Raw genomic sequence first — 72089 nt, forward strand, 5'->3', positions numbered from 1 at the left:
TAGTACTCCTAATTCCCTAAATCCTCTCCATAGTGATTTTCAAATTATTTTTGGTGCAAAAGTTATGGGTAACGGATTACAACCATGTCTGTGATAGTCACAAATGCTGACAACACTTCATCACCACGGAAGTGACACCTATCCATAACATAATTACACCTATAGAATTCAAATTTCAATTCATTTCATATCATTATAAATAAAGTGTCATCGGTAAATAATTTTGGCAAGTCTAATAATCATCAGAAAGTTGGATTGATCCATTCTTGGGAAGTAATACATGGAAGGAAAATGGATAAAGTTGAAAAATAAGCAATTTTTAAGAATCAGTTATTGAAACTGAAAAAAATATTAGACAGCAAGGAAGATAAATATGCAACCAAAAGGATAAACTGGGGTTCCACTTCTTTTTCTGGAAGTCTATGTGCCACAGAAAGAAGAAAGTTTTATCCTCTATTATTCTTGTAATGAGGAGGACATGTTTTCTTTCCATGCAATTACAATTTAAATTCTAAGTTTGTGAACTCGTATATTTTGGTATTGAATAAACAAGAAAGTATCTTTTAATCTACGTGTTTATTTATTTTTCCTTTGAGTTATGATTGAGCTTTGTCTTAAATGTAACTCTTTCAATACCATTGTCAATATAAATCTAGTTAATTTTGGAACTTAATTTTTCAGACTAAGCTTCTTGCTAAAAGGGATACACATTCTTCATGCTTTATTTTTATTTTTAGTTTGTGGATGTGAAGGAATGGGTTGTGTACATCAATTTCTCATATCCACTTGTTCTTATGTTTGAGTATTTAAAATCTATTCTATGTTTATGGGTAGATGTTTGTGTACCTTAATTACTTTCTCATCAAAAGAATCCATGTTGATAAATTCATCAAAAATCTCACATGGGGAGATGTACCCTGTAAAATTCAAAGGAATATTATCAATATCATGATAATTTATCCAATTTAAAGCAATGATTGCATTTCAATTTGGGCATCAAGAGTCATTTTGTGTTGATTTTTATGAAGTGCAAATATGTCAACTAATAGATTTCTAGCAAATCTATTGGGAAAACGAATTGAAGACTAGTGTTACATATATTTCCTCATTTATTTTTGAAGTATCTCTATTTGTAGGGGATTGGCAACTCTATTGATTACCATGCCGATTATAAAAGTCTTGAAGAAGACAAGATCCAATCCCACCTTCATGGAAATCTATCAAGTACATGACAAGGTGTTGCATAAATCCTTGGAAATTTTTTTAAAAAGTATTTCTTATGTTGTTGAAAAAAATTTGAGCAATGAAGATGATAACAATTTTATCTTATTGTCAAGGAGCCTTTGTGCAAGATTTCATAAGTTGAAAGATCTACAAGCATTTGAAAACAAAGTGTTCCAATTGAAGAAAGAGTTGGAGGTGGATGACAATAAAGCCCTAGTCATTTCTTCACATTTCATTTCATTTAATTACCCAGCTTTGGACCAAAAAGAATTTTAAATAGCATCTATCAAGACTCAAGAAGATCATACATCATCAAGCAACAATGATCAAGAGGACATGTACTGGGGGAATTCATGATCAACCTACAAAAGAAGCTTATCTTTCCAAAAATGAAGCTCATGTTGATAAGATGATAAAACCACATTTTGATAAAGATTCTTCTTTTCCTAAAAGTGTAATGAAAGATGAAGAGTTTGAAATAATAATGCTACAAGATGATGGTTGTGTTAACATGATAATACACCCCCAAGAGATGTCTATAAATCTCTATGACATTTCCTTTGATAAAGAAGGTAGTAGAGAGAAGTTTTTGGATTCTCTCCAACAAAAGAATTCTATTGTAGATGATTCAAGTATCAACTTGAACCCAACTAAAAGTAAGATATTGAATAAAGAACCATCATTCCTTTGTCTTGCATGTGGTTCTACTAGTCTTAATTCTAAAAAATATAATGGTTTAAATGAGAAGGGGATGATCATCTAGGTGTAAAGTAAGGCATAATGCTCGATTAAAACTTTATTTCTTGTAGAAATGAAGAAGAAATTCTTGGGATAATAGACCCTATGGTAGATGAGTTATCTTCATTTTTTAAGATCAGCCAAAATGCTAATGATTATGTAAAGGAAAATGATCTTTCCAATAACAACCATGAGCAATGCCTAACCGTTCTCAAAGAATTTTTTAAACATAATTTTTTTCAGCTAGGAATCATATCTTTCCTAGAGGATAAAGTAAAGATATAGGATGTTATGATGAGTCCTAGTTGTTTGGGAAAGAAGAGTAGAATACTAGACTTTTGCATACTATTAGCTTGATGTTCACCATTCAAAAGATAGCCAAAGAACTTTATTTTTGGATTACTTCATTGAGGCACAATCCATTGCTTCATAAAGGATTCTATTTCTCCCATCTAGTCAATGGTTTCATGTAAGTTCTTCTTGCTTCTGGTTACTGTGGTAGGGGCTTTTCCTATTTATGTACATATTTTAAATAAGTTTTTTTTGTTCATGGTGGTAGTTGGAATAATGCTTGAGTTTTGAGCTTGCCACAAGTTTGGGTGGCTTGTTGTTTAAACTTTCTTCACTTTCTATTTTGGCTTGTAATTGACCCACTCTCCTCCACCCGCTTTCTTAGAAAATCCTTGTATTCCATTTCTCTCTGACTTTATTTTCCCAATGGTTTTAGCAACTCATCCTTCTAATCAATGAATGTTGGAATTCTCTTCTTTTTGTATGGAAAAGTAGTCCCCCTCTAGAGCTTATGTTAGCAACACCCATATAGAACTAGTTTTAAAATTCCAAAGGATTGATATTCCTTTTTTCCTTTAGCTTTACATCTCAATTCATCCCGGGTTTATCCATATGTGAACCAGTTCAAACTGGTTCAAGAGGTTAAAAATAGTTCAAAATCAAGCTTCAAATAGGTCCACCCTAGTTCAATGTTTTTCATAGGTTCAAGAGGTTTGATATGCATTCAAATGGTACAAATGGGTTGATAGGTTCACCGAGTTCAAATATGGCCAAGTTCAATGTAGAGGTGCAAAGGTTCCAATTTCAAGTTTAAAGCATAAGTTAACTTCATTGAACCACTTTGAAAAGAGTTCAACATGGTGTAACTAGTTCAAAATGGTTCAATTCAAATCAATATTGTTCATTGGAGTTTTAGGTGGCTTATTCTTGATATAATTGGTTCAACTTGTATAGTCGGGTTCATACAGGCATGCACCAATTTAAAATGGTTCAACTCCATTCAATGGTTCAAATGGTATAACAGGTTCAAGAAATCTACCATTTTCAATGGTTCAAATGGTTGTAATGGTGAGACTGGAATCTTTTAAGATTTAAAACTTCATGCCTTTAAAATATGATAATTTCAAAACATAAGGGACATGAAATGTTGTTGATATAGTTTAGAAAGCATAATATGCATTTAGAGATCAACATGTGTTTTGAGAAAGGATATCACTACACTCATTAATTGATATGTTTTGGACATTCAAGTTTAAATCAATGGAGCAAAAGAGATGGATTTGAATGTTACATTTTCTATTTAGATCAAAATAAGGATTGATGAGTGTACTCCATTTACTATGATCAAGATATCTCAACACCAACTAGTAAAGGTGGTGATAGTTAGAGCAGCAAATACTAATGTCAGTACTTCGAGCAACAACAATATTATGCATAGTTAGGTTGATGAGTAACAAACTTTTGTATGGAAAATGCAAGTATGGGAATGGATAATGCTAATGATTTTCAATGCAATAAGAAACTATAAATTGTTGATAACAAAAAACTAGTCTCTGTGCAAGAGGCATAACTCATAATTCCACAGTTGGATTGAGTTGATGTTTGGATACATTTTATTACTCCTAATTCTCCAAATCCTCACTAAAGTGATTTTCCAAATTATTTTTGGTGTAAAAGTTATGGGTAAGGGATTACAACCATGTCTATTATAGTAAAAAATGTTGATAACACTTCATCACCAGTGAAGTGACACCTTTCTGTAGCACAAATACACTTGTCAAAATCAAATTCAATTCAAATTTATTTGATATTTTGATAAATAAAGTGTCATCATTAAATAATTTGGGTAAGTCATATAATTATTAGAAAGTTGGATTGCTTCGTTCTTGGGAAGTAATACAAGAAAGGAAAATGGATAAAGGTGACAAGAAAATAGTTTTCAAGAATTAGTTATTGAAATTGAAACTTGATATTAGAAGGAAAGGATGATAAATATGAAACGAAAAGGATAAATCGAGGTTCTACTTATTTTTCTAGGAGTCTTTGTGCTATAGAAAGAAGATATTTTTTCCTTCTATTATTCTTGTAATGAGGACATATTTTCTTTCCATGCAATTAATGTGTAAATTTTGATTCCATGAACTCATAGATTTTGGTATTGAATAAACAGAGGAAGCATCTTTTAATATGCATGTTTATTAATGTTTCCTTTGAGGTATGATCAATTTTTATCTTAAATGTAACTATTTCAATATCATTGTAGATATAAATCTAGCTAATTCTAGAGCGTAGCTTTTTTAGAGTAACCTTCTTGGTGAAAGGGATACATACTCTTCATGCTTTCTTTTTAGTTGTAGTTTGTGGATGTGAGGGGATGGATTATGTATCAATTTCTCGTATCCACTTGTTCTTATGTTTGATTCTTTCACATCTATTCCATTTTTATGGATAGATGTTTGTGTGTCTTACTTTATTTCTAGTCAAAAGCATCCACGTTTATAAATTAGTGAATTAAGAGGAAGATTTATCAATCTCATGATAATTTATCCAATTGTTAGCAATGATTGCATTTCAATTCAGGCACCAAGAGTCATTTTGTGTTGATTTTTATGAAGTTCAAATATGTTAACTAACATTTTTTTGGTGACTCTAATGGGGAAAGGAATCAAAGACTAGTGTTACATATATGTCCTCCATTATTTTTGAATTATCTTTGTGTGCAAGGGATTGATGACTTTGTTGATCACCACATCAATTATAAAGGTCATGAAGAAGACAAGACCTAATCCCACCTTCATGGATATCTATCAGGTACATGATAAGGTGTTGCAAAAATTCTCAGAACATTCTAAAGAAAGCATTTCTTATGTTGTAATAAAAAATTGAGCAGTGAAGATGATCACAATTCTATCTTATTGTGGATAAGCCTCTGTGCAAGATTTCGTAAGTTGAAAGATCTATAAGAATTTCAAAATAAAATGTTCCAATTGAAGAAAGAGTTGGAGGTGGATGACAATGAAGCCCCAGTCATTTCTTCACATTTTATTTCATGTGATTACTCAGTTCTAGATGAGAAAGAATTCCAAATAGCAACTATCAAGCCTCAAGAAGATCATACATCATTAAGAAACAATGATGAAGAAAACATGCATTGGGAATTTTTTATCAACCTATGAGAGGAGCTTACCTTCCCAAAAATGAAGGTTGTGTTGATAAGATGATGAGGCCAAATTTTGATAAAGATTCTTCTCTGAATGAAACTATAATGAAAGATGAAGAATCTAAAATAATAATGTTGCAAGATGATGGTTGCATTGACATAATAATACACCCCCAAGAAATTTTTGTAAGTCTTTATGACATTTCTTCCATTGAAGAAGACATCATAGAGATGTTTTTTGGATTCTCTCCAATAAGAAAATCCACTGCAGATGATTCAGGTATCAATTTGAACCCAACTAAAAGTATAATGTTGAATAAAGAGCATTCATTCCTTTCTCTTGCATGTGGTTATGCTGGTCTTAATTCTAAAAATATGGCTGGAACATATAATAGTCTAAATGAGGAGGAGGATGATCATTTGGGTGTAAAGGTAAGTGTAATGCTTGATGAAAACTTTATTTCTTATAGAAATTAAGAAGAAACTCTATTGATAATAGATCCTATGGTACATGAGTTATCTTCATTTTTTAAGATCAACCACAATGCTAATGATTATGTAAAGGTAAATGATCTTTCCAACAACAACCATGAGTAATGCATAACCATTCTTGAAGAATTTTCTAAACATTATTTGTGTCAACTAGGAATAAGATCTTTTCTAGAGGTCTGATACAATAGAAGATACATGATGTAGAAGATACAAGATGTTATGATGAGTCATGGTTGTTTGGTAAAGAACAATGGGTTACCATATTTTTGCATACTATTAGCTTTATGTTCAACATTGAAGAGATCACCAGAGAACTTTATTTTCAGAGTACTTCATTAAGGCACAATCTCATGCTCCGAAAAGCCTCCTATTTCTCCCTACCAACAAATGGCTTCATGTAAGTTCTTCTTGCTTATGGTTATTGTGGTAAGTGTTTTTCCTATGTATGTATATATTGTAAATAAGTTTTTGTTGTGAATAGTGGTAGTTGGAATAATGCCCGAGTTTTGGGCTTGCCACTAGTTTGGGTGGGTTTTTTTAGCTTTCTTTTCTTTTAGTTTTGGCTTGTAATTTCCCTACCCCCTTCCACCTTCTTTGCAAGAAACTACCTATATTCCATTTCTCTCTAACTCTATTTTCCCAATGGTTTTAGGCACATGTCTTTTCAACCAAAGAATGCTAGAGTTCTCTGTTATTTGCATGGAAAAGTAGTCTGCCTATAGAGCCAATGTTAGCCCCCATATAGACCCAATTTTAAAATTTCCAAAAGGTGGATCTTCCCCTTTTCCTTGAGCTTTACATGTTAGTTCATCTCGATTTTATCAAGATGTGAACTAGTTCAAAATAATTCAAGAGGTTCAAAATGGTTCAAAATTGTTCAACAAGCTTCTAATAGGTCCAAATTAGTTCAATAATTTACACAAGTTCAAAAAGTTTGATATGGGTTCAAATGGTACAAATGGGCTCATAGATTCATCGAGTTAAAATATGGCTAGGTTTAGTGCAAAGGTTCAGAGGTTTAGAATTTAGGTTCAAAGCATAAGTTAATTGTTGGATACAATTGTCCAATTGTGTGTTGTCTTTGATGTTACACAAATGTCATATCAGTTAGCAGACAGTATCTACCAAGCTCAGTTGGTCAGCAAAGCAAATTTGAGTGTCTATCAAGCGTTCTTGGAAAATACTTTGTGGAAACAATTTCTACCGAGCTCACTCAGGCGTCAAAGGATTTTGTGGCAAAAGTCAGTGTTAATTGAGCTTGCAAGGTTAACCAAGGAAAATCAGTGTTTACTGAGTTCACTCAGTCTCCAAAGGATTTTACAGAGTTTTCAGTGTTAACTGAGCCTCTATTGGTTAACACTGGAAATTAGTTAAGGGATAGTGTTTCCCGAGCAGGGTCGGCCAATGAAGGATTTTATTATTTTAGAAAATAAAGTTTAATTATTTCATGCAATGATTGTAGCTGATTGATGTAATGATTATTGATAATTGTAAGTTGTAAATGAGCCGACTTGATAATTTGTAAGGTATAAATGAAAGGTCAAGTTGAGAATTCAAAAGTGTAATGAGCAGACATGCAAGTGTATTGATTGAAGAAGAAAGTGTGAGAGAACTTTGAAGGATGGTTAGATATCCTTTAGGAGCAGCAAAGTTTTATTTGATCAGAGAGGATCTAGTGGAGCAAAACAAAGATCTATATCAGCAATTTAGTTGCATCTCATTCAGGTCTATTCATTGTTACTTTCTCACCATTGTAGTAGTGATCTCTAAATCTCTTAATAGAGTTGGTTTAGTAGCCATTTGTAAATCCTCTAACAAGGTGATAGTTCTTTTGAATTGTTCTAAAGACCTCTAGCAAAGCCACTCCTAACAGGGTGATTAAATCCTTTAACAAGATCACACCTAATAGTGTGTTTTGTAACCTTTGACCAGGTTGGCTCCTAATAGGGTTCACTTTAAAAAGAGTGAAAATTAGTAGCTAGTTACTTGGTGGTTTTTTCCATATTGAGTCTTCACATCAAATCTAGTGTCTCATGTGTTCATGTTTTTTTTTATGGTTAAATGTTAATCACTGTGAATACTTAAAGATTAGTAATAAGTTAACATACACTGCATCTACTGAGTTACAATATTTTTTTGTATGTTTACCAAGTGACAACAGTAACTAGTTTATTAGACATCTAAGAGATCTATGAATTTTTTTTTGTGGTAACTGATTCATTCCCCCCCCCCTCTTAGTTACTTCATCTATATTTCCAACAATTGGTATCAGAGCCTTCAATGCTTGTAGGAAGGATTTCAAGGATCTAAGCTAAAGATTAGGATGTCTTACAAAAGGGAAATTCCAAGGCTTAACAGGGATAACTTTTCAGCATGGAAGGGACTGATGAGGTTTCATCTAGCTTCCATTGGAGATATAGGATTGAAATATCTTGATGAAGAAAACAAAACTCCTTCTAGTACATTATTTGTTAATGACATTGCTGAGAAGAAGAAGACTCATAACACCATGATGATAAACATTGCATCAGCCCTAAGCTATGAAGAATTTGATGATAGCAAGGGTTGCAAAACTACCTTTGAAATGTGGAACAAGCTGAAAGACATCTATGGTGGTGATGACAATGTGAGAAGAGCCAAAGAAGAAAGTCTAAGAGGACAATTTGATTAGATGAATATGAGAGAGGATGAAAACATTGCCAAATATGTTGAAAGAGTCAAAGCAAGTGTCAGTGCAATCAAAGCTTCTAGAGGAGATATCAAAGAAGAAATAGTTGTAAGTAAAGTTCTTAGAACATTGCTTCCCATTTATGCACTTAGAGTATCTACAATTCAAGAAAGATGATGTGAAACAAATCATAAGATAAATTTGGATGCCATACTAGGAAGATTGACTGCATTTGGGCTAGATAACTATGACAATTATGTTCCAGCTTCCACGAATATTGAATCTTCATTTGAAGCCAAGCTTTCACTCAAAGAGAAAGGGAAGAAAATAAAGGAATCTCAATTATAAATTGAAGAAAAATCATAAGAAAGTTTTGAAAGTGATCTTGAAGTAGTTGAATCTCTACTTGTAAGAAAATATTCTAGAGGCAAAGGAAAACACAAAGGTAAGGTTCCCCTAATCTATTTTTCATGTGAGGAAATTGGTCATATTGTTGCTAGGTGCCCAAACAAGAAAAAAAAAGATGAGAAGAAAGGTCACAAGTGCAATGGCAAGAAAAATTTCAAATCATTCAAGGACAAAGGTAAGAAAACATGTTTCATGGCTAAGGACTCTAAGGATTCTGATGATAGTGAAGATGAAATTGTTTACATTGCTGTGAAAGATGAATCCAATAATGCTAAAGAAGATAAGATGGCAATTATCCCTCATGTGATAAAAAATGATACATGGATCATAGACAGTGGTTGTTTACATCATATGATTGGTGACAAAACTAAGTTTGAATATTTTGAAGATTATGATGCTGGTAGTGTAAGGTTTGGAAATAATGAACCTTGTTGCATAAAAGGAAGAGGCTAAATCTTACTAACCAAAGAACTTGTATGTGATAATACCTATTGGATTGAAGGACTAAAACATAATCTGTTGAGTGTGGCATAGCTAATCAATATTGGATTCAAGGTGGAATTCATGCATGCAAAGGCAAGACCGTTGGATGACGAAGGAAAGCTGATTGGATCAAGTATACAAACAAAAGGTAACTTGTTTTATCTTGAACTTGGTGAGTGCTCATGTTTTATTGCTCAAGTTGAAGAAATTTGGTTATGGCATAGAAGGTTATGTCATGTGAATTTTGATAACATGGTAAAGATAAGAAAATTCAGGAAAGTAAGAGGCATTCCTAGTTTAAAGAAACCTGATGTTGGTCTATGCAAGAATTGTCAGATAGGTAAGATGGGAAAGGCTAGCTTTAAAAGTAAAAACTATCATTCTGAAGATATTTTGGAAATTGTGCATACTAATTTGTGTGGACCTATTGGAATTGAGAGCTATACTAGAGAAAAGTTCTTCATTCTTTTTGTTGATGATTACTGTAGAATGATAACTATTATGTATTTGAGAGTGAAGTTAGAAGCATTTGATAAATTCAAATGGTATTTGGCTAGAGTAGAAAAGGAAACAAGGAAAAGATTGAAAAATCTAAGGTCAGACAGAGGTGGTGAATTCACATTCCATGAATTCAATAACTTTTGCATTGAAAGAGGAATCAAAAGATAGGTATGAGCTCTTGGAACTCCTGAGCAGAATGGAATAGCTGAAAGGAGGAACAATTCTATCATGGATTGTGCAAGGACTCTAATGATAGAAAAGAACATTGCTATCAAATATTGGAAGGAAGCTATCAACACTATATTTCATACCTTGAATCAAGTACAATTGAAGAAAGACTCATTCAAAACCCCCTATGAGTTATCGTATGGCTATAAACCCAATGTAAGTTACCTAAAAGTATTTGGAAGTAAATGTTAGATCTTGAAAGAATTTGAAAAAGGAAAATTTGATGTGAAGGGTGATGAAGGTATATTTTTGGGATATTCTTGCAAGAGTTAGGCATATAGATGTTTGAATTTGTCTACTCACAAAATCATAGAAAGTGCACATGTGAAAGTTGATGAGTTTGCATAAAGGACTAAAGAAGAAAGCAAAAAGGTACCAAAAGATTATAGGAGATTTATTTTTATTGAACCTAATACATTGCTAGATACATCTGTCAATCAAGTGACTTCTACTCCCGAGTCTTCCTCAGTCACCAAGTTGCAAGAAGTTCCAACCGAGTCACAAAGACCTAAGTCATAGTCTGAAGCTACCAAGCTAATGCCTACCGAGTCAGAGTAGCTAGAACCTGAAGTTGAAGTGCAAGAGGATGACAATGTAATTCATTCAAAAGACAAGGAGCCTATATTGGCCAAATATGTTAGGAGACATCATGCACCAGATTAGATTATTAGAGACAAATCTAAAAGTACTCTGACGAGAAGTAAGCTAAAAGGTACTTGTATACTTGTTGATTTTGAACCTAGAAACGTCAAAGATGCATTGGAAAATGAAAGTTGGATTGAGGCTATGAATGAAGAGATAGAGAAAATAGAGAAGAACAAAATATGGACTCTTGTACCTAGGCCTAAAGATAAAAATGTGATTGGAACAAAGTGGGTATTCAGGAATAAGTTGAATGAAGATGGTAAGGTATCAAGAAAAAAAGCTATATTTGTATGTAAAGGCTACTCTCAAGAAGAAGGAATTGATTATGGAGAGACTTTTTCTCCTGTTGAAAGATTGGAAGGTATCAAGACCTTACTTGCATATGTTGCATACAAAGGATTTAAGGTATATCAGATGGATATAAAATCAACATTTCTCAATGGTATTCTTGATGAAGAAGTCTACATTGAGCAACCTGAAGGTTTTGTTGATCCAGACAAGAAGGACATGGTCTGTAAATTACACAAAGCATTGTATGGTTTGAAACAAGCCCCTAAAGCATGGTATGAAAGATTACATAACTATCTTATTTAGATTGGTTTTTAGAGAATCAATGATAATAGTAGCTTGTACATTAAGGAAGGACTAGATAATAAGATTGTTTTGGTAGACATATTTGTGGATGATACTTTGTTTACAGGGAATGACGATCTATGTAAAGATTTTTTAGAGAAAATGAACAAAGAATTTGAAATGTCTATGTTTGGTGAGATTAAATTCTTTGTTAGTCTTTAGATTCAATAGAGAAAGAATGGTATCTACATCATTTAGTCTAAGTACATCAAGGAGATGCTCAAAAAATTTGGCATGGAAGATTGTAAACCAATTGGAACACCCATGTGTACTCGATTAAAGCTTACCAAAGATGATGAATCAAAAGAGGTAGATCAGACCTTGTATAGATCAATGATTGGAAAATTCTAGTTTGTAGTTCATACAAGACCTGATATTACTCTTGCAGTTGGTATAGTAGCAAGATTCTTAGCAAAACCTAGAGAAAATCATATGATGCCAAGCAAAAGGATCTTGAGATACTTGAAAGGAACTAAAGATTATGATCTGTGGTATAAACTTGGAGGAAATCTAGACCAAAAAGTGTTCACTAATGCTGATTGGGCTGGTAATTTGGATGACAGAAAGAGTACAAGTGGTGGAGCATTATTTCTAGGAAAGAGGTTAGTATCATGGACAAGCAAAAAGCAAAATTGCACTTCTCAATCTATAGTAGAAGTAGAGTATGTTGTAGTAGCAGTAAATTGTTCTAATATTGTTTGGTTTAAGCAGTTATTGGAAGGCATGAAGGTTGAGATCAAGGAACCAGTTGTCATGTTTTGTGATAATACAAGTGTAATTAACATATCCAACAACCCATCTATGTGAAGATAGAGAGCGTGAGTGATGGTCGGGGAGATTTTCAAAATTTGAATTTAGAAAAGGGCAGGATCCTTCTGGTCTGTCAAAATCAAATCCTTGGACTAGAGCATGGGCCGTAGAAGGGGGACAGTCAGGGGTTGTGTACAGGGGACCAGTCTAAGAATGTTGATGGAGATCCAGTTGCTCCCCCCAAGGAAGTGGTCAAGATTCCTTCAAACCCCAAAGTTGGTCAGCCAGCTAAATGGTCATCCCTTTTTGGGATCAAGCCCTTAGGTAAGTCTTTTTTCTTGCCTATTAAGATTCTTCCCAAGACAGAGAAAGTTTCTTGTGCCATTTCCATCTCAGATGAAATCATGGATCACAACATTTGATCCATGGATTCTAACTTGATTGGCAAATTCCTAGGGCCTAGACTGAATATTGATGTTTTGAAGACTTTTATAAAGAAGAAATGGGCTCTTAAAGGTCATTTCTTGGTCATGGCCATGGAAAAGGGCTTTCTATCTTTTGAATTCACCTACATGGAAGACCTTTCTTCCATTCTCAATGAAGGTCAATGGGCTATTGGTCGTTCCACTTTGGTCCTCCAAAAGTGGCCTTCCAAGCTAAATTTGAATGACTCTTTTTTTGTTCAAGCCCCTGTGTGGGTTAGACTGCCTGAATTGCCTTTAGAATTATGGAATGAAGGCATTTTTGTGGGGCTAGCTAGGTCTTTTGGAGAAATTCTATCTATTGATCCAATCACTGCTTCCAAAAGATGTCTCAACTATGCTCACATCTGCATAGGGGTTAGAGAAGGAATGAACATGCCAAAAACTATAGTTTTTCACTCAACAGTTGGGGTGCATGTCCAAAAATTGATCTATGAAACTGTGCCTTTTGCATGTTTCCTTTGTTTGAAGGTTGGCCATAAGGAAAATTAGTGCCAAAAGGCTATGAAGCATAACAGTAAAAAAAGTTAGGATCCTATAAAATTGGCCAAAGCAAACATCTAAGCCCTCTAGAACCTCTGTCAAGGGAAAGAAAAAACTAATCTGGAGAAACAAACCTACTAAGTAGCCTGAGCCCCAGGATGGCAAGGAGGCTAAGGGTAACACTGATAGGTAGGATGGAGTTCAAGGTGATAAAAGTGGCAATAGGCCACACCACCCTGACTCTCTTTCATAGGACGGTCTCCAAGGTAGTGTCCTAAAGGAGCCCTAGGTGGATGGCCCAATTGTTGTGGCCATAGCTGTGGCAAAAGATAATGTGATCTCTAAGAAGGAGTAGAATGTAGGAAGGTAGGAGACCCCTTGGGTGGAGATCTCAAGGGTCTTTGACTCAGACCCCTCGAATAATGCAACTGATGATTCTTTGAGAGTGGTGGATCATAATCAATGTGACAAAGTTGCTAGTGATGGGTCTAGTTAGGTGGGAAACCCTGGTCCTTTGATGAAATTGGTGTTGGGTGATGCGATGCGCTCCCCTACCCACAGGTGGTTAATTATGTGGTGTTCCATCTTCACTAACAGTCATGGCTTTTGGTGCAACGGCAAATAGGCCCAACAATTGGTATCAGAGCCTAGTTTTGGCAGCATCCAATGGTTTGGGGACTGAGATCATAGAGCTCATTAACAACTCTTCTCCAGAAATGATCTCACAATGGGAAGATTGGATTGACAACTATACTCAAGATAGTATCAATGGTTGGAGTCTAGTTAAAAAGAAGAAGAATAAGAACCGCGTCCACTCTCCTCTATCACTAGCAACAACCAGAAGTAGGGTTAAGGTTGATGTCGGGGGTAAACTCAAGTCTCCAGGAAGGAAAAACATGAACCAGCTATTGTAGGAAGAGGCTAGAAAGAACTTGGTAGATAGGAGCTAGAGAACCATTAAGGAATATTTTGGAAGTAAGAAATGAAGATCATTTCTTGGAATATAAGGGGCCTAAACGGGGCTCACAAATAGGAGTTGGTTAGGAACATGATCAGAGACCCAAAGACTAGATTTTTTATTGATTCAAGAAACCAAAATGAGAAAAGATGTGGTAGGCAAGTTTTCCTTCAAAAAAACATGAGTAGTGAGGCTACAGACTCAGAGGAAGCTTCAGAAGGGGTGTTGGTTCTCTATAATAACAAGGCTTATCAAATATTTACTATCTATAATGCAAGTAATGCCCTCTTATGCAAGGTGTCCCATATTCATAGTGATGAATCCTAATTTATTTTAAACCTTTACGCTCCCAATTCCAAAAGGGAGAGAAAGGTTTTCTAGGCTAAACTAATAGAGGTTATTAACTCCAATAATATAAACAAAGGGATTATAATGGGGGACTTCAATTCCCCCCTATTTGACGAGGATAAAAGTGGAGGGCTTGCCCTAGATCAGGAGAGTAAGTTAGACCTCTTGAACTTCATCAACAACTTGGCCTTAATGGAAGTTGATCTCATAGGGGGTAGATTCACATGGTCTAATAGGAGATTTGGGGGGGATTGTATCCAAGTCCATCTTGATGGAGCCCTCATTTACCTTGTTTGGTTGCAAACCCACTCTTGCAAGCTTTCCCTTCTTCCTAGAATGGGATCAGACCACTCCCCCATATCTCTTTCTGTTTGTCCTCTTTCATTCAAAAGGTTCTTCCCTTTCCATTTTGAGAAAATGTGGATCTCCCACTTGACTTTGGAAACCAAGATTTCTTTATGGTGGAACATTGAGGTGGAGGGCACTGTAATGTTTAGGTTAGCCCAAAAACTAAAGAATGTGAAAAGAAATATCAAAATTTGGAACAAAATGGACTTTGGCCACATTTTCCAAGATAAGGATGAGAGGAGTGATTAGCTCCGCGCAATCTAGGTAGAGATTCAACAAGATGGATATAATGATCAAAATTGGTTGGAGGAAAGGTCTATTCTCTCTTACCTCCATAACATCATCTCCAGGGAAGAACACTTTTGGAAATATAGATCAAGAGTTAATTGGCTTAAGGAAGGGGACCCGAACACCAGGTTCTTCCACTTTTGGAACAAAATGGACTTTGGACACATTTTCTAGGATAAGGATGAGAGGAGTGATTAGCTCCATGCAATCCAGTTAGAGATTCAACAAGATGGATATAATGATCAAAATTGGTTGGAGGAAAGGTCTATTCTCTCTTACCTCCATAACATCATCTCCAGGGAAGAACACTTTTGGAAATAGAGATCAAGAGTTAATTGGCTTAAGGAAGGGGACCAGAACACTAGGTTCTTCCACTTATCTACTTTAAAGAATAGGGCCACTAATAGGATTTCTTACATCAAGAAAGGTCAGTTTTTGTTATCTAAAGATAATGAGATGGTGAATTAAGCAGTGCAAATTTTCTCTTCTCTCCTCTCTAAGGATCACACTCTCTCAATGCCTGATCAAGAGGATATTTTATCAGGTATTCCTTCTATTCTACAAGCCCACCACAACTCTATGTTGAAAGCTATTCCAACCTCAGAGGAAATTTTCCAAGCTCTCAGTTCCCTTTTGGGTGATAAGGCCCCTGGCCCAGATGGTTTTTTGACTTTCTTTTTCCAAGTCTACTAGGAAGTGGTCAAAGGGGGTGTTGTGAAGGCTATATAAGAATTCATTGGGGCCAAAAACCTTTTGAAAGAACTCAATGCCACCTTTATGGAACTCATTCCAAAAATCTTGGGGTTAGATTTGATGGATTAGTTTAGGCCCATCAGTCTTTGCAATTCTTTCTAAAAAATCATCTCCAAAGCTTCTAGGCTTCTCAGAATTCTTCATTTGATTATCTTCGCTTAGCAAACTGGCTTTGTCCCAGGAAGACAAATTCTAGACTCTATTATCATAGTGCACGAGGTGATCCACTCTCTTGAAGCTAGCAAGAGGGAAGGTTTCCTACTCAAGCTTGATATGTCTAAAGCTTATGATAGGGTGGACTGGAATTTCCTGATGGCAGTCCTTCAAGCTTTTGGCTTTGATTCCCAGGTGTGTAAACTCATCTTTCAGCTTTTCTCTTCCCCTTCCTTGTCTATTCTAATTAATGACTCCCCTTCAAATTTATTTTTCCCTTCAAGAGAGCTAAGACAGGGTGTTCCCCTATCCTCTGTTCTCTTCATCATTTTGGTTGACTTTCTAGGAAGGCTTATTTTAAGAAAAAGATAGGATTGGAGTTTGCAAGGTCTCAAGCCTTTGTCTTTTCATCTTTCTTTCACCCACTAGCAATTTGTGGATGATACTATTATAGGGGGTGAGGCCACGGTCCAGGAGGCCAGAGTGTTTAAGGGCTTACTGAATACTTATACTAGGGGTCCTAGCCAGGCTATTAATTGGGATAAGAGTTCAATCTTCTTTGTTAATACTCCACTAGAGAGACAGAGGAAAATTGCTCGTATATTGGGGAGTGGAATTGGTACCCTTCCGGCAAGTTATCTTGGTATGCCTTTGGGGTCCAAACCTTCAAAAAAAATTTGGGACAACATCATTGATAGATTCAATAAGAAGTTAGCTAGCTGGAAAGGTGTGACTCTCAACTAGGATGGAAAATGCACTTTGGTGAAATCTATTTTCCAAAACCTCCCCACTTATGCCTTAAGCCTCTTTGGGATCTTGTCTAAGCAAGCTAACAGAATGGAGAAGATTCAGAGGGACTTTCTCTAGACAGGGGTTGAAGAGCACAAAAGATATCATCTTGTTGCTTGGGACCATGTTTTGCTTCCCACATGTTATGGGGACCTTAGTATTAGAAAAATTAGACATCTCAATAATGCACTTTTAGCCAAATAGATATGGCACATTTTTCAGAGTTCTGGAGAATGGAAGGAAATTATGATTGAAAAGTACTTGAGAGGGTAGTTGCTTAGCCTTTTGCTTCATGAGGCTGAGATTCCTCAAGGATCTTACATATGGAATGGTATCCTAAAGGCAAAGGCCCTGGCCAAGTCCAAAGCTAAATGAAAAATCGATAAAGGTGAGGACATATTATTTTGGTAGGATGAGTAGATGATCTAGGGACCACTTATTGACCACCCCACTTATGGTAGATCGGTAGAACCATGCATAAGAAGATATGGTCTGAAAGTCAATGATTACAGAACAAGCAATGGTTGGCAGGACTTGTCTATGATTTCCCTGGAACTTAATTCTTTGATAATTAACTTGAATGCTATTTTTATAAAAAAACAAGGGGAATGAAGTCATCTAGGGAGGTAACTCGAATGGCCATTACTCTGTCGCCTCTAGGTACTTTTCATTGTGGGATAGCATGGAGAAACCCATCTGGGATAAGGCATAGATCCTTGGCCTTACCCCAAAAATCAATATATTCTTTTGGCTTTTGCTCCATGACAAAATCCTTACTCTGAACAATTTAGCTAAGAGAGGCCGGATTATCCCTAATTGGTGTAGTTTATGCAAGCAGACTTTGGAGTTCATTAATCACCTTTTTATTCATTGGTCCTACTGCTCCAATGTTTGGAATCTCCTGACCAGGGACTTTGGGGTCAACTGGTGCCCCTCGGTCAACATTCAAGAATTCTTCAACCAATGGAGGAGTTTACACAAAGGTTTAATCACCCAAATTATGTGTCCTTGGTCCCTTCCACACTTCTGCTGGGGTATTTGGAAAGAGCAGAATAACTGAATTTTCAGAGATAGGGAATCCCCTGAGTTTGTCATTGCTGAGAAAATTGAAGGATTAATGAAGGAGAACTTTGCCACCACAAAGGAAGGAAATATTGAAGAAGGTGGGAATAGTAAACAAAAGAAATTGGACAAGGATAGAAAAAGATAGGAGGCCAAGTGGTTTTTCCCCCCTGAAAATTAGTACAAGGCCAATTTTGATGGGGTTGCCAAAGGGAACCCAAGCCCTATTGCCAGTGGAGGCATCATAAAAAACAACTATGGTGGAGGAGTGGCAACTTTTTCCTACTCGCTCAGACATCAGACAAACCATTTCGTTGAAGCCAATGCTGCTAGTCACATTGTTATACTGGACCTGGCTTCTAGGATAGAGAACCTATGGATGGAGGGGGATTCATTAAACATCATAAATTGTCTCAACAATTACTCTACGCCTTCATGGACCATTACAAATATGATAGAGGAATTAAAGTATGACCTAGGCAAGTTCAAAAAGACCTATATCAACCATGTATACAGGGAGGCCAACACAACAACCGATTGGTTTAGTAACGAAGCAGTCATCAATATTGCAGAGATGATGTGGCATGACGACGATGTTTTTTTGGTGACAATGAATAATTTAATCCTGCAAGATTGCATCCAGGGAAGTACTAGTAAAATCTAAATTTAATTATGGGAAGATTTGCTAGATTGCACGTTAGAGCGGGACTTAATAAAAATCATGTGAAACTCTTTTCAAAACATAATAGCATGAACATACGACATGCTTTAAGGGTTGTTTTGAATACTACCATTAATACTGGTATTTTTAAAAATGCCTTTGAGTTTCACAGTTTGAAGAAGGCCAAGGTCTGTAAGCATTCTGTGAGTAGGTGGGGTAAGCATTCTACGAGTAGGAGGGGGCATATTGTATGAGAGGAAACCATGGTGGGGGAGAGAAGTAGGAGGGAGCCATCAGGAGAGGTAGATAACTGGTAGGAGAAATCGAAGGTTTGGCATAAATTGGAAAAGGGTAGAATCACTAGATTCTTGGAGAAGCTCCATGGATTTGATGCGGGCATAACCAAGATTATGGTGGATTCCTGGAAAAATGGGAGAGTCAAAATTGATGGGGTCACCCACCATGTCAATGCAGAATTGATAGCTCGGGTTGCAAAAATCCCTCTAGAAGGGAGTAATTTTTTCAGAGATAAGAAAATGTCGAAAAATGTTGTCAAAGTCTTTGCAAAGGATGAAAAGGAGCTAAATAAGCTCATCAAGGTGGAGACATGTTATGACATGGACTTAATCAAAAAGCTATGGAGGTATGTTCTCAAGATTATTATTGAATATATCTCCCTAGACCCCGGATTTGATAGGATAAGAACGCATCATTTTGTCTTGCTTAATCACTTTAGGCATGGTATCAAAATTTCTTTTTCTTTTTATCTCTTCACCTCCATGAGCAAGAGCATTGAGGGCTTCAAGAGGAAACCAATCGCTAACCCAGCTCTCCATGAGGGATTACTCCTCCTAGTTTACGAGTATCTGAACTCTCCAACTAGGGGAAAATCCCTTGGTGATACTGGGTGTGCTTCTGAGGAAATAGGGAGCTTGGACTCTAAGGATGTGCAAAGCATAAAATCGAAAGAGGAAGACATTGTTTCCTCTAATCCCAAGGAAGAAAGGAAACCCTCTGCTCGCATTCCATGCAGGAAGAGCCCCAGAGGTCTACCCCCCATCCCCCCTAAGCCTGAGCCTCAGGAGGAGGAGGATAATGGTGATGATGAGGATACTGACTCAGAGGAAGAGGAAAAGGGGGAGGAGGATGAGAAGGAGGAGAAGAAGGGGAGGGAAAGTGAAAAGGAGGAGGAGGATTCAGTAGATGTGTCAAGGAATCCTAAGAAAAGGAAAGTAGACGAGGCTCTTGAAACCAAAGACCAGATTCTTATGATTCCAGGCCCTAGCCCCACTTCCTCCCCATCTATTTTGGGAAAAGAGAGTGGGGAGGTGATATTGAAAAATAGGAGGAGCTCTTGGAGGAATTTTAATTCGAATAAAGCCAAATTGGGGATTGTCAGGGAGCCATTGAATATTCAAGTGATGGAGGACATTGATGGCAAAACCCACTATAATGATCTCATTGATCCTGGTTTGGTCATGATATCTGATAATGCGAAAGAAATTGGGATTAACTTGTTGAATAGTGCAAAGAACAACATGATAGACAACTTTCGGTCTATCAAATGGTTATTTCATGAAATTGAAGAACTTAAGGGGAGAAGAAGCAAGGAAGGAAACCAAAATATCAGTCGTGACTAGGGGTACAATGAAGAGGACAAAAGCTAGGATGGAAGCTAATGGCTCTTCAACGTCCAAGAACACAAGGCAAGCCAGGAGGAAAGAATCACCAAGGTTGAACAAAGAACTTCCAACGGATGGAGTTCTTTCATTAGAACTTGGAAAATCAAGTGATCGCCACTTTGAATGCTCTAAATGAGAACATTAACAGTCTAGGTGAATCACTAATTAGTGTTGGATTTGGTGGGGATAAGATAGAGAAGACCAACCTGGAAATTGGGCAGGCAGAGGATGATTCGAAAGAAACCAAGGACCAGGTGGAGGCTCAGAACCACCAAGACCAGAAGGATGCAGACAATAGGAAGACCAATGAAGCTGCAAAGACCCTACAGGTTCTTAACAGAGAGAATTGATAGTTAGTGCTTTTTTTTTGTCTCATTCTTTCCTTATGTAGCTAGTTTTTTCTTGTTCTAGTTTAGCTAGTTTTTTGTTTCCTAGTCACAGGCTTGTTGTTTTGGGTTGGCTTTTGTTAAGCAGTTTCGCTAATGCAAAACTTTTTTGAATATTTCTATATTTGATATGCTGTAAAAACCTTCAAATTTCAGGATCCCTATAAAACCTATTTTACTTAATCAAAAACATATCCAAGAACCCAGTGATGCATGCCAAAACCAAGCACATTGCAATAAAGTATCATTTTGTCAGAGAATTAGTGTAGGATAAGGAGATCATATTGGAATATATCCATACAAAAGAGTAGATTGCTGACATATTCACTAAGCAATTACCTAAGGATGCATTCTTGTATCTAAGAGGTAAGCTAGGGGTCATTCCCCTATCTGAAGCTCACTAAAATAAAGTTTTAGTGATGCATCAATAGGAACCAAGTTGAATATCTATTAGTTGATGTAGCATAGTCATGGGAACATTGCATATGAATCAGTACTTAAGGTACATTGTTACTCATTTGGTATGTGTTGTCTTTGGCATGTGTTTTCAAAGAGGGAGAGTTTATTGTCATATCTTTTTGAAATTTGAATTTGTTTAAAGGAGAGTTTTTTGTTTGGAAAATAAGTTATGTAATTCCTTCACAGAGGGAGATTACTGCATTAAAGAAGTTTGTGGCATAAAATCTAAGAGGAAGAAAATTTTCTATCAGAGAAAGACTTGTTTGCAAATTTCATTGTGCTATGACATGTTGTGTTGCCATCAATGCCAAAGAGGAAGATTGTTGGATACAATTGTCCAATTGTGTGTTGTCTTTGATGTTACACAAATGTCATATCAGTCAGCAGACAGTATCTACCAAGCTCAGTTGGTCAGCAAAGCAAATTTTAGTGTCTATTGAGCATTCCTAGAAAATAATCTATGGAAACAATTTCTACCGAGCTCACTTAGGCATCAAAGGATTTTGTGGTAGAAGTCAATGTTAACCGAGCTCACAAGGTTAACAAAGGAAAATCAGTGTTTACCAAGTTCACTCGATCTCCAAAGGATTTTGCAAAGTTCGCAGTGTTAACCGAGCCTCTTTTGGTTAACTCTAGAAAATAGTTCAGGGACAAATGTTTACCGAGCATGGTTGACCAATGAAGGATTTTATTATTTTGAAAAATAAAGTTTAATTATTTCATGCAATAATTGTAGTCGACTGATGTAATGATTATTGATAATTGTAAGTTGTAAATGAGTTGACTTGATAATTTGTAAGGTATAAATGAAAGGTCAAGTTGAGAATTCAAAAGTGTAATGAGCGAGCATGCAAGTGTATTGATTGAAGAAGAAAGTGTGAGAAAAATTTGAAGGATGGTCAGATATCCTTGAGGAGTAGCAAAGTTTTACTCGATTAGAGAGGATCTGGTGGAGCAGAACAAAGATTTGTATCAGCAATTTAGTTGCATCTCATTTAGGTCTATTCATTGTTACTTTCTCACCATTGTAGCAGTGATCTCTAAATCTCTTAATAGAGTTGGTTTAGCAGCCATTTGTAAATCCTCTAACAAGGTGACAGTTCTTTTGAATTGTTTTAAAGATCTCTAGCAAGGCCACTCCTAGCAGGGTGACTAAATCCTTTAACAAGGTCATACCTAATAGTGTGTTTTGTAACCTTTAACCAGGTTGGCTCCTAACAGGGATCACTTCAAAAGAGTGAAAATCAGTAGCTAGTTACTTGGTGGTTTTTCCCATATTGGGTTTCCACGTTAAATTTGGTGTCTCATGTGTTCATGTTATTTCTTTTATGGTTGCATGTTAATCATTGTGAATACTTAGAGATTAGTAATAAGTTAACATACACTGCATCTATCGAGTTACAACATTTTTCTGTATGTTTACCAAGTGACAGCAGTAACTAGTTTATTAGACATCTAAGGGATCTGTGGATATGTTTTTGTGGTAACTGATTCAACCCCCACCACCCTCTCAGATACACCATCTATATTTCCAACAATTAACTTCATTGAACCACTTTAAACAAAGTTTAAAATGGTTCAATTCATATCAATATGGTTTGGTAGGGTTTAAGGTGGCTCATTCTTTATATAGTTGGTTCAAACCATATATTCAGGTTCATATAGGCATGCATCAATTTAAAATGTATACCAAGTTCAAGCAATCTACATTGTTCAATGGTTCAAATGGTTGTAATGGTGAGATTGAAATGATTTAAGGTTTATGACTTCATACCTTTAAATCTGATAATTTCTAAGCATAACGGACATGAAATGTTGTTGATATAGTTTAGAAAACATTATATGCATTTAGAGATCAATAGTTGTTTTGAGAAAGGATTTCACAACACTCATTAACTAATATGTTACGAATATTCAAGTTTCTATCAATGGAATGAAAAAGATGGAATTGAATGTTACATTTTCTATTTAGATCAAAATAAGGAGTGGTGAGTGTACTCCATTCACTATGATCGAGATCTCTCAACTTTGGCTAGCAAAGGTGGTGATAGTAAGAGAAGTAAATACTAATGTTAGTATTGCTAGTAGCAACAATATTATGCATAGTCAGGCTGATGGGTAAACAATTTCTGTATGGAAAATATTACATTAAATTTTACCTTCTTAGAGGATTATTAAATGTTTATGGAATTAAATTGAATTTCCTCTTAAGAGTAGCTCTAAATGTTGATCTAAATGCAAGAATGGGCACATATAAAGTTAATGGTTTTCAATGCAATCAACAACTAAGAATTTGTTGATAACAGAAAATCAGTCTCAGTGCGAGGGGCATAACTTGCAATTCCACTATTCAATTGAGCTAATTTTTGGATATGTTTTAGTACTCCTAATTCCCCTATTCCTCACTAAAGTGATTTTCCAAATTATTTCTAGTACAAAAGTAATGGGTAATAGATTACAACCCTATCTATGACAATCACAAATGTTGGCAACACTTCATCAACAATGAAGTGACACCCATCCATAGCACAATTACTTCTGTCAAATTTAAATTCCAATTCATTTGATATTATGATGAATAAAGTCTCATCATTAAAAAAATTTGGTAAGTCATATAACTATTATAAAGTTGGATTGCTACATTCTCTAGAAGTAAATAGGAAAGGAAAATGGATAAAGATGAAAAGAAAACGATTTCCAAGAATTAGTTATTGAAACTAAAATAGAATACTAGAAAGCAAGGATGATAGATATGCAACCAAAAGGATAAACTGGGGTCCTACTTATTTTTTTGGGAGTCTATCTACTACAGAAAGGAGAGAAAAAAATTCTTCTATTATTCTTGTAATGAGGAGGACATATTATCTTTCCTTGCAATTACTATTTAAATTTTGAGTTTGTGAACTAATATATTTTGGTATTGAATAAACAACGGAAGCATCTTTTAATTTGTGTTTATTAATGTTCCCTCGAGTTATGATTGAGAATTGTCTTAAATGTAACTATTTCAATACCATTATCAATATAAATATGGCTGATTCTGGAACTTAGTTTTTTAGACTAAGCTTCTTGTTGAAAGGGATACACAATCTTAATGCTTTCTATTTAGTTGTAGTTTGTACATGTGAGGGAATGTGATGTGTATTAATTTATCGTATCCACTTGTTCTTATGTTTGAGTGTTTCACATCTATTCCATGTTTATGGGTAGATGTTTGTGTGCCTTGCTTTCTAGTAAGAAACATCCATGCTTATAAATTATCAAATTCATTAGAAATCCCACACGAGGAGTTATAACCTGTAAAATTTAAAGGATATATGTTACTAACAAATATCCATTTTCTTTAATATAATCTCCCTCCACCTCCGCCCTTCCCCCCACCATTTTTACTCAAGATTTCTATGAGGATTTACTTAGGGGCTCCAAACCAAGAAAGTCGACACAAAAAAGTGTTTTCAATATCTCATTGACCTTTTAGACTTCATCTATGTATGACTAATGACTTATTCACTCAAAGTTCATGAAGCAAAAATGGTTTGTTAGCAAAATTGTCTACTTTGTACCAATATAAGTTATGTTTTGTATTGAATTAAATAAATATCATTGATTTTCTACACACATTACACTAAAGTCTTGATTGAAAAAGGTCTATAAATTTTAAAATGGTATATGCACATACACTTTAAATCATTTAATTATCATATTATGATAATATGAATTACGATCTAAAGTAAAATTTGATTATAATTATGAATTAATTAGTTTGTCCAAATATTCATATTTAAGATCAAATTAATTTTTAAATTAATATCTTTTAACATATTTTATTAACGATAATTATTCTATTTTTATATTATTAAAAATGAAAAATAAAAAGAAATATTTGTTAATGTATCATTTGAACACCTATTTCAAATGATAAGTACTTTTTATATCGTGAAACATAGCTAGTTGACTATTTGACGTATCCTTAAATATAACTAGTTCACCACTTCAAACAAAAAAAAGGAATAAATTTATTTTAAAAAATCCACTTGTCTATTACTCCAAAGTTACGGGTGCCTTAAAAGATTGCATATTTACAAGGGTAAAATAAGCCCCACTATCTCCTTTTCCCATCAAATGAAAATGATTTCCTTGTTCTACAACTCGTCCATCCCTAATCACAGCTATGGAGTCAGCGTCTCGAATGGTGCTGAGGCGGTGAGCAATGATCACACTCGTTCTCCCCACCATCACTCTGTCCAGAGCGTCTTGTACCACCTTCTCAGACGCGCTGTCCAACGCGCTCGTCGCCTCATCCAGCAACAATATGCTCGGATTCTTTATTATCGCCCTCGCTATTGCTATCCTCTGCTTCTGCCCTCCCGACAACTGCACTCCCCTCTCTCCGCTCTGCGTTTCGTACCCATCCTCCAGACAGCTGCAATCCCCACAAAACATATTATTATTATTATCAATAGTGCCCCTCTCGCTTGTATTAATAGGATCCAACGAGAATTCATCAATTCCAGAAGCAGCAATATTTGAAAACTAACCTTTAAAGCTTTACAAAGAAGAGAGGAGACGAATGTACCTGATGAAATCGTGGGCATTGGCTGCCTTTGCGGCCTCGATCATCTCCGCCTCGGTGGCATTCTGCTTTCCGTAGCAAATGTTATCCCGAATGCTGCCTGCGAACAGCGTGGGCTCCTGACCGACGAGGGCAATGTGCTGCCTCAGACTCCTCAGATTGAACTCCGTAATATCTCTTCCATCAATCCTGACGACCCCTTTGAGGGGGTCATAGAATCTCTCAATCAACCCAATTATGGTGGATTTCCCCGACCCGCTCTCCCCAACAAGAGCGACTCTCTGCCCCGCCTTAATACTCAGGCTGAACTTGTTGAAAATCATCACATCCGGGCGAGACGGGTACGCAAAGTCCACGTTGCGGACGTCAATATTTCCGTCGAGCTTTTCCGGGGTGGCGCCGTTTTGATCGTCGGGAATAATGGCGGTGTGGCGGTCGAAGATGTTGAAGACAGAAATGAGGGCGTCGGAGCCTTCGGCGATGTCGGTGGTCATGGTGCCGGCCTCGGCGATGACCCTGGCGGTGCTCATGAGGACGAAGTAGGTCTTGAAAAAGGCGTCGGGGGAGATGCGGGAGTCGTAGACTTGGTGGCCTCCGTACCAGTACGTCAGGGCTGCGTTCAGCAAGGAGAGGCTCTGCGACGCCGCCAGGACCAGCCCAGCGAACCACGACTGCTTCATGTTGTCCCTGCGAGGGCCCTCCTGCGTGTGTTTGAACAGGGTCAGGATCTTGTCCTGCGAGGAGAAGGCCGTGATCGTCCTGTGGTTGCCCACCGCCTCCGACGCCACCTGGCTTCCCCTGGCCTGGGCTTTCACGGCCTTCTCGGACATGGCGGAGAGGACCACCTTTCTGCCGTAGAAGCAGAATATAATGAGGGGCTGCACCGCAATCAGGACCAGTGCGAGGCGCCATGCGAGGATCAGGCTCACCGTGAAGGCGATCACCACGGCCGAGGCTGCTTGCACCATCAGGGACGCACGATCGCCCACCAGTGACCTCATCTGCATTTCCCAATGCAGTTGCACAAACCCGCGTGTCAGTATATCATACATAATCAACATCACTTTTTTCATATTTTATTTTATCTATGTACATTATTTTGAGTTTTATCTGACTAATTAACTCATAATTTTAAAGTATTTTTAGCAGCAACAATATTTATTATTATTATTAGTTGAGCATCTTAAATATAAGTTTGGAGAAATTTGCAGCAGTTTATTTGGTAAGTTTTTCATTATAATTATGGCTGTGAATCATAATTCTAATGTGATGTCATATAAGTATGATTTTATTAGGGATTCAAAGCAGTACAAAATAAAAGTGAGATCAATTATCGTGCATTAGGGAACAGTACTTGTACTAAATGATTAAATTATTTTCTAATTGTTTATTTAATTAATGAACGATAGAAAATTGTTCAATACTTGTGATGTGGCACATCACATGAGTGGTTGCTTTTTAAAATTAGAACTTCATTTCATTCAATTATAGATGTTCATTATTAACAAAAAAAAAAACTTTAAAAATACAATTAAAAATATTAGATACTAAACTATCAAATATAATTATTAAATTAACAACTGCTGTCACAACTATACAAAAGTGTAAGTATTAAATGTAAACAAAATATTTTACTTACGACATAATTAAAAATTAGAATAAATATTTTAAATATTTCTATCTAAATCCCTTTTAGATATTGATTTCATATATATTTTTTATTTCACATTCAGACCATTATGTTTGTCTATATACCTATTTGCGCATAATTAAATCTAATATAGACATGTGATATTTTTAAAATAAAATATTACAAGACTCGACTTTTTACTTTTACTTTTAGTTACCACATTATATTAGAATCAATTTTTTGACTTTTAGTCACCACGTTCATATGCGACTCTGAATTGTAATTGTAATTATGCAGGTCAACTTAATTAAACCTAATATATGCATCTAAAATAGAGTTGAGAAACGTACGACATTAGCGTCCTTTTCGAGCATGGAGCAAATGGCTCCACTGGAATTCTCCTCTTGATCGAACCACCCGACTTCAAACGTAAAGATCTTGGCCAACATGCTCTCCCGCACTCTTTTCGTCAGATATTCCCCCATCACTGCAAAATTGTAGTGCTGGAGCACGCTGAAGACGAAGGAAACCACACCAATAGCGAAGAAAATGAGAGCGTACTTTTTGGTTTCGGTTTTGATCTTGTCGTGATCTTGATAGAAGAAGACAGAGAGCATTGCCCCACTGAAATAGGAATACGTTGGCTGGACTGCACCAAACACAATGGCTCCTAAACACCCCAATAAAGCCTGCCTCCATTCCGGAGCATTCAGCATCAGCAATCGTCCAAAAGAAGGGGCGGAGTTAGAAACAGGCTGTAATTCATGATTCTCTTCTTGTTCCGGATGCGCTGATATTGACCGAAATGAACTCGATTTGCTTACGCGGCTGGAACTCCTTGCTCTTGCAAGACCCCCGTAATTATACTCTTCTGACTCCTCCAAGTGGCTTGTCATTTCTTGAAACTGAACCAGAGCCGCATAAGCTCCACCCTCTCTGCATATCAGATCCTCGTGTTGGCCGGACTCGATGACTTGACCACCATGAACAACTGCGATGATGTCGGCGTTGCGGATTGTGGAGAGGCGGTGGGCGATGATGAGCGTTGTGCGGCCGATGGAAGCGTTGTCGAGGGCATCCTGCACTATCTTCTCCGACTCCGCGTCGAGAGCGCTCGTGGCCTCGTCCAGCACCAGCACCCGTGGATCTCTCACCATGGCCCTCGCAATGGCTATCCTCTGCTTTTGCCCCCCCGACATCTGCACCCCCCGCTCTCCCACCTGCAATATTCCATTCCATTGCCACATTTCTTTACATTATTAGTTATTAGTTAGGGTGGTGCACTCATGCTGCGCACCAAAATCTACAAATATTTAGAGGCATGATACGAAATAAGGTCAAGATTCTGCTCAAATATTTTAAGGTATGATATCCTGGATCAGATAGACAGTATGATTTCAATCTTTGACTATCACTCAAAGAGACCAGTTTTCCACTAGCATATTAGCTTACTTAAGCATAATTAGTAATGGTGATCATATGTTCAGATATTATTAGGTATGATATAAGAGATAAAATGAGGATTGTGCCATGCATGGGTTACTGGAATGGATACATAATATTTTGGTTCAACTAATTAAACAAAATTAGTGATGCAATGATATGCTCCTAGTTTACACCATATTGATATACTCCTAGTTTATACCATCTGCCAAAGTCCAAATAATCCTAGTTATGGTATCAAGGGTGATGTAAGGATTGTGTCTTAAGTGAATTTGTCATATTGGATACCTGTCATTTTTTGATTATTAGGCAAAAAGATATCAATATTCATCAAACATGTAAGAGACTAGATAGAACTTTGCTTGAGATGACCTTGTCAAAATGGATGTTCACCATTCTTGGTTGTTAGCTACTGAGATTGTGATATTGCTATCAGGATTTAACAATGTGATTTTTGAGTCAAACTCATTGACCCATGTTTCATGAGTAGTGATTCAACATGAGTCCATCTCTCATGATAATAAATGATGCTCATTGGATCTAGGTAATGCTCACAAGGGTGAAGCACTAGGACTCAAATCACTTTGACTCAAAAATCACACAGTTAAATCTTGATAGCAATATTACAATTTGACTTACTGTGGAAATTTTCCTATACTTATCAAGCTAAAGAGATATCAATATTCCAAAGTTCCACTTGTTGAGCACAATTAGTGATAGTGAATAAATGTTCCTTGATTCACCATCTATCAAGATCTAAATATTATGGGATATGATAGAAAGGATGAGGTCAAAATGTGTTTTGGATAACTTTGACCCAATTGTTAGCCAAAGAGATATGGAAACAAACTTGTAATCTCATAAAATATATTAAAATGAACTTGTGGATGATCTGAAATCACCATATAAAACATATATTTACTATTAAACATGTTAAAATAATTTTATTCTTAAAAATTACTATCAAATTCTACAAATTGAAATTAAGTTATAGAATTGTAATATAAACTAACAATAAATATATAACAAAATAAACTTTCTTTTTGAACATGTACTAATTTAGTAATATAGCAACAATAATTATGATTGTATAATTAGTATTAAAGATAAATATTTATAATTGAATGAATATTATTTATATGATTTTAAAAAATAACAATCACACGATACTACATCAATGCACCGTTACAACTTAACATATGATTATTACTCTTACTTTTTTTTTAAAAAGCTTCTATTAACATTATATTTAATGATTCAAAATTCACACAAATCTATCTAATAAACTAATCTGAAAAAAGCTTAGAAGTGAGCTGTAATGAATGTAAAGTTTGGGAGAAAGATGAAAATGGAAAGCTGACCTGGGTGTCATACCCATTTGGCAATTGAGTGATAAACTTGTGGGCATTGGCGGCTTGCGCAGCCGCAACAACTTCTTCCATGCTGCCTCCCTCCTTCCCAAACAAAATGTTTTCTTTGATAGAAGTCGCAAAGAGAGCAGGCTCTTGGCTCACTAATCCTATTTGACTGCGCAGCCATTTGAGCTTCAGTTCCTTGATGTCAACTCCGTCCAGCAGAATCTGCCCAGCAAGAGGGTCGTAAAATCTCTCCACCAACGCAACCGCCGTAGACTTTCCCGATCCGCTGCCTCCCACCAAAGCGACTGTTCTTCCAGGCGGCATCGTCAGACAGAAATTGCGAAAGACGAGGCTTTCCGGCCTCGATGGGTACGCGAATTCAACGTTTCTGAATTCGACTTCACCGCGTACCTTTTCAAGAATCTGTCCAGTGCTATCATCGGAGTCAATGACGGGCACCCTCTCGATCATGTCCAATATACGCCGTCCTGCACCGCACGCTTCCGAAAAGTACCGAATGTTTGGAATTGCAGTTCCCAGACCTCTGCAAAACAGTATCATCAGTTTTTTTTGTATCTTGAAAGAATGTGATTTGATTTGAAAATGTCGATCGGCTTACAGATCTTGAAGGTATTTTTCCAGCATCATCTGTTTGATTAAAAAAAGAGTGAAATTTTGAAAGAGTTTGATGTAGGATTTGAACAGTACACTTACAGGCCACCCATGACAAAACAGATCCCGGCAGAGAATATTTTTCCTCCGCTTAAGCCGTGATACATGACCAATCTGCTGCCATACCAAGCAATGAATGACCAGGTGCAGAAGGTGAGTCCCGTACTTCCCACCGCCATGCCTTTCACAAGCCCCATCTTTATTCCAAGCTTCACCGTTCCCTGCAGCGCCTGTGCAAATTTGGTCATTGTTCGCTCCTCTCCCACAAAAGAGAAAACGGTTCGCACTGATGAAATGGCTTGCTCTGCAATGTTGCCGGCCCTGTCATACGCTTCACGAATGTTGTGAGATATTCCAACGAGAATCCGGCCATACATTATTCCCGGAATTATGAGCAATATCACAAAAGGGGAGATCACTATCGCCAGTCTCCATGTCAAGTAGAAACCCAATATGTAACTCCCCAAGAAAGTGGCCATGTTCATCAAGAAGTTGGGTATCTGCTCAACAAGGACACTGGCTCAATAACATTCAAATAAAAAATGTGTGAAACCAATTTTTTTCTATAGTGTTTTTGGAATTGAGTTGGTGGAAGTTTTTAATCTATATATCTAATTATAATTCTAAATCTGTGAATCATCATCAAGCAGCGCTATCAAAATCATGACAATAGATCAAGGAGTAGATGAAGGAAAGTGATCCAAATTATTATCGATGATAGTATCTATTTAATTGGAGCTTGAAAATTCATATAGAAATGAGTCTCTTAAATGAACTATTTTTCTTTCCAAAAAAATATTTATTTCAAAGTTTTACGATAATAGAAGCTCATTTAAAATATAGGGAAATTAAAAAGAACCAATGATGTTCTTGAAATCAATTGTGTACGAGTTTTATCATCTATATTTCTGATCAAAATGCTGTTTGCGAATTTGATTATGAATGACTTTTTCATGAAGCATGCAGTACACATGATAAGAATGTTAAATCAACATCTTATTAATAAGTCACATGATATAATCTGAAATAACAACTATGAATATTATAAATTGTAGAAATTCATCATGTAAAGCTACATGAAAGAAATAGAAACAATATACCTTCTCGCTGAAGACTGTTTGAATAATGAGCGTATCACTGGAAACACTGGAAACAACGATGGATGTGGTAGTGCCCTGCGTGTCGAAGAATCCAACATCCTGCCTTAACACGGCTTTCAAATATTTCCTGCGCATACGAGATGTCTGCCTCTCCGCGGTCCTTGTCCAACAAAACCCCTCTACAAAAATAACACAAATAGCCACCTCAATAATTGAAATCCACTTATTCTCAACATTTACAAACAATAATTGAAACCGATGTTGATGGTGGCTGAACGAATGGTTTCCTTTCGGTTATCTATTATTGCAAAGTTTCAAAAGTAAAAATATACAAATCAAATTCAATGATAGCTTGTTGAATGTAATTTAAAACAAAACTTTTATATTGAAATTGAAGTTATTATTAGTATTTATGTAAAATAATAAGTTTTCTACCATCTATACAGTAATGACTGATTAGTTTTTTAACTATAATGTTTAGACCTTTCAAAGCATATTATTTTTATTATCTATAACCAACCAAAATGTCTGGGAAAATAGGTATAATGAAGTTGATCAACATCTAAAAAACATACACCATCCAATCTAATGATAGATCAGTCAATGTAAATTCAGAATATTGACAAAAACATAAAAAGATTTAAGGCTGAACTTATATATAGTAGGCTCGTGTTTTAACTTATATAAATGAATTTTACTAATTTTTAAATAGAATTTCATTTATTATACAATTTTGTGTAACCTTTATTTTACATGAACCAGTTATTTGAATCAAAATCAAATTCAACTGATCCGAAACATCTAAATATTAGACAAAATCAAAACCAAAACGTGAGAAGAGGCTGCTTAACTCACCTAGAAATGCTGCAAACCCCAAAGCAATAGCAAGATACACCAATATTAACGAAAACTGCAATTTGAATTGAAAAAAATCATAAATCATTCATATAAACACAATAAATCGGCTACTGATGCTACAAATGATAGATTATTGAGAAGACTGATGAATTAACACTCCAAGACTCACCTTTCTAATATTACTAAGAAAGTCAGCTCCATTAGAAGAGGGGCCATTTCCGACTGTATTGAGTACATTAGTCAAAACAGCGAGTAAAACAGGCAGATATAATCCATCTCCAATAGCTCCAAAAGTGCCCAATCCAACAAGCCACCAATCAGTCGAATCAGCATACTTAAAAAGTTTCCAAATGGGGACACTTTGATATGATTTCTTCTTGGAATGATGTTCCTTGTGCCCGCTTGAATTTTTCATCTTTGCAAGTCTGAATTGCAATCTAACGTCCCAACTCTCATAACTAGTGACCTTATAATCAGATCCAAAAAACCAAAATCCACATTTTAAAAATGTGTGTATGATCTGGATGAAGATCGTCTTGTTCGTCACTAATGACGTTTCATAGCAAAATATGATGCACATGCCATCACATTGGAATTTTTATATTTTGAAATCAACCATATTTTTTAAAATGGAAAGATCGTTGTTTTGAAGTCAACCGAATAAGAGGTATCAGATATAAGTTACATGGGAATCTCTCCATCCTCCGTCGCAAACATTGTTATCAATCAGTGGCCTTGAGTCTGTTAAACAATTCGGCAACGTATAATTTTAGTGCGAAAAATGGCGGTGCATTGAATCAGCAGATTATAAAATTGAGCCGTGCTGCCATAAAAGTGACTGATGTTTAAAGCTAACGCATGTGATGACACCTACTTTATATTCACATACACGGCAGACCCACTGGATAATCCACCTGCAATGTTGGCCATAAGAGAATCAACAACATATGCTTCTTTTGGCTTCTTGCCAAACTTGTTATTTTCAGAAAGAAAGGCTTTTGTAGTGATTTATTTATTTATTAAAAGTTGATCCTATGAAATTTCTTTTACCGAGTGAATAGATTATGTATTTTGTCAAGTTTAGATAACTTATAAAATATTTCAACTTTATATATATATTTTTTATAGTTAAATAATTTATTTTATTATAAAATATATGAAGTTCATGTCATTGGACATCATTGGACAACATCTGTATTTTGATCAATTGTCTCCAACCCATAAATCCAAGAATTTCCTTTGGCTACCTATGATATACATTTGATCATCGAGAACTAGAAACCTTAAAATTGATTTGAACACATTGCAAGACTAGATATCAATCATCACATAGTATTAACAATTGTAGAACAAAAAAAAAAAAACTTGATTCTTCAAACTTGGTTGAAAGGTCCAAGGTCTCTAGGCATAACTCTCAGCACTAGTTTCCTGTTGCTTCAATCTTGCCTCTTCCCCTTCATCCACGACCATGAGAATTTGTCCTACCATATTCTCCCACCTTTGGTATCCCCCGTCCTCACCCTCTTTGCCCCCTCCTTGGACCAACTTTTCTTCAAGGGTGCACAACTCATTGCTCTTCCTGAAGTGGTCTCTGATAATACACTACCTAGTAGGTGAGGCTTGCTCAGTTGAAATGTTCCCTATCCAAACTTGACATAATGACCATTTCTCAATCCTTTGTATACTTGCACATGACTTTCCACATGTTTTTGACCTCCAATTTTTTGGCAATGTGACTCTAAGATGCATGGGAGAAAAGGAATAGGTGTCCTGGATAGGATATCTGAGAATATGGATTGAAATCCCTCTTTGAGTACAAAACCCCATTTTGGGCCAGAGATTACTTTAGCAACAAATCTTTGCCATTTGGCAATCTCATCTCATGGGTCAATCATAATTTGACGAATAGTGCATGTAACGTAGACCACGTCAACTGTGTCACTGGATATTTATCAAATTTGGGTCCAACGCTCGTGGTAGTCACCCATTAGTTATCACATGATTGGTCAAAAATATCGGTCCAATTGCCAATATAATATATGTTTTGGATACATTTATTTTAAACATTTCGCCATCCTTTGCATGTTGTTTCTTATTGGACAACATTCTTTCACCATTACTACAACCAAATAATCTCATGTAATTGGCCAACCTAGATTGGACTATAAGATATTATTATTCTACACAATTTGTTCTTTTCTAGTCTAGAGACTAGCATTTCTTATTGCTGTCGAAGTTTTAGAGTGTTGAGTGCATTGCCCATTGACTCGTTGACCATGGTTTTCATAAAAGGCATGCAATTTTTAATTTATTTTTAATGTGGACAATGGTACTGGTACTAGTTATTTTTATAGTTTACTGGTGATTGAACATCTCACATGCTAAGATAGCCTATAGGTTTGCAAATTTTATTGGTAGTACCGTAGACTGTAGTATCGTAGCAGTAGTACCCTTTTTATGAGAATGAATCATATTATTGTTATTATATGTAGTCTAAGTAGTCTACTATCGTTGTTTATAGTCTTTGACTCATAACTATTTGAGTCTTTTGTTCAACAACTAAGTTGATTTATTTTTTTCAGCCTTTATCGGTTTGCAATGTCAAACAAGAGGGGTAATAGGGGTTCCAACAGGATCCCTAAAAGCTAAGAGAGGCCACCATTACTGAAACGCAAAACCATATCAGTATATTTTGGTGGTGGAAATGTTGGCAACCTACAAGATCCACAAGTTAGATCTCCAGTGCTTACTAAAAATGGAGATTCATCACAAGTTGGAGACCATATTGAAGAAGTTCAAGTTCATGAACTTGATATCTCAGTTGAGGATGAACTTGAACATGATTTGGAGGCACTTCCCCTGAGTAGGGAGTCACAAATTGATATCATAGAGTTGGAGTCGATTAATGACTAGTTGAGTGAGAAAACCAAAAGTGATTCCATAAATCATGTTCGTGCACAAAAGGGGAAAAGAAAATTGGAATAAAAAAAGTTCGATCTTGTTGGGGTTTGTCAAAAAGGAATTTTCAATTAGAATGGGTGGAAAAGTACTAATTCATTAAACCAGTGGCCAATCCAATTGATGGTGAGGCTCTTGTAGAATGCAAATGTAAGATTTGCAAAGAGATAAGAAAGAAGGAGAAGAGGTTGTAGCTTAAACTTGATACCATAGAAAAGCATGTCGGTAAAGTTTACAAAAAAGAAACTATAGATGGAGTTGAAAAATCCATGCTAACTTGGAAAATAAAGGATAACTATTTTCATATTAGGAATGTCGAAATATACGAGTTACACAAGCAATTACAGGAAAAGTATTTTGCAGTAAAAGGTTCCATTGAAGATTTCATTGAGAAAAAAATGCAAGTGCAAAGTATGAGAAAAGTAGTTCAATTAAGTGTGGTCTTTTACATTTTGAGTAAAGGACGTCCTATGATGGACTACCCTTCAATTACTGCCTTATTGCACTTTGTTAAAGTTTGAAACTATCCAAACAGTCATTGGTTAGTAAAAAACGGGTGGTAATGGGCTAGTTGTCTTGCACAGGTTGAAAAAGAAGATATGAAAGAAAAAATAAAACACTCAAAATTCATTGCATTATCTCTAGATGAAGTTACAAAAATTCATAATACTTCCTGGATGTGGATGCATGTTTATATTGTAAACAATTTTTGTTGTCAACTCTTTCTACTATCTGTTGCTAAATTGAATTGTAGTGCAACAATTGAAAATTTATATGATTTATTAAAGAGTACTCTAATTGAATGTGGAGGTTTGGATAACATGGAGATTGCCAAAAAGTTGGTGTGTGTTGGAGTGGATGGAGCTTTAGTTATGCAAGGTCATAAAGGCAGTCTTTGTAAAAAGATCAAGAATGATTTGACACCCTATTTTATTCCCATTTATTGCATGACCCATAAAATGAATTTAGCTTCTAGAATTGTCAGCGATTTTGGTTGTGTAAGTAAAGTGGAATCTCTAATCAAAGAGATTTACCAATACCTTTTTCAAAGTCCAAAACAAGCCCGAGAATTTCAACACTTTTCTCAAGGACTTCCTAATGGGAGGAGACTTCTCAAAGACAATGATACCAAATGGATCTCTTTGGATGGACTAGCGCATCGAGTATTCTTTGAATATCCATCATTGTTTGGAGTAATCCATGCTATGTGAGACAGATTCCTTTGGCTATATTCAAGTCTAACTAATATTAAGATACTCTTAACTTTAGCAGCTATTCTCCCCATCCTACAAGACATGAGAGATCTTATAAAAAAGGTTCAACAAAGAGCTATGTATATTGCAGTATATAATAAGCTGCGTAAAATGACATTTAGCAGCCTAGATCTATGTATCGATTACTACCATTAGATGAATCAAAGTTTGCAAAGTGGATAGAAATTACAAATTTAAACAATCTTGGAAACTTTTTTCATATTGGCACAAATGATGAGGTATGTGCCAAGGTATGTGAAGTTGACATACCAATGTAGTACTATGCCCGCATCAACCCCAACTCCAACCCCAATGAAGCAAGAAGTGAAGTAGAATTAGAACTAGAGAAGGTACTTTCACAAGTTACAAGTGAAGACTTCAAGAAGATCAAAGACTCTATGCTTTAATCTGTCAAGCGAGTTTGCTACAATCTTTCATCAGAAATTAGATTCAAATTCCCTCCAAAATAACTACTTGAAGCAATGTCTATTGTTTTTCCTCAATATTGGTCTCTAAACTATCTGACTAATTTTTGGAGAAAGATGAGGACTTTAACTCAACATTTTTGCAAACCTAAAGTAATCAATGGAGTAATTACAAATGGAATTTTAGATAAATCTTGACTAAAAGATCAATCATATTCTTTTGCAAACATAATGAGGGAACAATATGATCTTATGGAGGATCCAAATGAAGAGGGAGCAGTAACAAAGCTTTGGAAAAACTTTGGTGAGAGCAATCAATTGAGAGAGTCAATACCAGAATATTTTAAGCTTACCAATTTATGTTTGACAATGATATTGGGTTCAATAGAGGATGACAGAGTTTTTAGTACTTTGGGCTTCCTAAAGTCAAAGGTTAGAAACAAATTAGACAAAAATTTGGATAATTGTTTGAGGCTCTATAATTCTAAGTATGAGGTGGATAGTTTCCCTTATGATAGAGCTCTCAGCATTTGGAGAAACAAATGTAGAAGAAGAGGGATGGTCAACATTTCAAATCCAAGTGGTAGTGGTAGTGGTGGTGGCAATGGTAGTAGTGGTGGCAGTGGTAGTGACGGTGGCAGTGTTTCATGTCCTGATAGTGGAAGCAATGAAGATGATGTTGACTTTGGAATGCATATTGACACTGACAGTGAATCTAAAGAAAACACAATGAACAATGAAATGTTATATGCAATAAATGAAGAAGATTCTAATGATAGTGATGTTGAGTTAGTCCAGGTGGAGTGGTAACTATAGCAGCTTCTCAACTTCAAGTTCTAACTTCTGCGTGAGTCAAGTAGTAGGCTAGTAGCTCTGATTTAAAACTCTATCTACTAATTAATTATGTTTGCAGAAGTTAATTTATAACCTTCATTCACTATCCTTCTATAGATACTTAAAAAAAAATTTTAATATGTTGATGTTACAAACTTACATGTTGAGATTTTCATTGGAACTATTTTTTACTTTTAGAGTCTAAACATGTTGAGATTTTCATTGATTCTAGTTTTAATACAATAGTACATGTTGAACTTGACATTTTCATTCATTCTAGTTTTTAGACATTTTCACTTTTAGATTTTCATTGATTCTAGTTTCTTTAAAAAATTGTAACATAATGCATTTAATAAAATAAGCTTTATTTTATAAAAATTGCTTTATAATTTATAATTATAAATCAACTTGTAACATAATACATTTAACAATTACAAACAATTGCAACCCTTTGCAAATGACTCAATGTCAAATGACCTTGAATTCCCTTTTATATATACAAGGGATCAACAATAGATGTAGGTCGGTTTGTAATTGTATATATAATTGGATTATTACTACATAGTACATTATGTGTCTACAATCACATTGCCAATTGTACAATTTTTTCAAGTAGGAGTAGAATTTTTTTTCCATTATCTTTATGTAGTAATAGTATGCCAGTGCCTAGCTATCCAACTATCCTGATATGCTAGCTCTTGATTCATGTAACAATTAACATTAAACAATGTTAAAATTAAATCCAAATTTTGAAATTAAAAAGCAACAAGTAACAAGTAACAAAACAATTATAATACTATCACTTACTAAGTTGTTACTTCTTAGTGGTATTAGCTATGATTGTCACTGATAACAATAGTAATAGTTTGAGAGGATGACCCAGCTCCAATGATGTTATTTAGGGTGCTCCATTTTGCATCATTTGGAAGATCTATTTTTTTGAGGTTGTAGCTAAATAGTTGTAACCTCATCAACAATGAATACTTTGAAAAGATATTTTTACATGAATCAAGGAATTTATCTATAACTTCATTCATTGTTGATAGTGGTTTGATGCAATTTTCAGTTCTTTCTGGAGTGGGTTCCTCAAGCAAGTTGCCTATATCAAAATTTATGGTGATGTGCAACTTTTTTATGTAATCTTCTTTTCCAATGAATTTTCCATTTGAGTAAGCTGGATTTGGTAATCCAACATTTAGCAAGTTCAGTATGTTGTGATTCATCTTCATCAAGTCTCTATCCCAGAAGTAGATTTGAGAGCTTTATCTATTTCTATTACTTGTTCACAATTGTGATAGACAACAAAGGTCATTATAGAGGCATCCAAGCAGTTGTTTATTCCTTGGTTTGCCAAATTCGTGTCACTGGATATTTGTACTTTATTCAAAATTTGTTTAGCAAATTTTTTTAAGGAATTGGTGAAGATACTTTTGTTACAGTTTACCCTCAACATCTTTTTTTATATTTTCAAAGACAAGTCTGAGATTGTTATTTAAATCAAGCCATTCAAACAAAATATCATTGTTTTTCATTATTTTGTCCCAATTTTCTTGTTTGATAAGCTCAACCATGTTTATTATAGTATCCTTGACATGATGGTCTTCAGAAGATGTCGTTATATTTTGTGCAATTACATTCTTCATCTTTTTCTTCATTTCAAACATCTCTATTCACTCTTTTCTATATTTCCTCTAGTTGCCCTTACCAATTAGTTCCTCTCTTCCTCTCATCCTCCAATTTCTTCTTCAAATCTTAGATTGTCTTTGCAGTAGTTACCTCTTTTTTCTTCTCATCCTCGAGTTTTGTTTTCAAATCATGGATTGCCTTTGCAGTGGACTCCTCCTTTTTCTTCTCATTATCCAATTCCTTCTTCAAATCATGGAGTTTTTGAGTAGACTCCTCTTTCTTCGTATTCTCCAATTCCTTCTTCAAATCTAGGATTTTGTTTGCATTTGAATCCTTTTTTTTCTTTACATTCTCCAACTCCTTCTTCATATGGTGGATTGTGTTACTATTTGTAGTAGCACTAGACTCCTTTTTCTTCACATTCTCCAATTCCTTTTTCAAATCAAGGATTGTTTTTGCAGTTGACTCCTCTTTTTTTTCATATTCTCCAATTGCTTTTTCAAATTGTGGATTGTGTTTGCACTAGACTCCTCTTTTTTCTTCTCATTCCCAATTCCTTCTACAAATTATCAATTATCCTTTCCTTAGACTCCTCTTTTTTCTTTTCATTCTTTAATTCAATCTTTAAATTATTATTTTCCTTGATAGCAAAGTTCGGGTCATTTTTTAATTTATTATTGACCTATGCACTACTCTCTACGAACTTGAGCAACTGTGTAGTAGAGACTTTTTCATGCTGAATTCTTTTTTGCACTCATCCAATTCTTTAGTCAAATTTTTCAATTGTTCATTCATCTTTTCTTGCTAAATAATTACCTATGTAGGAGAAGAATTCTTTATCCTATTTTGGAATTCTTTGAACCTATTGTCTACTGCTTTCTCCTTGGCCTTCACATTATCAAGGTCTGGCTATAACTTTTCTGTTTGCTTTATAAGCCTTTTGTTTTCCCTCTTTGCTTTTAGAAGTGTAGAGTAGACCATTTTGTTGGTCTCTTTTAATATACTGATTTTGTTAATATTTTTCACTTTTAAGAAATCCATTTGAAGACTAGTAACTTGTACATCATTACAATTTATAGCATTTTCTAGTGGATTATTATCTCTAGCCAAGGGCATAATAGCCATGAAGTTCATCATTTTGTTGTTTGGATCATATGTTGAAAATATACTGTTAGTAGATCCCTAACATTCAACAACTGCATCACTTTTCAAATTCTTCATAATTTGCCTATTTCTTTTGCTTGTCTGATCAAACTTTGATGCAAAATCCTTCAAACTAAAATTTGGGTTTGCTAACACAATTAAGTGTTTGAAAGGTGAATTATCAGTTGTTTTTTTGTATGCTCCTCCAACTCTAGTTAAACTTAATGGGTAAGAGCACAAAGTTGGGTTGCAATTCTGCAAAAGTCAATTCTACGGAATGAGGCCTTTCAGAAATGAGTACTCGATTTTCTTAGAATTGAGTACCCGATTTGCTTAGAATCGGGTAACCAATTTTTAAAACCAACTTCAGGCACCTGATCCATGTTCAAAAAATCAGGTACCCGATTTGTGCAACATGGACTAGGTGCCCAAACCTTTTTAAAATTGGGTACCCAATTTTTAACAAATCAGGTACCTGATATGTTTAAAATCAAGTACCCGATTTGAAAATATCAAGTATCCAATTGTGGGAAACTATAAATCCCCATTTTTTGTGGCTGTTTCTCTCATTTTAACTTTTTAGAAAATGTGAGCCCGATTTTAGGACTAATACGAGAGCCCATTTTGGAGTTCTACTGACCCCCTTTGCTGCTTTTTTTTGGCATACTAGATATTTTATTTTGTTTTATACTATTTTATTTAATTTTTTTTAGTTTTACACTTTATATTTCCATTATTTTATTATTATCTTTTCAAGTTTTAATATATAAAATTGTAAATTTCCATTACATTAACAATATTATCTTTAGATTATTGTATCTGTTAATTTAAATAATAGTTTCGTAGATGTTCATTTAAAAATTATTATTTTAGATGTTTCAATGTATTTAATATAAATTACAATGTTGAATGATTAGATAGATGTAAATTAGATTGTTTAAACATGTAATTACATTCGATATTTTATATTTATTTCAAATAAATAGTAATTAATTATAGGTTAGTTTGTAAACCATATAAGAAATAAAGTAAAACTAAATATATTTGTAAGTCTAACCTCAACCTAACCATAACTATACAATAATTTAATCTAAACCCTAAATATAAAACTAAGTATTTAATGTGTAATGCCCCACCAAGGGATCCAAACACAAAACTAAGTATTTAATGATTTTACTTATTGTATTGTACTTTATTTCATGGATCGGAAAGGAATAATGTAAACTATTTTATAAATGTATATTATTTCAGCCTTTCATACCCTCTAACATGTACAGTGGATGATTGTGCATTCCGAATTAATGCCAAGTGGCAGTTAGAACAAATGTATTTATTTAAATAGATTGAACTTGTAGTTATTCTTTCATGTGGATGTGTTACTTATTTTACTTCTAGTATAATTATTTTTTTTTAAAATGTGACTTAACATCTTGGGATCCTTAAGGAATGTAATCTCTTATGTTTTTTTATGTATTATTGTATATGTTATTGCTTACTTAGTAAAACTTTATGTTAGTTCTTTGGATCCCTTGGCTAGGCATTACATAATGTGCCCCCTTACCTTAAAACCATATCTTTTTAAATAAAACTACACACTAACTGTAAACATAGTATTAACCTTGATGCAAAATCTCACTCTCACCATAATTCTAAACCTAACCCTAACACTGATTAAAATTTTAACCAAATTATATAATTAAAATCCATAACCTTAATTCTAAGCCTAACCCTAATCATTAATAAACTTAATCCTAAATGTTAAACCCTAATTCTAATTGTAACTTTAAATCTTAAACCTAACATTTGATCCCTAGCTCGGTAACCATATGCAACAGTACGTCCATAATGTCCAAAAGTAATCTTAATCCTAGGTTTGAAAACTATATTTAATTAAATTTTAAATTGGGTTGAAGAAATATTATGGATAATATGAATAATATTATTTTAAGAATATATGTTATTAATAATTAGTTCTAAATAATGAAATGGATTGTGTATAAATATTCATTTATTAATGTAGTTATTTAATAGTGATTGTATATAATTGTCTTAAGTTAAATACTAGATCTTGGCACATTGATATTTTGAGACACTAAAACTATACTAACTATAAAATTCCTCTATCAAACTATTAAATTAGGTATATTTTATAATTGTCTATTACTCATTCAACTTGTGACATAAGTCTACATTTGTTACAACTTTAGCTATGAATTTGTATGATTCTATTCTTTTATAACCTTTTTAACCCATTCATTACTAAGATTTTGACCCAACAAAGGTAACATTACTAAAATTTGTTTGATCTTGAGATGAACATATAATCCAGTGTCACAAAATAAGTATACATAAAAATTGATAGTGTTGATGTTTGTAAATTTTAGATGGTTGAGAGAGCCTTTGTACATTGTTCCAAGAGGAATTTATTGATATCTTTGTCTCATATTTTATCTACACTAAGCTCAAAGTTAGTAGAGGTAATCAATTGATTGTAATGTTTGAATGGTATTAGTTTCCTTACAAGCCTATCACTGATCCTCTAAAGAATACATTGGACCATTAATTTCCATAGTATTAAACTATAATGATGATTATGTAATGCTTAATGAATACTTGAATTGAATCTAAAGTACATTGATTCCAAATCTTATCAATTCTTGCCAAGTCACTAATAGATTTGGCATCGATTTGCGACGGCTATGTGTCACAATTATGACAACAATGTGTTGCCACTGTGACAAACATTGACGTCGTAGTTACTTAGTCGCAATTTATGACGTCTACCCCTTGCCATCGCATTTGCGATGCCTATCCGTTGCTATGCAGCCACCTTATTGGCACATCAACCCCATCACAATTCCTGTGTTTTTCATCACAATTGTGACGGGGTTGCCGTCACAATTGCGACGGTAAAAGAAGTAAAAAAAAAATAAAAAAATTTCGTGTCTGTTTACTTCAGTGCTCTATTTTTCACCCTGCTTAACATCATGTTCAACAGATTTATAGAGTTGTTTATTACTATGATTCACCTTTCCGTGATCTACAAGCAGAGAGATTCAAAGCTATAGCCTGCTTGGGCTTATTCACTTCCTACATGGGTCATGAGAGTTCCTCTCTCACTCTTGGAATCTTCCATATGGGTCATTCTCACCTACTATATCATTGGCTTTACCCCAAATCCCCAAAGGTATTAGATTCAAGACCATTTGTTTTCTCATAGCGCCATCAATTCAACACTTGATGACTCTAATCCATTCTCTCATGTAGGTTTTTTTGACAGTTTTTACTCTTATTCGTCCTACACCAAATGTCTCTCTCGCTTTTTCATTTAATTGCTGCAGTCGAACGGAGTAAGCTTGTGGCAAACACCTTTGGAACATTTATACTCCTGATTGTATTAGTCCTTGGCAGATTCATTGTATCCAGAGGTACCATACCATTGTCAAAAAAGTAGAATAGATTCTAGTAATCCAGACTTGAAATAATTTGACATTCCTCATGGATCTTGTGTTTGCAAAGGACATCAAGCCCTGGTGGATATGGGGGTATTGGATATCTCCTCTCATGTATGCTCAAAATTCCATTACAGTGAATGAATATCTATCAACGTGTTGGCTGAAGGTTAGGATCGTAACTGTGTTATAACATATATAGATCAAAAAGGGGTATTGATGTTTTTTTTGTGTTTCAGTTGAGAAATGTTATGATAATGTGATGACTGATTATTGTTGCAGCGTGGAGCAAGCAATGAAAAAATCAGTGTGGCAACGTTAGAAGCTCGTGGATTGTTTCCCGAAAGCTACTGGTACTGGATGACCATTGGAGTACTGGCAGGATACACGGCTCTCTTTAACTTGCTCTACACCCTCGCATTAGCCTATCTAAATCATAAGTTGAATTCCTGATATCCTCTTTTTCTTGATTGTATTGGGTAATTCAAATTATTTAGATTGTAAGTTGAATCCCTGAAATCCCCTTTCTCTTAATTGAATTGGGTGATTCAAAATACTCAAGAAAATAATGATCTTCCTATCCATGTAAATCATAGTTTTTTAAGAGTTAGTTTTTCATCAACATTTTGCATCACATCCTAAGGATGGATCATAGAGTGTGTTCCGAAATATTGATGAAAAAATCCTTTAACAATCGATTCTAGAAGCATCAACTAAAGAATTCTTATAAATTGTAGAAACTTACTATTAAATCATTACTTATGCAGCTCTTGAGAGACCTCAAGCATTGATTCCAGAAGAAGACTCAGAGGAAAGCCAAACAGAAAGAGAGAGACTACAAGAAATGAAACTTATCTCTTCAGCTGGAAGTAAGCTTGTTTGAAAGGTTTTTCTATGTTGTTTGAATCAAATTTGGAGTGGGTAGGGAGGGATTATCAGTAATGTTTCTAAGGTGTTGTGTTTGAACTTTGGTCTCAGCAATTAAAAGGGGAATGGTGTTGCCTTCTATTGCAAATTATGATGCATTGTTGTTATACTTTTTCATGGCTCCGCTGGTCCTTACTATCCTAGATGTCTTATATAGATTTGTGGTGACATTAAAACTTATTTGTCAATGGAAAAGCAGTCTCCTGCCATCAATAAGAAGTGTTGAGTGTTCTAAATTTTATATTATTCTATAATTAATTTAGGAGAAAAGTGAAGAAATAAACAATAAAACTCCTTATAGTTTTCTTTATGAAATACAAATTATAGCCATTCTCTTCATATAGTTACATGTTTTTAAAAGTTATAATAGATACACTAGATGCAATCTTACACCAACATGCTAACCCAAATTATCATTCTCATTAGTCTCTACCTCTAGTCATTATATTTGTTTGAGCAATATAGTACTCATACAAACTATCATCACAACAGGAACATAAAATGCTCCACCAAATCGATGCTACAATTAGCATATATGGTTGTCCACGATTAAATCAGGAAAAAGTTGTTCACCAAACAAACTATCTACACTCAATACTCTATTAGGTATATCACAATTAAAATAAAACTGATGGATCCACACAGTGTAAGCAAATGCTGCATAATAATTGATATAATATTACAACATAAGCAATCCAAGTAGAGAGTATTGTGATTGTCTCATATCAAAGTTGAACCAAAAGAAATTACCATTGTTGTGGGAAATAATAAACTTACTTGTCAAGTACTCAATAAATTTTCATACATATGAATTCAGCTGTACGAAGAGAACAAGTTAATATTTGGCCAAAGACATAGTCTCAAAATTTGGCAGATAGAGAAAACCCTCATTCAAATATACAGGGCTCGTAAAGCCTAGTAATTATAACTTCTGCATTTAGTGTCAAAAAATTGAATTCTTGAGAATTGGGGAAATTACCTGGTATGCAGTCAAAGAGCCGAACCTGCTATTGTCTATGTCATCGCTCCCTTGTTCCTATGGCAAAAATGAAAGCATTGTCACATCATGCAGCATTCAAAGAAGCGAGAGAAAGCAAACAATTTGCTAGCTATGAATACAAAGGTAATAAAGGCTAAGAATTATCATTACGTATTGTGCATGTTGCAAGTTTGATAAAGCATGTATTCCATTGCAGAATTACCTAGAAGCCATTGTAAAGTCATTTCTATTTAACATATGTTTGAGTGAATAATTTCTATCTCAGTATTCATTTTTATATTTATATCATAGGCTTTCTTTTGGTTGTGTTGCATATGACCTTCTTCATGGTGAGTGTAGCTTGTAGAATTTATGCTATTACACAGATCTAGCCAGGAAAATAGAAGCCAAACTTGTAGGAAAGAACAGAGAAAAATAGAGCAGCACATAGTGACAAAACAACTAGTTCTATAATGAAAAATGGAACTACCTGAATTACAATGATGGAATCCACCGAATATAACAACACATTATGGTGATGATGTTAAGAATTAACATTAAGTCTTGTTCACAATCAAAGCATAAAATCTTGCAATTTGAGAAAAAATTATGCAAAATATTGCATGATAGATTGATGGATCAAACTGGGTCTTCCATAAATTACCTTTTGAACTGAATTATCACCAACAGATCACCGTCAGGAATGAACTAAACTGATAGTTGGAATTTTGAATGCTAAGAATATTAATTTATATCTAATTAAATTTAAATAACACTCTAACTTTGTGTAACCATTTACTCAAAACTAAATCCTTGGCTGCTAATATGGCCTATGGCAAGTGCTTCTCTCTGGAAAAAATTAAATGACCATCATAGTTACTAGTTTGTTACATACCTTACAAACATTTCCTAGATTAAACATTTCACAATATTCCTCTATTTTACTCGGTTTGTGAGTAGCATCAATAGTTTGACAGATACTACAAAAGCATGCCGATAAAAGATATTATTAATATATTACATGGAAGCACATACAAAGTGATAAATGATTGTTTTTCTTAGCAACAAAAAATAGAACCTATTGTTGCATTTAGTCACAAAGCTATGAGCATTTGATCGCAATGCTTCAAATGCAACTGATTATGACTTGCTTCTTGATTATTTTTCTCTCTACCATTGGCTTTCACAACAAGATGTTTATATCTTGAAATTTAAAAAAACTAAAACAAAGACTTCAACGAAGCATTTAGTCACGAAACTATGAGCATTTGCTCATGATGCTTCAAATGAAGCCCTTTATGACTTATTTCTTAATTAATTTCATCTCTATCATCAGCTTTTACAAGGAGATGTATGCATCCTATATTTATAATAAAAAAATACAAACAGACACTTCAAAATGTCAAATATTATTGTATTAGTCCAAACAAAATAAAAGATATTCTGCCATGCCTAAATATCCTAAATAATCTTTTGTCATTTTCCCTGTCTTAATAGTTCCTACACAAGCAGCTTCTAACTTCTCTGAAAATTCAAGTAGTCTTGGATTTTCATCTAGTTTTGCCCTGTCATAAAAGCAGTAAAAGCAATTAAACATAGAGAAGATACTGGAAGTGAATCTAGATCATTCTTAGGATGAATGCTGGTCAGATTTGAAAGAAGTTAGTGGATACACTATCATGTAGATGTTGGTCAAAGCCATAAATAGAATGTGGATCACCCATCAATCATTGAACTTCTAAACCAGGTGCTCGTACCTGTGTGCAAGCCCACGTGTCCATGCAAAGATAGAAGCTATGGTGTTTGTGCTAGTTTCACCTCCCTTTTGATGAACACGAAAATGTTGAGTTACTGTACCATGAGCTGCTTCAGCCTCAATAGTCTTTCCATCAGGGCAAACCTGTGAAATAACTAAAATCAAGAATGATTTGCGAAGAATGGATTTACTAGTTTCAAATTATTCTACAAGTCCCATAGGGATAATGGTTGTAAACAACTAAAAATATTCTATATGTAGACATTAAATTTGGGAAAATTCAACAAATTGGCAATGCAATTAGACTTATGAAAACAGATAGAATTAAAACTGCATCCAAATTTTAGTGATCGACCAGAACATTTTTAGTCTTCTAACAAAATAAATGTTCTGCGTTGTTAGGAATCCCCTGGCCCTATAGAAGATTAAGATTTGAAATTTTGAAAAATGATGAGACAAAATTAACTCAGATACAGAGGATTTTGGATCTTGGCTAACAACCCAAAATAGGTCCTCTTAAAACTAGAATACATGAATCGTGAGCCCAACTTGAGCCATGCCATTGTGCATCTTTATATTCAATCACAAGAATAAATATTAAAAACCTCTGAAAGTTTCACTTTTGAAATATAAGCTCTTCATAGCCACAAAAATACACAAAATCATGGACACATCTGCCAGACATTTAAATGCATGCAGTTCCACCAATGGATAAAAGTGGCAACACATAATGTCCATGTAAAGATGTCATGGTGTGTACATGCAGACAAGCTTGCTCAAAAATGAATGCCATGAAAAATGATAGGCAATAACCCAATTGAGCTTAATTCAGCAAAATATTTAATTAGAGCATACATCTCATGAACCAAATCTAAACCAACTTAAAGTATGAATAAGAATGAGGGTATAGAATATGATGAATGTGTGCATGTTTGCTGATAAATAACATAAACACTACTAAATAATCTTGTGTTTAAAAATGATTTACCTGTAAGAAAACATATACACCAAACAAATAGGTAATTGAACCAAGTTATATATAATAGTAAAGTGGATTACAATCTCACCAGGACAGATGTCATCAGACCAAGAGATCCAAATCCTGAAAACAAAAAATTTAGTCAGGTTTGCTTCTAAAGAAAGTAATCATGTTTCCTTCCTTACAAAAATAATAGATATATGTAAGATTATATATAATGATCAGTTCAAAACTAGATTCAATGAAAAATAGTATTTTGCACCACTAACCCTGCGCAAGGAAATCACTTTGCACATCACCATCATAATTTTTTCATGCCCAAACATAAGCACCATCACTCTTCAAATAATAGGCTACCATGTCATAAATAAGCCTATGCTCATACCTGTTCATGAATCAATCATTGAAAGAAGTTATTGTGTTCCCGACAGAATCAAGATAATCAACATTACAATCTTCATATTATTGTGCCAAGAAACAAAACCAACCAGATTCCTGTTGCGTCATATTTAGCTTTCCAATTGGCCTCATATGCCTCCTAGAAGATATCTTTAAACCTACCAATTTAAGTCACATATAAGAAGAATCTCTGAGAATATGAGGATCCTTAAGCTAGAGAATCATAAAGAATGATAACATGGGAAGTAAGGTGTGTTAGAGAAAAAGGTAAAAATAAGATCATCAATCCTTGTCATTCCTATAATGTCAACTATAATTTCATTCCTAAATGACTCTAAAAGACCTTTTAAAACACTCTTCACACACCTATAACCTTAACTAACCCCATTCAAGCCTAAGTTGGCTTACGTTGCCAATGTTGGCAATTTTACAAGATCTTGCACTTTGAGTGCATTTTACATCATTTAGGGGCTTTAATATCCTATTACATCATGTAAACACTACCATCCACCCATAAATCTTCCTAGGACACCCTAGGACTTCAAATGACCCCTTACATCATATTGACTCCCTATTTGTGCCAATTTGAGCTTCACTTACATCTTAATGAGCTTCACTTTGTTTTGAGAATAGTTTAATATTCTCTACTAAACAGGACCAACCACATGAAGGTGGAAGCTCATTTGGCCCCATCCCCCTCCCCCTAACATCACTCTACATTCCCCGTTAACATCTAACATTCATTCATTCTTTCAACCATTAATAAAATGTAACATTCAATCAATATCACATGATAACATTCATTAACACATTAGATTCATAAACATGCAACATTCATCAATATTTTGCATTAACACATAATTCATGAACATTCATTAGCACATAATTAAATTCATTGAGACATGAAATTCAGTCATTATCAATTAAGGTATGTAGATGACAATCATTTTTTTTTTCTTTCTATTTCTTTTTTCTATGTAAGCTCTAAGAGGAGCATTAGTGTCATCATCAATTCCCCCCTCATCAGTTCTTTTCTTTGTTCTTGATGATCTCAAATTCCTATGCTGTTGCAAAGGGGGGTCCTCTGCAATAACAAATAAAAGAGTTAAATTAAAAATAATTTATTATAATTGTTACAAGTATTTAATTATTTTAAATAACATAACTGTGGCGCTCTTGACTTGATCTGACCACATCATTTTGTCTGGACTCAACATCAACACGCTCATGAACATCCACCCCTCGATCCTCTACAGCTGCTATACAAAATGTTATGTTAATCCAAACACCAATTGCAATTACATATAAAAAAATTAATAGAAAATGTATACTTCCACCATTGGGATGCACATCACGTGAACCTTCAGCATTCACAGATTGTGTAGAAGGATTGTCAGGCTGCATTCCAACATCCTACGCATTGTTATTATTGCTTGCTTAAAAAAGATATACTCACTTTATATTGGAACTTAACATCAAATAGACTAATTGGTAAAGTATTCAATTTGAAATAAATTTCATTTAGCTTATTTACGTGTGGCTCAGATGCATCATTATTAGAAGCTTCCACACTGATTTCAGCTTGTAGCCATTCAGCCACGGCTCTATAGCCTTGTTGGAAGCCAATTCTCTTATCCTCTTCTGTGAGGCATCTCTTGAACTCTGAGCCCTGCATTTTTGTGTGGTATGGTGAATTTTACTTGCATTTTTTCATCAACCAATGGAGGGTAGTTAAAATATCAAAAGGAAATAAAAAAATTGCAAAAGTTGAGGATCAGGAATACTTACAACTCGTGCTTGAAGTTTCGAAAAACCACCAGAGCCGAGCTTGTGTGTCCCGTGCTTTTCTAGTCTTGCCTTTGTTGCCTTTGATGTGTTAGGCAATCTATGAAAAGTTTGAAATATGTTAGATAGTATAAATATAGAGGTTAATTAGTACATAATTACATTCTCAACAGTATCACATACCTTGGCGGTGTACTCTCTACTGGTGTAATTGTATTTTTCTTATCAGCTTTATACTCTCCATCCAAAATTAGAGCCTGCCACTCAGCCTCATGAACATAGGGTGGACTCTCGTACCTAGGGTTATGCCATAAATTTTTTCTATACTGGTCCCTAATATACTTCAAACATAAACCAACTTTTCCAAGTAGCTTGTTTCTCTCAAATGCACGAGGTCCAAAGAGTTGGGTCATGCTCTCTATAAGATCATCCTTCAACTTTTTTGTCTTGGAGATTCCACCTTTTAAGTAAAAAAAAACATGTTAGACTCATAAATGAAGTGAAGCTACCTTTAATATAGTTCAAGAAATGGATGAAAAAGAAAACTATTCTAGCAATGATATGAAATCAAAATAGTGGTTTGGGGTTTTAGTTAGGATATGATGTTCTACCAGGTACGCACAGTGGGCTCAAATATTTGCAAACACTCATCACCAAGTTTTTTCCAAAAAACATCATTCCCTACAAAACAATCATGAGATCATTAGTTGATGAAGAGTGATCAAAAACTAAATTACTATTATATCACTATAGAATAATAACTTTAAAGTACCTAGAACTTTGGCTACTTTTAATGGAATGCCTTCATCGTCGCTGAAGATCAATATGACATCCTTCACCATTCCCATACTAGGAACATAGGAATATCCAGGGAATGATGTTGCAGCTCCTATTGCAAAAAGTTTCATAAGTTTACAAGTTTACAAGGTTACAAGGTTACATGAATAAGTCTGCAAGGTTACATCAATAATTTTGAAATGGTTGACTTGTTTTCTTTCTGTTTCTCAAGATGTGATATGCAAATTCTTCAGGTAATTCATATTAAGCAAGCTAGCTAGCTGTTGGTGCTCAAGATCTGCCACCCCTTAACCACATAAGTATTTTATTGTTGTTATGTCACTAGGGTAAGGACGGGGACATCATACATTAATGAATTTGACTTAAAAAATTACACAGCTAAATCCTGACAACAATATCATAGATTGACTTGCTATGGAAATATGTCCTTCTTATGTATTGAAATTGCTATGCTGTGTAAACATCAGTGAAACAAAATCAACAATTAATGTATTTTTCAGTCTTATTTTCTACTATGTCTTGTGTATAGTAATTTATCAAGTAGCAGCTTCAAACTTTCAATAAAACTTATGATCTTTCTTGTTCAATGATTCCCATTCTTAAATTTGGGGGATGATTGCGTGCAGAGAATATACAAGGAATTAAGAAAGGAGGCAACATAAGGGTATGAGAGAAGCCTACATCTGATTGATAATATTCATAGGTTTATGTGGAGAAGTTTGTATTCTTTATGCCATTAATTGTCAAATTGTATGGAAGGAGACTCTAAATATTCATATTTTTGTTAAAGTTGTGCAAGGTTGAATTGCATATCTTAGTCAAGTGAATTGTGAAGGAGATTATTATCAGATATATTCTGTTTATTGATTTTTTTAAATTTCTTGTTGCTGCAAATATATTGTTTTTGTGTATTTGTATTGTATTCTGACATTTGAAGTGATTATGGATTGTTCTTTGTGTGGGAAAGTTATTTACTACATTATTTTAGTTTTTGTCACAGAAGATGTGCTTTATGAAAATGAATTTATTCTGTTTTAGTTCTCGTCACCATGAAGACAAGGTTGGATTTTGTTGGTGATTGTGGATTTCATTTCCATCAAATGGTATTAGAGCCTATGTTCCTAAGTGTGTAGCCATCTTCGTCAAACAGAGGCAATTTGCACTAGGATCTGCATGCCAAGAAGGGTGAATAGTAAAGAAGTTGTGAAAAATAATTTGTCTATCCTCTAGCAGAGATGAAGCTAGGTAAGATGTGTGTAGATTTTTTCCATTGAATGGAAGTGAGTGGAAGAGATCTTGGAGAGGCACCTCTTCTAGAATCCTATTGGTTATAGAGGATAGATGTGAGAACAGTTGAAAAAGAAGGTGAAAAGGTGAGAGTTGGAAAGACTTGAAGTGATTGATGGTGAAAAGAAAGAAAAAGAAGAGAGGATTTTTTATTAGATGGATTTTGACAATCCTGTGTTGGAGAAAGATTGAAAGAAGAGATAGATGAGTGCGATTCAGAGGGAAGTGCAAAAGTTGAGATGAGAAGCACTAGTGGTCTCAAAAGTGATGAAAGAGGAGATTAGAATGGATAGATTTGCATTAGTGAAGGAATTTCCTTTGGAGGACATGGATGAAGCATATTAGAATGAAGGTCCAGTGTTAGACAAGGAACCTGTTGATAAGACAAAGTTACTTGAGGAAGAGATCAAGCACCTGAATGGTACAAAAGCAGGGGTAGTTGTAGCAAAAACAATTTAGGGAAAAGAATGTGATGGAGAAGAAAATGCCTCATAGGCTAAGGAAGTGGTGGAGGAAGATTTGTGGGCATAGTTTTTCGCAATAGAGCATGAGTGGATGGATAAACTTGGAAGGTGTAAGATAGATGGGATAGTGAAGATGAGGAAGATGTGATTGCTGCAGTGAAATATGGAGAGCTCGTGGATGATGGAGAAACATAAGAACATGGTGCAAATTTTGATGAATTTTGTGATAAAGAATTTGATTTACCTTTTTTGAAGGTAGGGAAAGATGTTGGCAGATTTTCTTGCGGGATTCAATTGATTACATATAGAAAAAGTTGAGAATGTTATAGGGCATCCATGGAAGTGGTCATTTTGCAGTGGATATGATTCCACAAAGAAGGGGAGGAGAGGAGAGATTATGTGGAGGAAAAGAAGAGAAAATTCTTTGGATGAGGAGGTTAGACTATGGTGAGCACAAGTCCACAAGAGTGAAGAAAAGAAGAGAACAAACTATGTATGTGGATGGTGAGAATCCCAGCCAAGTGCTGGAATAGGTAGAACTACCTCTATCTATGTCAATGATAGATTTTGCTGCAGGTTGACATAGTCTAAAAGAGTAGTCCTACTACGTAACTCCATTTGTGAGCCATTCTCACCAGTCTTTACCTAGTTGGAGAGTTTGATGTAGGAGCATTTGATGCGAATCAACAACTGACCTCAAGGAAGCCGATCATCCCTTTATGTTTGAGGAACTTTTATTGCTGGGCATCTCATGTTCATTTTGTAGCTATGTTTGTTGTATGTGGACAGCATTTTGCAAGTCCAGAGGTTGTCCTAAGCACCTAATGCCTCATTTTATTAGTTTCTTTTGCTTTTCCTTAAGTTTTTTTTGGAAAACTTTCATCTTCTAAAAGCATCAAAGATGTCCCTATTGCTCACTTGAGGGCTCATTCTTCAGTGTGATGGAAACATTCTATTAATTAAGAATATGTTTTGGAACAAGGATTAGGATCATCACGTCAATATAATATTGCTAACCATACATATTTAATGAGCTTGTAAGTTGATATATAATGTACTCAAAGATGACATCGTAAACACATAACACTTAAACACATAAAAAAAGAGAGAAAAAGAGGGATTTGTGTACCAGTAGATGGTGCAATAGTCGATTCCTATAAGCTGCATGTTGTCGACTCAGCAGTCAGAAAGAGATTTGTGGTTGTCCTGGATGGAGGCGGCATCATCATAGGATCTAAAGCTAAAGAATAAAATTGTTAGAGCATGCATAAATATAGAATGCATGCATAAATTTAGTCTTAATTGCATGTATTGTCAATGATTATGATAATTCCTATATATATTCAATGGAAAACACAAGTGGGGAATGGAACATGTGATCTACCTGAACCACCTGCATCACCCTCATCATGGGAATGGGGCTCGAAATCATGCAAAAAACCCTGTAAAGACAACACATCCATATTTTAAATTAATGTCATAAAATAGCATAACATAAAAACCATTATTGAACTCCTATTTTTAATTTAAAATTTTATTAATACTTAGTTTTAAGGTTTCAGAGGTGTGCAACAATTCAGATGCCCTATTTTTTATTTCCTGAGTAGTAGGCTTAATGGTTGCCAAATGTATAATTTCTCTGCCAATTTTCTATAGCGACTTTTTAATTGAACCAATCGGGTCATCAGTCTCTTCTAAATCAATATAAAATGGGTCCTCCTCAGGGGCGGGCTGCTGAGGGACTGCAGGTTCCTTTCCCTCCCTCTGACCACTAGCCCTCTATGACAACAATAGTATTAGTATTAGAAAAATTACTCCAAAACAATGAAGAAAACAACATTAAAAAAATAACATTTTGCTTCTATCTAGTCTGCACAATTACAATGAGTTTTACCTGCTCATGTGTAGATGAGCCGGGAACATTGCCAGCATCCCCTCTAGGCAGTTGCTCCATATTGTGCCCTTGTGTCAAAGATCAAGTATAAAAGTGTTAGCCAAAAATTTATTAACTAAATAATATGTTGGATTCATTGATTAGAAGTTGGTTTAATAGTATGTACCACCCCCATGATAGTAGCCTCGTTTGTATCTATGCAGTTCAAATTATAATCAATAAGAAGCTCTTCCCCTGCATGTATTGATTTTATCGCACAGATGAATACACGATTTCCCTCGCACGCCTCAAATATGAAATTGGTTGCTTTATAGTTGACCTGGGTCGTGTACTATTTATAAAACCTACAATATTCCCTATTCCTTTTGGCCTTCCATCAATGTATATAGCCACACTTTTACTTTGATTATTGTCTTGCTGTTGTATATAATTTTCCGAGAGGGCATACCTACGCATACTTTTTTTATATTGAACAATATGCATCCAACTTTTGTAACTGTAACATGGTCCAACATACTCCATCAATTCAAAAACTTTGTTGTAAGACACCTTTATGACGTCCATAGGAAATAGGCCCAAACCATGTAATGATGATGGTGCTATGCGATATATCCTCTCGTTAACACAAAAATTAGTGTTTATTGGAGGAAGTTCCTTGGGTACCCAATGTTTCTGTAGATGTTGGTACCTCAAGGGCACCTCAATGTCGCCTTCCATCTCATCATCATAAGAACATGACCCCCATTGAGCAAGGAAAAATTTCATGCGTTTATTGAATTTCTTTCTAGTCCTTTGACGTCTAGTTAATCTCCCTGTTCTAGATAAACTGCATGTCTCACTTTCCTCTTCTATTCCTATATTTCCCTCACCCGAGGAAGAAACTTCTGACAAATACCTATTCCCTGGTACTTGCAAATGGGAGAGATCTTAGAAGACATCAATCTGACTATTTATAAGTGTATTAAATAGACTGACTATAAGGAGTATTGACTTATACCTGTCGATCCATGAGACTATGTGGGATGCTCTTGAAAGGGGTTCAGTTTCCTGCAAATGTAATTCAATTATCATGAGCATAATCACATCATAATCATAATCACATCCATCATGAGCATCACATAAAAATTAAAAACATTAAAAGGTACATCACATAAAAATTAAAAACATTAAATTAGTGAAGGGCTAAGCACTTATATTATGTTTTCCCTATGAATTTTATTCTAGGTACAACTCCCTTTTTAATGAATTCCCTTTTCTAAACTAAACACTTACAAATGCTTTTGACTTGAAAAAAATAAGGCTCAATACATTCACGCATCAATATGTGTTTTAAATAGTTTGATTTAATTAATTTAGATTAATAGTTAATTTAGATTAGCAATATTCTATTTCTAGTTGAAACTTGTAGCTTTTAAATAGATAATGAATAAATTATGTAACCATATAAGACAAATATATTTCTATCAAGAAATTAATATTAAATAGATTAAGGATTGATGGCATACCTCTAAATTTCATCATCATCATCCTCGTCGTTGTCATCATCATCATCATCATCATCATCATCCTCATCATCATCATCATCCTCATCATCGTCGTCATCATCATCATCATCCTCATCATCATCATCGTCATCATCATCATCCTCACCATCATCGTCGTCGTCGTTGTCATCATCATCAACATCAACATCATCTTCATCATCATCATCAGTAGCAGCATCTACATCATCTTCTACTTCTTTGGAATCTTCTTCTTCCATTGCATTATACTTTATAGGCCTTCCTCTCAGTTCATATCTAACAACAAATGACCAACCCAGTTTATGTAGAATCTCTGAGTAAAATACCTACTCACATTGGCTTGGAAGAACATAGGGCTCATCCCCAACTGGCTCAAATGACCTTCTATTAACCATTGTAAATCCATTATCATGTTCAATAACAATTCTATCAAGATCATTTGGATTAAGTCGTAGCTTGTACCATTTGACAACGAAGAGTACTAATTTGAAGGAACTAAAGTCACACTCTAGTAAATCATCTAAAATGCCATAGTATCAATTTTTAGACTCTCGAGGATGTAATTTGTTTCTAGATGAAATATTAGTCACTTGAAAGACTGTAGTTATTCCTGAATCACAAGTTTTCTTCGTGTCATCCAACACTTTGACGCAAAATTTTTGACCATTATAGAACATAGCCTTGTGGTGTTTAACCTGTAATAATATGTGAAACATGTTAAAATTATTGTATCATGAGTTGATAAACATACGGTGATTAATAATTTGTATGTACCTGGAAATCTCTTAAACCATGTGCTAAATCTATTTACCTTTGCGTAACATTGGAATCTCCATTACGATGAGCTTCTTTAACCAATGAGGATACACCTTCCCATGTTAATGTCCGACCAGAATGTTGACATCGTTCAATCCATACCATCATCCAATCAAGATTGTTTGTAATATACAAATGTAGTGCATCCCACTCTCGAGCACCTGTACAAAAAAAAATAGACAACTTACAACCGACTTATTTTGAAAATTAAGAAATAATTTATTACAATAACATCTTATAATTTATTACCTCTCACTTTCCTCAATGTACCTTTCCCCATCAAGTACTCCCCTTCTAATTTTTTAAAAGGTTGGAGATCCCAAATGCGATCTACACGAATATTTGATGCAAACTTAGGAAGATATTCAGTAATGTACACCATAGTCTGGTATACCATATATCCCTCTACCATAGAACCCTCAGGATGTGCTCTTTGTCGAATCAAAGCCTTCAAAAATTTCAAGTGCCTCTCAACCATCCACATTGACCTAGTGTGTACAGGTCCACACAATTCAATCTCCTCAACTAGGTGTATGAGGTAGTGTTCCTATGCATTGAAAAAAGTTGGAGGTAGACACTTTTGCATTTCACACAATAAATGAGGAATTCTTGTCTTCCAATAGTTTATATCTTCTTTATGAATTTCTTTAGATGACAACCACCTACATTAAGAGATTCAAGTCACAAAAAATATATAGATACAAGACTTTACAAAATAATATACAATAGATTACATAGAAAGAAAATCAAATCACAGATATAATAAATATATACAACAAATTGAACAGATATTACTACTTACCTCATGTATTTTCCAAGATTGTATATCACTTGTTTGATGTTATTGTTGAAGGGCTCTGGGAGAGATAGAGGAAGCATGTACTGCAGTAATTATAAACCAATCATTTCATTATTTTCTAACATAACATAACAAACAGTACACGTAGTTTATGAATATATTGTAAATACAAAAGAACATAACTTACCTTGATGAAAGTATGCCAATCATGTGTTTTGAGCCCTGGCCCAAATTCACTTTTTTTTGATATGAGATTGTTTATGTTCGTAGAAAATCCTATGGGAAATCAAATTTTTCATATGACTTCTTTTATGGCATCACTTTGCTGCTCCGTTAATAACCAAGGAAGGGCACTTATATTAATATGATCTATGTTGCTATTTGAGTGAATGAAATTCTTCAATGCATGATTGGATTCATGAATGTCATTACAAATTTTGACAATTTTTTTTTGTCACGCCTTCCATCCAATATTTTCCACAATGTCTCTGTTATATTCTTTCCAATATGCATAGAATCAAACAAATGCACAATTTGTAAGTGCTCATAGTAGGGAAACCTACTAAATTATCTAGGATAGCTTTTTAGTCCCTTTGGAAGGTTGTCAGTATTGCCTTAACGACCTTCACAATCATCAATTACACAATTAGTAAAAAAAAATCACAATAAAAATATATAAATTACAAACATAAACCATTAGGTGGAACGACATTACCTCGACGATTAATTCTATTATATTCCAACTTCCATAGGCGAGGTGTCATTCTTCGTGGCTTTGATGTAGTCTCTTCTTTTCCATTGAAAAGATGTTTTTTCGTACTTCGATACTTATGATTCCTGTGGAGGAAGTGTCTACACTCATCAAACACCTACTTTCCTAAACTTTTTGAATGACGAGATTTCATTTTTGGACCACAAAGTAGACATGCAAATTTTCCCTTTGTTTGAAGACCTACAAGATAATGATATAATTGGATTATTAAATATGTTGATTTTTATAATTAGAATTCGTGTGCAACTTGAATTCACTATAACATACCACAAATATGTGTTAGCCCTGAGGCATCATGTATTGTCCATGCAAGTATTGCATGGAATTGAAATTTTCTTTGTCCTATTGGTCTAGACACGTCATACATAGTGACACCGTTCCATAACTCCACCAACTCGTCGATAAGAGGCTCAATATATACATTCATATCTTTAACTTGATATTTACCTACTTGAATGAACAATAACATTACATAATTATTGTGACCGTTTTACTGCAAGATTTGTAAGTACATGTAAATTAATAACTATCAAATGATAAGATATCTAGAACAATCATTGCCAACATAATGTGCTCCCTTTTTATTGACATCCACAGAAGAATGTTATTGTTGATAACAAAAATAGGCCACATAGAGTAAATAGATCTCATCTCTCCAAATGGATTGACACCATCCGCTGGCAATGAAAGCTTGAGATTATGAGGTTCTTCTTTGAAGTGTTGCCACTTTTCCTCTATGTGTATAAATGCTAAACCATCTGCAGGGATTCGAATAATGTCATCTTGACTTCTATTGCATGCATGATAATCCATAAATTGAGCCAAGCTACTACACCTGATTGTCGCATCCATGGAATAATGGGGATGTAACAAAAAACCTTTTGAGGCACCTTTTTTGTTAGTCGATCTGTTTGATATCTACTCGTATGACATACAGGGCATTGTGTTGCAAATTCATGTTCTTTATAATATATAATATGATCATTGGGACAAGCATGTATTGCTTGATACTCCATTCCAATATCTTTCATAACAGTAGATAATTCTTGATATGAGCGAGGTAGAATATTTGATGATGGTAACAGAAACTTGCCTATCAATCTATAGGAAAAAATAGAATTTGTTAATATAAACAATATTAGTGGTACATTATTCACCCTTTGTTAACTATAAAGACATATATGACATACTTTAACATACATGACATTGTTATGTTGGATAAACCACTCATAACCTTCAAGTTCAACAACAACAATACAACAGAGAGAAGAGTTGTTTGGGATTCTTTATATAGGGGCTTGTATGCCTTCTCAAGTAGAGGTACATCGAGGCTATCATCATCATCATGATCAGATAGGCTTGGACTAAATGTGTCATGGATCAATGTATTTATACCATCATCTTCAATTGTGTTTTCTAGTGCATGATCGTCATCTTCCATGGGATCATTATCTTCACCTTGGATATTTGCACCTCCATGTTCCTCCACTTTGAAAACTATATTCTTCGGATTGTTGTGGTTCATATCATGTACTTCCCTAGGGAGATCAACCTATATAAAATTGATTAACATAAATAAACCATGATCATCAACTCATCATCAAGTGATTTCATATGTATATAAATTGTTAAAATGATATAATGAACAAATTACCAGTGGATGATAGTCATGCCCCCCTTCAATGTGACCATTCTCCCTACAATGTCTCTTAGCTATTTTGATTAGTAGTCTTCTACGATTTAAGCCCTTACAAATTTTGCAAGGACAATAACATTTTCCATCACCTTTTCTTTTCAAGTTAGACCACAATCTAGCAATTGTCTCCCTGTTTTGTTCTTCACTTATATTATCTGACATGATCATTCTTTGCAAAAGCAAAAATCAAGCTATGAAAACTTTGGTCTACAACTTTCACAAACTAAGAAAAATTGTCAAAAGTACACAAATCTTCTTAGACCTAGCTAAATACTTTAATATTTTAAAAATACTTTCTTTGACTTTATTCCTAAGACATTTAATCCAATCACCATTTATAACATTCAGTCAATTGCTCTAGGCAAATTTTTGGATAAGATTATTTGTAAAACTTTGACCAACTACCTAAAGGTCTTATTGCAAGAGACCTTACAACATTAAGCCACTAAAAAATATGCAATTTTCATACCCGATCACACGGCTATATAACTCATGCAACGACTTTCTTGCGTAGTTGTAGAAGCTCTCCAACAATCAAATCATACAAGCTACAAGGCCTAACAGAAATTTCAAAACATATAAGCTAAAAGTCTAGTTAAAATATACATTAGATTAAAAAATATGCAATTTTCATACCTGAGCGCTCGGCTATATAACTCGTGCAATGACCTTCTTGCTTAGCTATAGAAGCTCTCCAACAATCAAATCATACAAGCTGCAAGGCCTAACAGAAATTTCAAAACATATAAGCTAAAAGTCTAGTTAAAATATACATTAGATTAAAAAATATGCAATTTTCATACTCGAGCACATGGCCATATAACTCATGCAATGGCCTTCTTGCTTAGCTGTAGAAGCTCTCCAACAATAAAATCATACAAGCTACAAGGCCTAACAACAATTTCAAAACATATAAGTTACAAGACAAGACATATTATATGACATGGCAAAAGGAACAAAATTTACAAGTTTTAGCAAGACATATTAAACGACATCATAGTTCTAGAGAGATCACAATTATATGAGTCAAACATAGTCATGAAAAAGCACATAAATTATCTGGTTATTGATTTGCTGACATATTGTTGTTGATAATGCTTTGTTATTATCTAGTTTAGAGATTTGATATATACTCATTGTTGCTGTTTAAATGCTATTTAAATGCATATATTTAATTACATTATTATTATGATGGTTTAAATAGTGATCAGATATGAAAGGGTCAATGTCCTAACATTTGAATATATAAGAATGATTACGCCGTCCAAATGTTGCCATTCTAAATAATCTAGAAGAATTTAAACTTTTTGGAAGGGATGGGCTTATTATAAGAAATGTTGATGCCTTAAAAGACTTATTCATTGATCATTAATGTTATTTTCTCTTCACCAATAATTGAGTTCTCTGTGATTTTTAGTCTGTCACAGGTCGATTGAGTGTGCATATGTGCATGATTGGACATTTGTCATTTTGAGGTTATATTCTTTGTAGTAATACACTTAAAATTTACATGTGCTATTATATGGCTATGTGATGTGAAATGTACTTTGGATCACTTAGGGATTCATACTCTTGGCTGAGATGCCAACTGAGTATGCTTATTGCACATTGTCTTTGCTTGTAAAAGGGGATCTATGAGATGTTGTGGATATTGTGATTTGGTATATTAATATATTGGGATATTTCTTGGTAATGTGAGATCTTATTGAGATCCACCCTCTTGGAATGTTTGCCAATGGAGTCATGTTATTATATTGTTTGATCATCTTGGGACCTGCACTCTTGGTGAAGACAAATAAAGTCTTTTGAGTTTATATTGTTACCTTCTCTGAAAAGTTTAAGCCATGGGTGACTTCTGAGGGCAGTATGCATAATAGAATCCTCGAGCACACCATAAGCAGTTTCTCAAGGCTATGGCTGAATTGTGAGGGTAGTTTCACAATTAAATCCCCAAGAATACCAAGAGTGCTACCTCAAGGCAATGGGTGACTTGTGAGGGTAGTTTCACAATTAAATCCACAAGCATAATACCATGAGCACTTCCTCAAGGAAATGGGTGACTTGTGAGGATAGCTGACACATGTATGGGCATGTGATGATATTCCCTATGCACTGTACTCAACCACCAAAGTCCTAGTAGTATGAATAGCACCTCTTGGGTATTGGTTGATTGAGTGTGTTTAGATATTGCATTGTGGCCATTGCTTCATGTTTTGTTGCTCCATGTTTTCTCTTAAATAAGCCTATGATTTATTTGCACTCTATATACATTGATTGGTGTGAGTATGCTTATACCTCCTTGTATGCCTTGTGTTCTTGTTTGGGCTATGTGACTATCTCCACAAGCATAGTGAGGTGGACCTGAGAGTACCACATGATTGAGTGGTGTGACAAGGCACTGTTGGGGACTGGTGTACAAGTATTAAATCAGATTTAGTGGCACCTACATGAGTTCCTTTTGCACCTCTCTCTCTCTCTCTTCCAATTTTAGTAAGAGTCATGCATGTATTCATGGATATTGTAGTGTAGCAAATTGATGTATATGTATGTTGTTATACTCAAGTGATTTGGCCTTGACAATCATGTTATTGGACCCTAACTGAAGAGGATGTTATGTATTCAGCCATATGTTGGAGTTAGCATAGTCTTGGGTGAATATTAACTTAGCTTGTGGGCAAGTTTGCTAAATTTTCTTATAGTAAGAACAAGTTTTTTGTGTTGCACAGGGTACCAACAAAATAGTGTATAATATCTTTTTCTTTACTTGGCTTTCAATAAGGGCTATTAGTGGCAAGTAATCAAAGAGATCTGTTAAATACTTCCATACATTTGCATTTCCATATTTTCGAAGACATTCATCATAAAATCCATACCTGAAATTGAAAGAAAACAAAATAATTCTTGAACACAATCAAAAAATTAAGATAAATTACATAATCATGAAAAAGCACATAAATTAGTTATTATATGCAATTAAAAGATATATAGTCAGATAGGGACATCCATAGGGCATATTGAAGAAATGAAATGGTCATATAGATTTCATATAGGATTTTGAAGATGATAGTGTTCTAAGGAAAAGAATCGGGAATCTACCTCCAATCAAACAAAAATTAGGAATCTACCTCCAGTCAAAAATGTTATAAAGAGAATGCGCTTTTTTATATTGATTGTTTTTCATGATTTTGCTGATACCTTGCATAAGTTTTTAGCATGATATAGCTTTAAAATAACTGCCAACGATTTTATTTTGTAGTTTTGGTGGTGTTGTGTTTATGTGGCTTGCTTTGGGTTGCTTCTTTGTTCATGTTCAGAAGCATGTTAATTGATGTGCACGTGTCATCAATATTTCCAACAATGTTGTGTTTAAGTTCAAACACTTGTATTATATTATGCAATAGGCTAATCACTAAGTAATGCACTCAAGGTGATCATTGAAGGTTTTAAAAGCTACAAGGAGCAGGTGGTGACTGAGCCATTCAGTCCCAAGCATATCTTAAATCTCTTTTAGCAAAGTCTGAACTGTAACATATATGTTTTATTTGTATAGAATCTTTATCTCTAAAAGGTTGTTTGAACTTCATGCTATATTATTGTTGTCAATAAAATGACAGTGTGGAGGAAACTTTACAAGGTTGATGAGGTGCAAGGGTGAATGCTTTGAATCGATAAGATAGGTACCATACCAGGTCACATGTAGAACATACCCATAAGTTTGAGATAGATAGTTAGACTTTTAACTATAATCGTACTCATATTCCCTCTTCTTTGCAGGAACCCATGGACAATAATCCATGTGTATTTGATCAAACAAAACCATGAAAAGTTGTCTTAGATTGCATAAAATAGAGATATGATAAATCAGTCATGATTTTGCTCACATAGGGAATTTATTGAAAAAAATGCCAAATACACATTACAACTATGGATGATTGGTGGGGTCTCTTTTTTGCTGGTGACATTTTGGTTATGGGAGCCAAGTTTAATCCCATTTTGAAGGGTTGGGGATCCTTTAAAAAAAATTGTGTTCTTTTGGAGATCCTCTAAAAATCCCATTATGGTTGTGGGATCCAAAATAAATCCCATGGAGGTTTGGGGAGTCTTCTTAAACCCTAGAGTTTCAGATCGCTTTCTAATGATCATTTCTATGAGGTATGTGATTTTAAAAGACTTGGGCATCCTATCAAAATAATTGTGCAATCCAATTCAAAATTTGGGAGCATTCCAAAACCCCAAAATTTTAGTTGGATTTTTGATGATTGATCTTCTAAGGTTGTGGGTGATAATGTTTTTGAGAGCCATGTTAAAACCCATAGTAGTGGCTATGGGAGCCAAGTCAAAACCCAATGATGAGGTCCAAGGAGCCTTTCTAAACCCCGTGGGTCTCCTTGATAGATAGAATCATTATGTTATGGGTGGCTTTAACATTGTGCTAACTTTTAGGCAAGTGGATCTTTGTTTAACTTTATTTTAGTTGATAAGTAGGACATGATTTATTTTAGTTGTCAATTGTTTTCTTGTTTTGGGTTGTTGTCTTGTAATACTTTTTCTATTGTAGCTATTTATTTTAGTGGGGTACCACGTCCCCTTAAACATTTTATTGTAAAGGGTTTTGGATCCCCTTCAAAGACTAGTTTTTCCCTAATAAAAAATATTCCTTAATGTTCCAACTCATCCACTTGAGTTATCCTACATTTGAGATTCAAACTTAATCAACTGATTACCATGGAGACTTGGTTCTAATGACTACATATCCATTATGTATTGATTTGCATCTATAGACTAACTTTCAAAGTGTGGAAATCTTTATTTTTGTAAGGATCAATAATTACTTTAGTGTAGATTAGGCTTTTATTTGTGAAGAGTAGATTCAGAATTTTATTGTAATGTTCCCTTGCTATAAAGACTTGTGAACATACGATGATTTCCCTTTAAACTAATGATATTAGAGTTCCTTCCTTGATTTTTTTAAGTATCCCAATGAGTCACAATCTGATTCGTCAATTTGACATCTGTCTAATGATATGGGTTTTGTACAGAATGGCCCAAAATAGCTCTCATGCGAAAAATCTTAAAAAAACCTATAGGAGATATCCACATATAAAGTTCTAAGAGTATTACTAAGCACGATATTTTATAGAAGCATTTTTTTAGAAGGTTTAGATTTTTATGAACATGGCATTGATATAGTAGAAGTAATGTTTTGAAATTCAAAGGCATCAAGTAGAATTTCTTATAATAGAACTATACTGAGCTTTCCTATGACGAATAGAATGTGCCTAATATATTATTGAAGACCCAACAAATGATCTATTCAAAATTTCAAAGAGAGGAGTACAACTCTTGTAGGATCTAAAATAAAAATAACTTAAGAATAGTCCACAATAGAGGTTATACACAGGAAAAACTATATCATCAGCATGCAACAAGGAGTAGTGTTAGTGTAAAAGCTATCACATTTTTAAGACACGTTAACTTCATTACACAAGTGGGAATATTTTTAAGATATAACTCAAAAAATGAAGCACAAAGTTTACTACCAGTTGAAGCTTTAAAAAAAGGTAGCATCTACATTAAAAAAAAAATGAAAATTATGTAAGGAGCTTTCAGAATAGAAGTATAGTACTGGTCTTCACTAAAATAGTTTTTTCTAAGAGGCACCTAATGACCATGCCTGTGAATTTATTGAGTAATAGTAGGAATGAAGAGTTTATCAAATGTTTTAGAAATATTTTTCCAATGCAAGAGATTTCAACATTCTTTTTAAAAATAAATCTATCTAAAAGCAAGCTTTCAGTTTTATTAACCTATGACATGTTGACAAGCAAGACTAAAAGAGAAATATTTTATTTAAAAAATAACAAAGAATTCATCAAACAAGAAAGTTACAACATCCTCTGAGAATAAAATGAAGACTCAAATTATCAAACAGAAGTAGCAATATGGTAAGAGTAAGAGGATCAGGAGCCATTGATAAAAAAATTCAAACAATACTTCTCGACATGCACCTCTCATAAACTGTTCAGTTGGAAACCAATGCAACTGATTTCGTGCCCTTGAATCTGTTCCCTTGAATTAGAGAGGAAGCCGATGCATTCGCACTTCAATGGGAGCTCCAAAGGGAGATCATGACACGTGAATTGATCGATTCTTTTGCATGAACCCTGGAATCCATAGAGTCAATGCTTCTCCTAAAATCTTTGCACCCTCTTGCTTGTTCAGCTATAATTTCCCCTTAATTTCCCCTTACTCCACTCAAAATGCTCGGCTCTCAATGGCGGCACCTTCCTTCAGAAACTCTGTCGCTCCATGCAGGGACCCTCGATTAGAAACTCTTGAAGTGTATAATGATAACCAATGCACCCTTTTTTTTTCTTATAACTTGATGATGTCACAATTGCGATGCCTTACATCATAATTGCGATGTCGTCGGGCTATAATTCAAAAAAAAAACCCAAAACAACATAACATTTTCCCATTGTCGCAAATTGACCCCTAATCTATTAGTGAGTCTACAATAGTAATAAATTATCCAATATGGTCCTCCTTTGAATAGAATAAATTTTTACCATTTATCAATGATGAAAACCATAGTGCTAATAAGGAGAACTAAAAAAAGCTAATTGAATCTCAAAATCATGGGCCTAATCCAAGAACTATGAAGTCCACTAAGAACCTAATGGAGTGCTTAAAGATGGAAGAGGGTCTTAATATTAGCTTTTGAACTAATACATCAATGGGGTCAATTTAAGATGGTAGATAAACCATCCATCATTGTCTCTATCTATTTTTTTCTCATTCTTGGATGGAGAATTGACTATATTTTTCATAGGAACCACTTCAAATATATGAACTAGATTGTTAGCAGGCTAAATAAATGTATAAATAGTGTTGAATAACAAATCTTATAGGAGTACCAAAATATATTTTCCCTTTCTATAAGGTCAGTTAAGGGTCTAGGATAGAAACATATAACTGTAATATTGTTTTCAACAAGACTTTAAAAACTAAATAGAATAGGAATGTAACTACTCTAGCATGATATAAAATATTAATAATAATAATATCACTACAATTTTTCATAAAGTAATTCCATGTAGGATCTAGATCATAATCTAACAAAACAATGGTTAAACTATTGGGCACTTTCACATCCTTTTCCTTAATATCAAAAACATGTTCCCTTGAACTTGCATGGACAAAACAAGTTCATATCTAACATAAAAACCAGATTTATAGTTCCTCCTTATAACAGAAACACATAGATAGAGATCTACCATCTAATAGATACTTAAAACATAACTACTTAAAGAGTTATTTAAGCCTACTTAAAGAGTTATTTATTCAATTCTTGGCAACCAACACATTTCCCTGTAATGTCACCATCTAAAAGGCTAATTATGTGTGATATTATAATATGTTCAATCCTAACTCAAACCACAATCTTATTTATATGTTCAATGGACTAATTTTTTTAATATTGATCCTTAATCGTACAAATTTGTTAAGGCATAATCATAAACATATTTATATAAGATGTTTTTAGAATTTACATTTAAGTTGATTTATTAATATACTTTTTCGGAGTATTATTTTATGATTAGGCTTAAATTCGGTATAATGTTCAATTGGCCTTAACATTAAAGTTTACTTAAGTGTTTAACTTTATTTATTTAATTGATATGTTTTTAAATATCTGTGCATTTATATAATTGATATTTAAGATTTATTTTATTAAATGGTAATTTTGTGATTTTTTATGTTGTTTAAACATATATGCAGATTATATTTGATGGACCCACCACCACCCCCTCCCCCTCTGCCACCCCTGCCTCTGCCCCCTCTATCTCCACCTCCACCTCTACCCCCACATCCGCAACCACCTAGTCCTCCTCCACCACCTACCATAGAGGATATGCGAGAGAGCATGAGGCATAAACTTAGTGATCTCATGCAAGATATTGAGACTATTAGGTGTGAGGCCCACCCCCCTTCTCACCTATTACACCTTGTAGATAGCATGCAAGGTTTCATTTGCTCTATAGAGCATTTGGATTATGATATTGATAGCTTTAGATTATGGAGGCAAAACATGTGTGCCTATTATTCTAATGGCCTATCCTATAGAGAGGTCCATAATCTCAAAATAATTAAAGGACATTTTACTAGATATTTTGTAAACCCTAAGACAGGTGAGCAAATTAGCGATAAGAAACCTCACATTTCTATTAGATGGTGCATGCATCCGCGTATAGCAGCACACTTTTGGGAGTGGTGGTGGATGGTATTTGACCATCAACCACACGTTAATCATGAAGTGCCCATGTACTTCCTTAAGAAACTATAGGCTGAGTTTGAATTGGGTTTGAAACCCAATTATTTTGATATTAGGGCATTTCAGGGGGTTGATGGAGGGATGCCTCAAGATAGGCCTAGGGCAAAGCTGAGTGATAGAATGAGAAATCACATACAGCCTTAGCCTCTTGTACCTCTTCCCACACTATTTGTCCCAGTGCCACAACATCATCGAGTAGTGTCATCTGCTCTTACCTCATTGAGTGCCCTTTTAGGAAATTTAGTAGAGTAGTGGACGTAGGTGAGAGATATTCGTCCACTTGGACACATTTGTACTAGCTATGGAGATATATGCATAGGCCCCCAAAGTGATGTTTTTGAAATTAAAAACAACCAAAAGCAAGGGGGTTGTCCCAAATACAATCAAAAAGCTGGTAACCAGTACATTACCATTGAGAAACACCAACAGTAAAAAAATGTACAACCATGAACAAAGACCAGCAACTAAGCTAAAACAAAAAAGGAGACAAACTAACTACTAGATTTCCACATTGTCCAAAAAGGTACCCAAGCCAACCCAAGTCTTAATTATAGCTGATAACTAGCAAAACCAATACTGCCAGTAAAGTATTAAAGTCTTTGGATCCAAAGATCCCAGTAACTGATAAGAACATAAAAAAACTTAGTTTTCATTTTTCCCCTTCCCCTTTGCATTTAGTAGGATCTCAGACCAGTCATCAACAAGAAACTTGAAGAGAAACTTATGGTCCTCCATGTCCAAGCTCACATCCTCCTTTTCCTATGCCAGCAATTGAAGGGTTGTTGCCACAGCATGGGTAACTTTAAGGCTGAATTTGGAGAAGGTGAAGAACCCCTCCTCCAAAGCTTTGACCCTTCTTTCCAGATGCATGTATCGCTCGTCCATCACCTCGGTCCTATCTTTAGGCCCCATGTCTCCCTTTGCAACAACCTTCTTCATTTTCTGCACCTGTGATGTTGATGTGGCACATGATAATCATTATGATTTTGATGATGACATATATGTTGCCCATGGTGATGGTGGTGATGATACTGATGTGTCATCATTTGTTGACCTCATGCAGGGAGAACCGAGAGACAGTTAGGAGTAGTAGGTAAAATTTTAATCAAAATTTAAATATAAAGTACATAATTGGTTACTTTCTACATACATGTGTAATTGTATTAACCATATTAATGTATGTTGATTTTGAAATAATAGAGGATGGATGATACTGTTCCTCCTAGGAGGTAGTATAGTCTTTTTTTGAGACCTATAGATGTTGGCATCCCTCATACAGTATGCACTTTGAATTACATCATAAAAATGTACATTCAATTCAAATTTAATAACATGTGTTCATATGTTCTTTTTATCTAATTTTGTAGGGATTGTTAACTGCTACACAATTTGATGTCAGTACAGGTCCTGATTCATTGACCACTGAGGCACAACCTCAAATACCTATAGCATGAACTTTTCACTCAAGGCAAATAGTTTGTAATATTTTTATGTATGTACATTATTATTAGCTTATAATCTGAACAACTTTGATTCATGTGTATAATTTTATGTGTTTTGATTTTACAAATAGGAGATGGATTGTACTTATACATATAGGCCTCAATATAGTTTATTTTTGACTCCATCTTTTGACCATGCGAGACATGCCGATGATCATCATGCTAGCATATCTTTAGACACATCTATGACAATGGCTACTACTTAGGTATGATATATAAACATGTTTTTATAGGGTGAAAGCACAAACCTATGTCACCATTTGTGATATTTGGAGGGGTTACGACCGAAATAGTTTCGGCTGAACATGTTCTAGTTGTACATATGTGGCAAGTTTCCCCGTTGATGTGGCATGCAAGGTTATAGCTAAAAAATTTTTGACTAAAATGGTTTCGGGCGTAACCCCCATGTTTCAAATGACTCAAAATATCATTAAAAATAGCCAAAAAGTGATTGATGAAAATTTAATAAGCTTGGGATTTTGGCTATAATGCTTCCAACCAAAATAGTTACAGTCAAAATTGTTTCGACCGAAACTACCTATGTGGCAACCACACAAGCAAAAGTAAAAACTTCTGCAAACTTCTCACTTTGAAGGCCAATTTGACTTACTAAATTGATTTTTTTTTTTAAACTAAAAATATAGTTTTGTAGGACTCAGAGTCAAGATTACAATCATATAAATTTTTATTATTTTGATTATGGATAATATGTTATAATTTGAAAATAGTACAATTGGGTATTTTAAGATTCAGAAAGATGTCTATTCAAAAATAAGAAAAAAATAGTAAATCATGTTCAAAATTATTATTTTTTCTATGTTGCACTAGAGGAGAGACTCTTCTTCAAGAATATATATTATTTTCAAAAAAAAATATGTAGATTTGATGAAAAAAGTTTGACAGGAGAAAAAAATAATCAATTTCTAATAACTTTGACTTTGACTAGTTATAACTTGAAAAATATTAGCCAAATTTCAATT

General features: G+C 34.6%; 1 protein-coding gene and 1 pseudogene across 2 annotated transcripts; both read right to left on the reverse strand.

Annotated features, from left to right (window-relative positions):
- Positions 1 to 24164: 24164 nt before the first annotated feature.
- Positions 24165 to 33122, reverse strand: LOC149548043 (ABC transporter B family member 15-like). Its single transcript, XM_089794221.1, has 9 exons — positions 32877 to 33122; positions 32705 to 32759; positions 31850 to 32028; positions 30792 to 31249; positions 30081 to 30621; positions 27627 to 28496; positions 25650 to 26647; positions 25146 to 25496; positions 24165 to 24258 (listed from the first exon to the last, which is right to left on the reverse strand). The coding sequence occupies exons 1-9, from the start codon at positions 33120 to 33122 to the stop codon at positions 24165 to 24167; spliced, it is 3792 nt and encodes a 1263-aa protein (XP_089650347.1).
- Positions 33123 to 47721: 14599 nt separating this feature from the next.
- Positions 47722 to 49425, reverse strand: LOC149548044 (cytosolic isocitrate dehydrogenase [NADP] pseudogene; annotated as a pseudogene). The gene is made up of 4 exons (XR_016354273.1): positions 49309 to 49425; positions 49128 to 49162; positions 48062 to 48204; positions 47722 to 47869 (listed from the first exon to the last, which is right to left on the reverse strand). The product of XR_016354273.1 is annotated as a cytosolic isocitrate dehydrogenase [NADP] pseudogene (transcript).
- Positions 49426 to 72089: the final 22664 nt, after the last annotated feature.

Source organism: Cupressus sempervirens, chromosome 7, assembly GCF_028749045.1.
Source record: "Cupressus sempervirens isolate cs-2001-9-10 chromosome 7, ASM2874904v1, whole genome shotgun sequence".
NCBI lineage: Eukaryota > Viridiplantae > Streptophyta > Pinopsida > Cupressales > Cupressaceae > Cupressus > Cupressus sempervirens.

Excerpts from the sequence above, each read along its gene's own strand:
- LOC149548043 (XM_089794221.1), bottom strand. The coding sequence starts at position 33,122 with ATGAAAAATTCAAGCGGGCACAAGGAACATCATTCCAAGAAGAAATCA. Across the intron at positions 32,029-32,704 it reads GGGGTTTGCAGCATTTCTAG|AGGGGTTTTGTTGGACAAGG; the intron begins GTGAGTTAAGCA and ends TTATTTTTGTAG. Across the intron at positions 28,497-30,080 it reads CAAATGGGTATGACACCCAG|GTGGGAGAGCGGGGGGTGCA; the intron begins GTCAGCTTTCCA and ends GGAATATTGCAG.